Source organism: Atractosteus spatula, unplaced genomic scaffold (genome assembly GCF_055471065.1).
Source record: "Atractosteus spatula isolate fAtrSpa1 unplaced genomic scaffold, fAtrSpa1.hap1 Scaffold_55, whole genome shotgun sequence".
Taxonomy (NCBI): Eukaryota; Metazoa; Chordata; class Actinopteri; order Semionotiformes; family Lepisosteidae; genus Atractosteus; species Atractosteus spatula.
In genome coordinates, this window is record NW_028296885.1 from 43,693 (window position 1) to 104,640 (window position 60,948).

At 41.5% G+C, this 60,948-nt stretch overlaps 11 non-coding genes and 1 pseudogene across 11 annotated transcripts; 5 read left to right on the top strand and 7 right to left on the bottom strand.

The window, feature by feature from the left end:
• Positions 1-3,202: 3,202 nt before the first annotated feature.
• trnat-agu (transfer RNA threonine (anticodon AGU)) lies at positions 3,203-3,276 on the top strand. The gene has a single exon. It is a non-coding gene; the product is annotated as a tRNA-Thr (tRNA).
• Positions 3,277-22,554: 19,278 nt separating this feature from the next.
• LOC148806273 (5S ribosomal RNA) lies at positions 22,555-22,673 on the bottom strand. Its single transcript, XR_016089636.1, has one exon. It is a non-coding gene; the product is annotated as a 5S ribosomal RNA (ribosomal RNA).
• A 537-nt stretch (positions 22,674-23,210) lies between these two features.
• On the bottom strand, positions 23,211-23,329 carry LOC148806274 (5S ribosomal RNA). The gene has a single exon (XR_016089634.1). It is a non-coding gene; the product is annotated as a 5S ribosomal RNA (ribosomal RNA).
• A 537-nt stretch (positions 23,330-23,866) lies between these two features.
• LOC148806275 (5S ribosomal RNA) lies at positions 23,867-23,985 on the bottom strand. Its single transcript, XR_016089635.1, has one exon. It is a non-coding gene; the product is annotated as a 5S ribosomal RNA (ribosomal RNA).
• A 537-nt stretch (positions 23,986-24,522) lies between these two features.
• On the bottom strand, positions 24,523-24,641 carry LOC148806276 (5S ribosomal RNA; annotated as a pseudogene).
• Positions 24,642-25,178: 537 nt separating this feature from the next.
• LOC148806277 (5S ribosomal RNA) lies at positions 25,179-25,297 on the bottom strand. Its single transcript, XR_016089637.1, has one exon. It is a non-coding gene; the product is annotated as a 5S ribosomal RNA (ribosomal RNA).
• A 16,811-nt stretch (positions 25,298-42,108) lies between these two features.
• trnal-aag (transfer RNA leucine (anticodon AAG)) lies at positions 42,109-42,190 on the top strand. The gene has a single exon. It is a non-coding gene; the product is annotated as a tRNA-Leu (tRNA).
• A 1,014-nt stretch (positions 42,191-43,204) lies between these two features.
• Positions 43,205-43,278, bottom strand: trnat-agu (transfer RNA threonine (anticodon AGU)). Its single transcript has one exon. It is a non-coding gene; the product is annotated as a tRNA-Thr (tRNA).
• A 1,679-nt stretch (positions 43,279-44,957) lies between these two features.
• Positions 44,958-45,039, top strand: trnal-aag (transfer RNA leucine (anticodon AAG)). The gene has a single exon. It is a non-coding gene; the product is annotated as a tRNA-Leu (tRNA).
• Positions 45,040-47,803: 2,764 nt separating this feature from the next.
• Positions 47,804-47,885, top strand: trnal-aag (transfer RNA leucine (anticodon AAG)). The gene has a single exon. It is a non-coding gene; the product is annotated as a tRNA-Leu (tRNA).
• Positions 47,886-48,899: 1,014 nt separating this feature from the next.
• Positions 48,900-48,973, bottom strand: trnat-agu (transfer RNA threonine (anticodon AGU)). The gene has a single exon. It is a non-coding gene; the product is annotated as a tRNA-Thr (tRNA).
• An 11,362-nt stretch (positions 48,974-60,335) lies between these two features.
• Positions 60,336-60,409, top strand: trnan-guu (transfer RNA asparagine (anticodon GUU)). Its single transcript has one exon. It is a non-coding gene; the product is annotated as a tRNA-Asn (tRNA).
• The last annotated feature ends 539 nt before the right edge of the window (positions 60,410-60,948 follow it).

Genomic DNA, 60,948 nt, shown 5'->3' on the forward strand with positions numbered 1-60,948 from the left:
CAATCTCCAGGAAACCATTAGTACGATGGTGAATCGGAGATTCTCAACCCTTGCTGCGTACGACTGGAAAAGAATTCGTGATCGGATCAACGAAATGCTTCGTAGCAGGAGGCGGTCTTTTCCTCTTGTCTAACAGTCTGTCCACAAACAAAACATTCCTGTTAGACAAGAGGAATTGAAAAAAAACAATTTTGTCAATGAAAACCGGTGTGTGTGTCTCTCCCTGCTGGATGTCCCTCTCACAAACTGCTGAATGAATAAAATAATTTTATTGAAAATGCGCTTGCGATTGTCTGGTCTTTAAATTCTTGAGATACGCGATTCCATATTATATTCCCTTTTAATCAAATTCTAAAAGTATGCTTGTTGACTCCGGTATCGCATTAGTTAAAGACTTCGATGCTTAAAATGTTTAGGGAGAAATGGAATACTGGTGTGTATGTTTTCTTTAAAGTACCGAGACCAGCCATATACTGTATGTTTAAGTTCCAAAATTAATATTGTTTATGGACTTCACACGCGTTGCAGTATGCTCCTATTCTTTTTATGCTCAGGCACTAAGTAAAAGGAGATGCTTCATATTGCTTGACTAATTTTAAAAACTAAGTTATAAATGCAGACGCTCCCTCGGTGCGCTGCTCTGGTGCGCCGGCTCTTACACAGTGCCTGTCTGCCGTAAGCGTTACAATATACATACCCAACACTGCTTGTACCCATCTGTCATGCAAATAAAACACCTTGAATTGAATTGAGGGGAGAGGGGGGGAATACTAAAGCCAATACTGCCGACGTGGTAATGCGTTGGTTTAACAGTCCGGGTGTGGCAGGCTTCCAATGTCAACTCGACTCGATTGGAAGACACTGAACGTATTTTAGCCCTAAATGAATTAATAGCAAACATGGTTTACATAAAATACATTTTTCCAAGAAAGTTTATAATAATACGATCTATAGTTGAAATCTGAGCCTACTTTAAAAATAAAGGAAAAGCATTTTCAGAGAGCAATCACGCTGTGTTTATGTAGAAAAAGTGATTAGGTTTATGAGCAATCTAATTACCTATTCGCTTAAAACGCTATATAAAATAAAGTTTATTTAGAGATGAATGATCAGTGTCGCAGTTTAAATAATAGGAGTCAGGAAACTAACACACAGCGCCACCGGATTTAATAACGCAATAAAAACGCTATAAAATAATGTGACTAGGCACAGAAAAAGTTTACAGCACAGTACAATAATAAATGCTGACCATGACTTTAGAAGCATAAATTACCTTACACTCAATTTAAACACAAGCTGTCTTTCTGTATGAACCTCTAAGCTGGTTCATACAGAAAATGTAGAAATGCATTAGCCTGATTATGATTAAAAAACACATAATTAAACACGCGTTTGCGATTTAAATCAGAACACGATTTAAATCAATATAAATGTTTATATTGTAACGCATACTGTCCAGCCTCCATTTCTCCATAAAAATTTACTCTGTTGCACACACACACACAATAGAAGCAGGAACCGCTGTCAGAAGGGAAGATATGTTCAAAATATCGCAAATATCGATCATGTTGCGATATTTTCAAATATAAAAGTCAATTGATTGTCCATAATATCGCTATTCTATTTTTTCGAAGAAATGTTTGTTAACAGAAAAGCCCAGCACCAGCTGAATTCAAACACACAACCTGCCAGTTGGTAGTCACGCACCTAGACCAGTCGGCTACAAGACAGCTCACATGAACAGGCAGGCAAAACAGCCCTACACAGCCCTGTCGCAGCACACGAATACCGTTATTAAATTCTTTAGATACGCGATTCCATATTATATTAGCAGAAAAGCTTAAAACTACCACTTTTTCACACGCTATTTCACATGCTAGTTAAATACTTCGATGCTTAAAATCGTTAGGGAGAAATGGAATACCGGTGTGTATTTTTCCTTTAAAGTGCCGATTCCTGGAATCTGACTGGCTGACACCCCTCTGAAGTGGTTCCATAAAATCTGGTATACGGAAAAGAAAGCGTTGATAAATACAAGTGTCTTTTAAAACACTCTTTGCTGTGCTCTTGAGGATCCTTGTGATATTTTAAGCTCTAGTTGAATGATAGGTGTCGCATTTTAAATCATTTTCGTAGTTAGAAATTATGAAACGCCCTGTTAAAAGCAAGGAAGTTTTTATGCCCGTTGAAGTAAAACAAAATGCCTGACAAAGTATGGCTTGGACAGATTCCAAGTGCTTGTACAAATGTGCTAAAGAAATTATACTTTGAGTATACAGCTTGTCCAAAGTCATCCATTATTAATACTATTAGTAATATCTTCAGTAAAGGCTTTGATGCATAAATATTTCTGATAAAGGTAGGTTGTGTACTTTTGTCCAACTGAGCAATCTTGCTTTCATAAAATATACCAACATTTTAATGACTGATGATTAACGTGCTGTAATACACAGTTCAAAATTAAAGGCTCAAATGCTGTACATGAGAGGTTAAGCTCCCCCTGGCGGTTTTACAAGGCAACGCCGGATAGTTAACCACGTGACACCACGTAAACTGCGTCATACCGCGTGAAACTGCGACACGCCCACCGGGGTATGCCGCGAAATACCTCACGCATTTTGAATGGCTGCATCTGTAGACGAAGGAAGCTCTCTTATCTTGGGCTGCTGACTCCTGGATTTAAAGCGCTCTGGGTGCCAGCTAAGTCTCTAACAAGCACACTATAAAGACAGGAATTACACTTTGCTCACGTCACGCATGGAATGGCGAGGCTACTTGTTCCAATATTATCTAGTCTCACCTCATATGGTGCCGATTCCTGGTTTTCATTTAAGAAAGAGCACTGCAAACACCGTAAACTGTGCAAAACGTGTGATGAAAGAAGTCTTTTCCCCCCTTTGTCTAAAGCAGAACACAGCGGAGTCATGCCGAGGGTTGTGAGATCAAGATTTCAGCGGAGCACTGTCGTCTACGTCTTTAGCTACATGATTTGCACATCCTCTTGTACACGGAAAGCAGATTGAGATCCTCTGACATGAAAAGTGCCAGATAAAAGCTATTTATCATCCTTTCTCTTAGTGCTGGAGCTATCGCACGTAAATGAGGCAACTTGCAAGGCGAGCAGGCTCGGTGCACCCCGAACGCAGATGTCTCAGAGCAGTTGAGACGTGTCCAAGTGGCTTTCAAAGGATGGCACTTTGCTGGCGCCGTGGCTTAGTTGGCTAAAGCGCCTGTCTAGTAAACAGGAGATCCTGGGTCCGATTCCCAGCGGTGCCTTTCTTCCTGTCTTACTGTACAGAATTTATCCTTATGGGCAAATCCCATGCCTTTTAATTCAGGTGAATGCAAGTGTTCGTTTCCTTTCTGGAACAACTTGTTTTGAAAGAAATCTATACAGCTTGCGAAAGATGAAACACAAATCTTGCTTATCAGTGAAGAAGAGGTACTCCCAGCAGGCCAGCTAATACCAGCAGTGTTTTTTTTTCACCCTAACCCAGAGAATGGAGAAAAGCGAGGAGCCTGTGGCTCTGCAGTGTAATCAGTTCGCGAGTTCGGCGTTTAGCTGAAAGAGTGGTAAATGCAGCTCACCCCAGCCCATCCTTATTCTTTTAAAGAGGATAAAAAATTAACTTCGCCGCCATTACTACCAGCTCTAAAAGACTGCCATGGGCACGGAAAAAAACACACTACAGATGACTGTTCTGGAACCGAAGCAGAGATTCCTTTAGGAACCAACTGATAAAGCTCAGCCAGTGAATACTGTTAACAGAATGTGAAAGCACGATCAACTTTGTAACTGCAACCACAGGAAAAACAGCAAGAAGCAGGCTCCATTCCCCATTTAAATCTGTCGTGCGAGGCATGCTTCTTGAACGCATGAAGTAAATCCCACGATCGCTTTTGAACTTGGACAAAGTACTTCCAAAGGAGCGCTATGCGCAAAGATTTAACAAGCTCAACCCCCGCCAACGATTTGGTGTGAAGAAGCAGAACATTCAAGTTTCACAGACAGAAGCGGCACGCCAGCACAGCCAACATTAAAACGGAGGGCACACTACGATTTGCATTGACACAAAAGTGATCTGGGCAGATGTCGTTCCCTGCATAACGCAAAAAGTGGCAAAGCGCTTTTGGGTTGAGAGGACGCAAGAAGGTTTTTGTTTTGTGCCTTGATGTCAAGCTGAGAAAGTATCTTTAAACACTTTGCTTAGTTTCTCGAGAGACTGCCAAAAAGCGGTTCCCTCCCTTTCGTCTGAAGTCAGCTGAAAGGGGGTCCCGACAGAAGCACCTGGCAGCGGTGGGATTCAAACCCACGCCCCCGAAGAGACTAGAGCTTTAATCCATCGACTTAGACCGCTCGGCCACGCTACCCGCTGTGCATTGTCTCTTTGTCTCATTACTTGCTCGGAGGAGGTCGGGTGGGTTTTGCTCTTGTCGCCCGACTTAGTGGCGTTATGACCGTGGAACCGACTGCACCTGCTTTTTCTGAGATGCTTCCCCTCTCATGGCGAGATCTCGACTTCTTTAACACCTCTGGATAAAGATCTGCTGTGGAGCAGGTTTCAGACCTTTGCGTACAGCACCCTTGATGTCATTTTATTTTTACAGCAGCCGCATCCGGAAAGTTGTGTCTTTTACGTTTTATTTGAACAACAAAACTACATACAATACAAACAAGAGCACATATAACGTATCAAGAAAATCGTCAGGGGCACATGCTATAATACAATTACACTTTATGAAAAACGATTACACAAGGTAAATAAAGATAAGGTCCGCACAGCTTGTTCTTACATTTCGAAAGAGTCCGTAAATACCCCTTTACGTCTATTTTGAACTGTTCAAACGTAGGACTCTTCCCAGACCATTTCACTTTATACCACATTCTTAAACAAGGATGCATCTCCTGTTTTAGAACTATTTTGGGTGGTATAGCTTATACAACACAGCTACAGTATTCTAATCGTGGACTGCAGATCTGTGCTATAGTTCAGTCGAATTCGAAGGATCCAGCAATCGTACTGGATTTGACTGCGATTCTGAAATGTCTCTTGCAAAGGTATTCGGGTTTGCTTGAACCTTTAAAAAAAGTGATCTGAAACTACCCAGCTTACAATCTCTGAGGTAGTTGTCACTAAACACGGACGTGATGTGCCACACATGTGCCGTGTGCCTTTACTTTTGTAAAAAACTGGTATAGGGAAAATTAAAGTCGAAACCCAAAACAGTAACATACTTAAGAGTAAATGCCTCCTAATAGCTAGCAAGCGCTCCTAGTTAGTAAAGTTGTTTGTGTCCCTGCCTGTCACGCGGGAAACTGGGGTTTGATTACCGACGGGGAGACAGCTAGTTTTTTATGATCAGATTCCAATCTTTAATGCTGTGTGTGAGAGTTTACGTAACCTTCCTTTTCTCACATTTTCTGACGACTATTCCGAAGGAGCGCCCTTTCAACTCCTAATACTTTTAAAAAATTCTACCTGCATGTTTGATTATTTTTGTTTCATTTAGAAAAAGTTCAATATTGATCATAACTAAAGAAAATAATGATCAGAAACAAAAACAAAATGTTGAAGATGCGACTCAATCTTGAATCAGAGCTGGGTGACACGGGCTTCTGTTCTGATATGGTTGTACGAGAAACAGGAGGAATCTTTTCTCTCCTATGGAGCATGAGCTGAATCAGGAATGAGACATTTCGTGTGTTTGTGCATATGTCAACGCATGACCTACATCGTAAAACTAAAACTAAATTAAAAACTAACATTAAGTTTTCAGAGACATTCATTTATATACAAAAAAGAGATAGACAAAGCAATAATTCTACATTAACTTGTCCTGCACTGATCAGACTAATTGAAATGGTCTGATTCAGAGCCTGTGCAGCTCGTGCTAATACAACATTTTCCTTTGATTTCCTTTGAGGGCGGAGTTGTCTTTAAAATCTGGATTAAATAAAAAGGAGTGACGTCAGTGTAAAACAGCTTTCCTTCTTGGGGAACAACGGTTGTGTTCCATATTTCTAATTATTTTGGTTTCAAGATAGCAATTTAGTATGAAACATAAAAGCCAGCTGGATAAAGCTGTTACACATCATTTACAATGGTCTTTCAACTAATAGCCCGTGCAGGGATCAAACCCCAGCTGTTGGTACGAGTTGCGTAAGGCTCTGCAACATGCAGATGAGAAACTAACCTCCGCTTCTTCATTATATACACAGTGAGCTATATATGCGGGCTTACTGCCCCCTACGGGCTCTGTATTTGATTGCGGTACAAGACTGGCCGTGGAGAAATGAAGTGAAGAGGGTGTGTTCATTAAAAGGCTCATAGCATCCCTGGATGGTCTCAAACCACCACCCTTTTGGTTAACAACCGAGCCACAAAGACTCATGTACAGCTTAACACTTCTCGGTCTCGGTGTAAGTGATACACTCCGTAAAATTTCTGGAGAATCATTTGTTTTTAAAGGAAAATCGCCAACAGCGGCCGAGATCTATTGGAGTTTTTTCATTCTATACTGCAATTTCTGAAGGGTACCCTGTGAAAATACGAATTTTGACGAGAAGGGATGGACATATAAGGTCAGTAGGCTTGGGGAATTGGACCTTATGGTGAAGGCTGCGGGCTCGGCATCAGCAGAACCTGATCAATATCGGTTGACTCCGATATACTTTGACAACTTAACTTCTGGATTTAGAGACATTTACCTTAGTGTCGGTATACTAAGATGTTTTGGTAACGAGGAAGGAGGGACAAAGCAAATTGGCAGAATGTGTGCTATTTTGTTGACTACAAGTCCTCACATGCCAGAGGGTCAATATTAAAAAAAAACGTAACAGTATAATCTCTTGTACTTCACAATTTAATAGTGTCTGTTACATTGTGTCTCACACCTCAGTGTCAGAATTGTGAGACGAGTTTGTAATCAGGAGGGAGGGCCATAGCAATTCAGCAGAAATTGCATTCACCTTTTCCCAATGCATTCTCACATGCCATTTTCTCACATGCCATGCTCAGAGGGTCATATTTTTAAAATGGTATCATAAAATGTCCTGAAGTTCAGGATTTTGACAGTCTGTTATATTGTGTCTCACACCTTGATGTCAGAAATATGAGACGATTTTAAAATCAGGAGGGAGGGCCCTAGCAATATAGCAAACATTGCATTTACCATTTGACAATGTATTCTCTCATGCCATGTTCAGAGGGTCGTATTTAAAAAACGGTACAGTACAATGTCCTGAAGTTCAGGATTTTGATAGTCTTTTCCATTGTCTCTCACACATCTGTGTCAGAATTTTTAGACATTTTTATAACCAGGAGGTAGGTTCGATCACCCTCTGCTCATCCTCAATAACCATATAGTCTCATATGCCATGTTCTAAATGTCCCATTTAAAACTGCTATATTAAAATTTCTTGTAAAATGCAAGAGTTTGAGACTTTTTATGATCAGAAGGCAAGGTCGTGGAAAATATGCAGAAAGTGCCAGTGAATTTACGTTTTGCCTTTGTCTTATTTACTCGTGGTATAACATGCCAGTTTGTTTTATTGTGAGTTGTGTTTCTGAAATGTGTTTCATACAAAAATGCAATTTGGACAGTCTCTACTTACATATTCCCCTTTACTAAGGAAATGTACAGTAATACATCCGGATAAGTATTTTTAAAAATGACTGTAGAGAGCCATCTTCAGGCGAAAGACGACATAACATCACAACAGCAGCATTTAAGATTGAACGAAAAACGCAAAGCAGCAGCTGGCGAATAAGAAGCCAACTTCAGCCTCGTTAATGCAATAGCATTAGGTGAGGCGGAAAAATATTTCTTGCTCTGAATCTTATTATTTTTATAGGAGGTGTTCTAGGACTTCTTGCCTCAGAAAAAAAAAACTGCCAGTACATCACTTATTTCTACTCCATCAATAGCAGCAGTGTTATCAGTACTGAGCCCTAAATGTAGGTCCTATCATCATATAAAAAGTCGAAAGTATCGACTGCATTCAAGTGATAAAATGTATCTTCTATGAGAGTTATATCTTTATCCAAAATACACCGGAAACAAATTTGCACGTTTTTTGGGGGGGATCCTGAAGACTGAGACTCAAAACTTTTTTTTCCTTCTTTCCAGGAGGAAGGATTATTCAGATGCAAACATTGTCCCAAAATCAATGTACTCTCCATTGATATTCAAATTCTCAAATTCTTCATCTGAACGTCGATATTGAAATATGATATCGTACAAATTGTGGTTTTCTTTTTAAAGCAAATTTTATGCTTTAAATTAAATAAATTGTATTTATTATGAATGTGCCGGAATTTTTTCAGTACTTTAGAGGGTTCTGCCATTTTAGATGTTATGCTGTTCCTGTCTGATTTATCAAATGTGTCATTTAAATCTCCAGTCATTTCTATATCAGTCTGAAGGCCTTGCAGTAAAGATTGCAATTCATCCAAAAATGCCAATTTTCCCACTGGTGATACATACAAGGAAATGAATGTATATTTTCCCCCCAAATCAACAAATTTAAGATCAAATACCTCCCTCATCTGCAGGTGGAGATAATAATGTCAGAATAAATACAGGTTTAAAAGTCAGGAGCATTGATAGTCCTATTTTAAAATGACACTAAAATGCTCACAATATATTAAAAAGCTCTGTAAAATGCAAAAATAATAAAAAAAATATTAAAACAAGGTAAAAAGAAATAATACACAGTTATAAAGCTCAGGAATTATCAATGTGAAGTTACAATGGGTTGATTGTGTTTCATGTGATTTAAAAAATAAAATGTTTGCAAAAAATCCACTTACAATATGCTAAAAATGGCAAGAATACTTAACCTTTTACTACCAGTGACATATTTAGCCAATGTCCACCTGGAATTTCCTCCCCCTTAAACATTTGTTATATCTCTGCAGCAGAACATAGCAGGAGCCTGGTTCAGGTCTTAAACTGAAGCTAGCCCCCTTGGCTTTGAGTGTGAATAGTCAAATTTCTTATATTTCTTAATGTGTCCACTCAGCAGACAAACATATGAAAATAAAACAAAAAAAACAGCTGGCGAACATTTTTTTTTGGTCTTCAGAGGTCAGAGTTTTCAACTATATGCATGTCAAGGGCCTGGGAATGATTTGAAAACCTTGTTCTAGGTGGCTACTAGCTTGGATAAAAATTTGGGACAAATGGATCAATTAGAAAAAATTCTACATCATGTTTTGTGAAGACTGGACCTGGAATGAAATTTCACGCCTATAATAAAAAATCATAAAAATATTGAAAATAATAAGAATAAAAACCATTGCAATTGCTATAAAAACCTTAAGACACTGCAAGAGAGCCTTTACCTGCTGTTATGCAATGAAAAAAAAACCTCAGAGTTGCCTTCTGGTGTGAAAAAAAGGAGCACTGATAAGAAACTGATAAAAAACTGATTGATTATCCCTTCTGAGTCAATGATTGACAGCTAAAAATGCAGCCTGAAGCTTCTAGAGGAAGTCTCACCCCCTAAGGGCTCTGAATGGCTGAAAATACAAAGAATGACAGCGGTTTTTACCAATCAAATCGCCTTATTTCTGGCGCTCGCTCTTCAAACATTTATTACGTAATCAGTAACGTTTACTAGTCTCTAGCTCTTGAGATAAACTAGTCTGGGTTATTTTGGATATATATCATGCTCCAGAATAAGGTAAAAACATGGGATATATATATATGCTGGTTTTTGCTTTTGCGGTTTTGTTGGAAAAAATGTATGATATTGACATGCTGGGCTGGCCAGGTGATCGGGTGTTTTTATTGGGATTCTGCTAGTTCATTAATTTATTGGTTTATTGCATAATAGTGTCATGTCTGTGGAAACAAACTTTATGATTTTGTTGTGGTGATATTTGAGAATACGTGCATGTGAGAAAATTTGTGGAGCGGTTTCAAACAAACGTTGTTTATCTCGCGTTTATCTTAAAAATAATAAGTGTCATCTGGGGAGACAGGAGTGGTCCTCGGTGACCGCGATCCGGACTAAGTTAACAGGTGTGTAATTTAAAAAAAAACAAGTTAAAAATAAATGCTAAATGGGTTTAACATTTAGGAATGTAATTGGTCAGATGCTTATGATAAGTGATGCTGGTGTTTCGTGTGATTTAGCGAATTCAAAAAAATATTCATTTTAAAAACGGCAAGAGCTCGTATGAAAAAAAAGTTCGTAAGTATCTTTGTTACAACAGCCGCGCCAGAACTATTCAGATACTGTACATCAGAAAAGTACCTGAACTTGACTGGTTTATATTCAGTTATGTGCATTGGGAACGAAAGGGAGACTTAGATGGATTTTATTAGGGGTTTAGTAATCGGAAAAGTTATTTTTACACGTTTATGCCTACGAGCAGAAATAACTTCCTGCTTTCAGCGCTTTTTTGTTTCTGCTTGTAACCTCGAACAGAGAAACCCAGTACTGACTCACAGAAACACCCCGGAGTTTCTGTGTTTCTGGGATTTAAGAGGGATGTACAGTATGCAGCGGTGTTATGAGTCTGGAAGGAGGAGACGCGCATTCCGCACGGGGAGCGTAGAGCAATGAGCCGCACCTGCTGCGCGCTGAGTCCTGTCCTATATAACCGCTGAGCACGGACACACAGAGTCTCCAGCCAGTGCTGGAGATTTATGATTTCAATGTTTTTTTTTTCCTTTTGAGCAGAAGCTGGGTTCCTTCCTCTAGTTAAAGTTATTGGAGTTGTGGTTACTGTGCTAGACCGTCGGGAATAAAGATAAGAGTGCTTTCTTGATACTTCACAAGAGTATACATAATTCACGAGCTGTATTAAAAAAAATGAACTGGAAGAAAAGCAATAGGGCTGGAGTTTATAGACTGTGATGCAAATACGAGAGTAGGAGAGGAGGGGACTAGTTCAGGAGCACAACCGGCCCTCTCCTGCCCATTCTCCCACCAGGGTCTGTTGTAACCCAGTGTGAAATTCAGCTCCTTGCAGTTCAGCTTTTGATCACTCAGCTGCTTTGCCCTGGGAATATGGGGCAAATAAAGGAGATAGCAACCAGACTAGAGGGAGAGTTTTTATTCCCAAGGGATGACTTGTTTTACAACAGCAGACAACTTAAAGAAAAAGAAAACCTGTGTTCTGCTGCTCCAGGTTGGTTCCACTGGGAACAAGTGTGGCCAGGAGCTCATGAACAGTAATTAGGGGTTGTTTCCACAAGGGGGGCTGGAGTAAGTTAGATGTCAAGGGCAATAAAACTCATTAGACCTAATTGACCAGTTAAAGTGAGTTGTTCTGCTTTCTGCACAGAAACCAGTGCTCTCTTCTCAATGTGTGGGTGAGTCTGTCAGTGATATAACAGCTAGGCAGGACTGCCACTGTGGTCTATTTCATCAGCTGTGACCCCATCTTCCAAAGACAACAGTCCAATCTAGCATAGAGTGTCCCGGACTGATAGTGACTGACAAATAGTGACCCCTTAATGGAGGAAACTTTAGCTTTTGTAGGTAATTATACCACTTGACAATGTTACAGGTGTTGGGGGGGGGACCCCTAGTGATCCCACAGTCTCACATAGACAATGGCCAGTCTACACAAACCTCCAGTCAATACAGCCCTGACCCCTGTTATGTCACCCAGGTCTACACTGTGAGACCATGATTATTTAGGAAAATTGTAAGGAATGCATTCCAAAGCAGTCAATGGAAGTATGGAATTAAAATAGTCAAGTCTTGATAAATAGAGTATATTATCTATTTATTATACCTTTACATTGTGACAAAAACAAATTTCAAGTCCATTATGAGCACACACAGCATATTAAAGATGGGTCTCTGCACTGTAAAGGAATCTTAGTAACTTTAGCTAATAAACCTGAAATGTCATTTCTTTTACTGCTTGTTCTTTAAGGTACTAACTCATTGACATTATGTAGATTAAAATAAGACTATTCACAAAGAAAAAGCATTTATCACAAATGTATCATGCCAAATAAACTCTAGTAATCAAGAGCAATTAAGAAAAGGAAACAAAACCATCTTTTGAGTATGCCAGATAGAAATGTAAACACACACTCAAACGTGGGGCCAATCTTACCAGAAATCAATTAACACACCAATGATCTTGGACTGATGTCTGAAAACCAGAGCAAACAGTACAATATTAAGGTACTAAAGCTATTAGTAGAACAGATCTAGCTTCTCAACATAATACTTATGTCTGAACTTCATTGAATAGTGACACTTCAATCTTTCATATTCAATATTTTTCACAAAATCAACAGCTGAGAACAGACCGCCATATAACTTTATCCAGTGGTTTTCAGAGCAGAGACATCCGTGTGGGCAAGAGTTCTTTCCCTGAGGTCCACTGCACGTCAGCTAGCCACGTTCTGGCTGGATCGTGTGTACTCCTGGGAACGTCGCCTGTAATGAATATTGGGGACTTTGTACAAATTAATAACGTGAGCATATTAATATGATTTGTGTTGAAGCCAAACAGAGACAATCACTGTTAAAACTTGAATTCAACCTCCAGTGTCTGCTTTTGAAATGCTGATCATCACCCGTCTTCTGGCTTCTAGATGCACGTGTTAATGGATATTTCTTGTCTTCTTTTTTTTCCCCCCATATGCTCTTCTCTGTATCATTAAGTACTTCTGGGTCATTTCATGTACCTCGTGGCATCTTGGCTGGTGGTGAATGGCAGGCAGCTGCTCTAAAAATAACATGCCTATTAATATGATGTTGAAGACAAAACCAAAACAATACATCTTTGTTTTGCACTTTACAATTTATCACAAGCTTGTCATATTTACAGTCATCAACTGATTTAGGCTGCTGTTCCTGTGAAAAATGTCCTTTGTTTAAGAAAGATTCAATTTAAAATCTTTAGGTTTTAAATATAAACCACTGGCAATATGGTAATCACTTTTACAACTTTTAAGAAGTTGCAAGATAGCTCTACAACTATGTTGTCCTTAACTCATTCAGAAACTACCACTAATATTGTAAGAAATTGTTCTCTAGACTCTAGATCTTGTGGGCTCTGTTCTCGATGAATTGGAAAGGTGTCGTTCATGAAGTCCAGTACTCTGTCGATCTCTCTCTTACCAAGAGACTACCCATCTAACGCTGCAGGAAACTCCAGTGCCTGGTTTGGGAATGCCGTGCTATTCAGATTCTATCAATAAGTTTCAAGAATGGTTCACCTTTTTGTTTACACTGTTGCATTTCTTTGCAGTAACAATTGAGTGGGATAGTTATCTGCCTTCTATACTCTTCTGAAAATCATGTATCTTTTTAGCAGTCCCATATCCCTTCCTTATATCCTTGCTGATGAGAATGAGAAATGCTATTTTCAAGACATTAACACGAATATAATTTTTACATTAGTTCCAAGGTACAAGAAAATGAATATCTTCAAAATATGCACTTTAATATACTTACTTAGTTTCTTTTTTGGAAATGGTCAGTGAACCAACCACTCCAGAGCTTGTCCTTCAACCTTGAAATTATTTCCTGGAAATGCTGTAATCACAGAGGAGCTCTTCTCCCCTCAACAATGTCCCTTTTTGTCACAGACAGAATTATGACAGGCTGTTCGTTGATTATAAATGACTTTCTTACAGCCCTTACATTGTCTTTTCTCTTTGATGGATTTATCCATCTTCCAATTTGCCTCCTTATCCGGGAGGCAGGCTCAGTGTTTTTCACGAGCATCAATGCACAGTTTTTGTGCAGGTTCATCTGAAAAGAAAAGACATCTCATGTCTCCCTCTGTCATCTGTGAGCTTCAGCAGTTGTCTTTGTGATGACCTTGCCGTTGTAATCACACACCACCTCTCCCTTCTGGAAACACCTGGAAGTCACAAACTTCTTCCCCTTCACAGGATCGTCAGTGATGCTCAGGCCTTCCCAGATTTGATACTTTATCAACTTTTTAATTTGCATGCCATTTGGTGGCAGTCCTGTGTTGGGCTTCCACTTCTCAAGCACTTCAGACACTGTTGATACATTGGCTGACCAGTCCATCTTCTCCGTCTCCTTTCACAGCTGCTGACCTGGGCAGTACAGCGCAGTTTAGTGAAGTAAAGATGAAACGGCTGATAAAACACAAATAAAATGCAATTAAGGTACATTCCAGATTTTCTTAAATACTGTACTTGATTGGAGCTATGCAGGTGGAGGTCTTTTGTTCGGTATTAACATGGATTTTAATTGGCTTCTATGAAAATTGGCCATGGTGTGAGTGAGTCCTGTGATGGACTGGTGTCACATTATGGGTGATACAGTACTTTGCATCCACTGCTTGCCAGGATGGTTCCAGTTCTACCACAACCCTGAATTGAGTGGATGGGTATATCAATGTAGCCATCAACTTGCATGTTCCTCTTCTTCACTCAAGCCAGCTGTTGTTTGAGGTTTTGTGCTCTTTAATAGGAATTATGACCATTTTTGTGCCCACTTGTTGAAACAACACTTTCTTTGCACCCATTCCTCAACCTGTAATAGCGAGAAAATAAAAATGAATACACCAAACTGTAAAAATCCCATATATGTAATTTCTTACTTTTGTTGTATGAAAGTATTCTTACTGTCATGTTCTTTACCACCCCTGGGTGCTACAGGTGCTTCAGCTGGAGAAAGACCTGCAGGTAATACAGTACAAGAAGCTGCTCAGGCAAGGTGATGTCTTGCCCAGTCTGTGCAACACATCTCTCTTTGCAACACTTTGCAACACCTTCCAGCAATCCTTCGTACTTGGTTCTGGACTCTGCAACTGTCTATATCTGTGGGAGAAATTAATACTCATCAACTTTTTTTGTATTCAGATTAAAAGTACAACTGAAAGAAGTTTTAAAATGAAAATGACCTATTTTTAGTAATCTCTTGGCAACATTCTTACTGTTCTTCTTCTGAATATCCTTTAGGATACTTTGGAAGTTGATGATGAGGTTAGCCAGGCTGGGATCCTCTACTTTCACACTGATATCATTTAGGATGTAGCCTGGAAAATGGTTTATGTTCTTAATATAATTACCAATGATTTGGTGAGACAGTCCAGTGGTCTTCATTTGGTTACAATAATTGTTGTTTTGGATAGGCCCTTTACAAAGTTTAAGGAAGATGCAGATGGATCCATAAAAACAGGAATCTGGAAACATTTTCTACCTGACAAATGTAGAGTCACTATGTTTATGGCTGAGATTTCACATGGGTGAATTTTAAGCTAAGGAGTAAAAACATGTGCTATGGAAATATCACTGCTCAATTTTAAATGCCTTTAAAAATAAATACCTCCTGAGAGCAATCTGCCACTCCAAGATCCTTGGTAAGGTCCTGTTTAAACCCAGCCAGGTGAGGAGCATCCAGGGAGTGCGTTCTGTCCAGTCCGGCCTGGGTCACCGTCTTCCTGAGAGCCTGCTGATGGCTTTTAAGAACTGGGGGGACAGTAGGAATACAAAATACACATTTAAACATTTTTACTTCTAAGACAAACTAGAATACAAGTATAAAACAAAAGATACATTTGGAAAAAATAGAAAGTTCTCCAGAACTCACATCTTCCCCTTCCTCTTCCACTTCAGTCTCTGGCATCTCTTCCTCCTGGACAGCAGCCTCTTGCTCAGGGCATCTGGACCACTGGTATATCATTTTAACATACCCTTACATAAAGGTAAAGGTTAGAAATGAAACAGAAGAAGCCTTATAAATTATAAATATCTTACCTTGCTGATGTGTCTTCAGGATTCCACATAAAACAGTCCATGGATTCCGCCAGTCTCACATTCTCACCACACATGAGCCCTATTCTCTTGCAATCCCCGACCTGCCCATTTCTCAGGTGATTCAACAAGTCCTTCCTGGCCTGGAGAAGGAACTTGCTGATCTCCTCTGCTGAGGCTCATTTCATACACACCCTCTTTAGGTGAAGAGGAAACTGGTCAAATGTCTTCAGGCAGGTCTTGCACACCAGAGGAATCCTCATCGGTCTCTTTTGAAAATAAATAACTTTTGTGTAAAGGAACAAGTCAAGACTGTTTCAGTTTCTTAACCGAGCCTTAATTTTCTCTCCAATAGCTTCACCATATTGTTTATTGTATTTTTATCAGAATTATACCTTGCTCTAAGTTAATGACTTTATAAAACAACTTAACTCTTACTTGGTCTTGTTCGCAGTCTTTCCAGTAGAAGTCGTTGTAGAATTTAAAAACTGCTGTGATAATTTGATCTGCCCGAGTGTCCTTCCCTAACCCAGTATTGATAGCTTGTGTACTGTAGGGTCCAAAGGTGGTGTTCTGCAATTTCCTCCCATAATGTTTCTTTGATCAGTTGGAAGCAAGTGTGAAAGCTTCCTCCCAGTGGGGAAGCTCAAGATCCTCTAGTTGTATGACAGATTTTGCTCTTCGAGGATCTGCAGTGTGGTGTGAAGCCAATTTTTGGCATTGCTTACCAGCTTCAAATATGTGAGTTTGGGTGGCTTGGCAGGTTTTATGTTCCTCGGTCTTCTGTCGTAGGCTGGCGGGTGCTCGGTTCTCCCGTCCAATAAAACTGCTGTGTTTTGTAAATGGTGGACTGTTTGGATCATTTTGTAGATGATCCTGGTTCCTTGTTGGAAGGTATCCTGTCTGTTTGACATGTTTGTTGTGTAGGCAGTGTGGAGGGTGACCGTACGGTTGCGTGCGTTGTCAACTCTGGATTGATCCATACTTACCATTTAAATGCCTACAGCTTCTTTGACATCGTTAGGTTTCCACTGTTAGGCAGCTTTACCTCTGTAGAATCTGTGGCTCCATAGGAAGACAATCTTGCCTTTCTGTGTGTCGCTATGTTTCTGCCTGGGTCTTCTTCAGGCATTGTTCTGGGACACTGTGTCCATGCTGGCCTGTTTTTATCCTGTTTTGTAAGGGGCAGTGTGTTGTAGTTGTAGGGGGCTAGTTTGTATCCTATGGTCTGTGCTCCTTCTGTACGTTTCTGTATGAGTAGGTGCAGTTTCAGTTGGTGAATGAGTTTCTGCTTTCCCTGGTGGGGATTATGCATGGACCATTAACATCTCAATAGGCAATCAGGGTCTTTTGTTTTCCTCCCTAGTAGGACTGTGCAAGCTGTGCGAGTTTCCATAGCTGATTGGTTTCAGTTATTCGTCTGTTTGTTGCGTGTTAGTATGGTGAAGAGTTCCAGTCCCTGTAGGATCTGGCTAGTTAGGAGAGGGGAACAAAGCTCCTTCTCCCAGATTTTATCCGAGAGGGGACCATCTGGCACAAGGTGAGCACTCTCTTCCAACGACTAAAACCCTCCCGGTTTTTCTGATGTTCAGGTCTTGTGTAAAGAAGTCTTTTGATCCACTCCCTTTCCTTTTTCTTTGTTTCTATCTCTGTCCAGTTGGGGTTGCTTTCCAGTCCCGTGGTTCCTGATGTACATGTGTTGTGTCAGCTGGGTTCGGATGGAGTTACCCGTTCCCCCCACATAGGTCACCCCGCACTTTTTGCACTGGATGCTGTAGATGGCGTTATTGATGTTTTCTGAGAGTGCCCTTTGCAACTGGAAGATTTCTTTAGTTTCTTTGTTTTGGATCATTGTTTTCTGTTATGAAATGTTTGGCTCTTGGTGTATATGATCTGTTGTGTACAGGTTTTAGCTTGCTTTGGACTAATTAATGCTGAAGGTTTTTGTTTTTTTCTGTGTGCAGATATGATTTTGTGCTCCCTTAGTATGTTTGTGTTTTCTAATATCATGGTTTTTGGTTGGTTTTTATGCTGAGTTGAGAATATGATGTGTTGAGGGGTATTTTTCTGTCATCTGGAGTTTTTCTATTTAGAAATGTTTGTGCCACATTTTTGAGGAACCTTTGTGTGTATCTTCTCTGGCATAAAGCTGGGAAGAGTGTGTATTTGGCTTCCTCAAAGTCTTGTTGTTGTGTACAGATTTTGTGGAAGTGTAGGAGTTGTGATTTTACCAGTCCTTTTAAAGTATGTTTTGGGTGGAAGCTATCCTTGTGCAGTAAGCCGTGTGAATGTGTCTTTGAAAAATACCTTGATGTCCAGTTTGTCTGTGTTGTTGAAGGAAGAAACCTTGTATGTGGTGGTGTCTAGGAAGTCTATCAGGCTACCATGCTTGGTGTATTTGAGTTTAATGGACCTGTGGTGTGTGTTGAGGGTGTTAATGATTTCTTGTAAGGCTTGATATGTGCTGCCTATATGTTTATTTTTTATATCTTTGCCCTGGGATGGACTGATGACCTTTCCAGGGTGTAGCCTCCCATGTGTCTATTTCTTGCCACGTTTTAAAGTGGAGTTACAATCTTACTATTTTTACAGTTTTAAATTGACATTTACAAATGTATATTGAAGCAGCTACCCACCTGAACTAAACTATGTCAGCATGTGTAGTCTGCAAAGGAACAAGTAATAGGTTTATTCCATACTGAAAAGAGAAGAGAGAAAACTCAATGTTTCGGCTGTGAAGCCTTCTTCAGGTGTGAGAAAGACAGGGCAGATTACAAAGATTAAATAGCACAGAAGAACAAAAGCTGGGAGAGGGGAGGAGGCAGGAGCAGCAGAGAGGCCACACAGGAAGTGCAAAATGGAGAGAGGTGAAGAAAGGTGTGAAGTCAAAACCTGCAAGAGAATAGAGAAGATTACATTAAAATAAGTCAGTCATTGAGAGATCCTGGCTATTTGAGGTGAAAAGAAAAACTATGGGCTTGGAGAAATCTTTAACCTTCCCAGCCCTAATATGTTCTCTGAAGCATTCTCCTAGTCTCCTTTCGGTTTCCCAAATGTAGATAGCTGGGCATTTTTTGCAAGAGATACAGTAAATGAGATACAGGATGTTGTCAGGGTTATCTGGAATTGTCCTGTGATGCCCCGAATGTCGTTAGATATGTATTTGCCAGTGATGCAGCGAGTGCTATTGCAGGGGAAGGTGCTGAGTGTGAGGGAGCTGTGAACAAGAAGCTTATGTGGTGGTCAGCGATAAGAGATGATTGGGCGGTCGGAAAAAAGAGTACCAATGGAGGGATCGTCCTGTAAAATGTAGTCATTGTTAATGATGGTCCTGGGGATAGAAATTGGGTTAGGGTGGTAGGGAAGCACCGAGGGAATGCAGTTGTGAGACTGGGAGTTCCTGATTGAGTTGATGATCCGAGGGCTGTTTTTGGCCCGGGAGTAGAATAAAGCGACACCTTTCATCAAACATTTTGACAGGTACCACGCCCCCTTTTTCAGCCAATGGGAGGCCGCCATGGGCAGATGTCCTGCCCCCTTATCGGCCAATGGTGCAATGTTATGGGCGGATGTCCCGCCCCCTCGAGAGCCAATGGTGTGTCATAATGAGTGTTGTTGTCCCGCCTTCCACCCCTAGCAGCCCCAGGCCTCAGGGTCCAAATGCCCACCACCGCATCCCCTTCGATTTATAAATAAGTGTGTGAAAGAGCGTATTAGCAACGAGGGATGGAAGGTGATCATGTCTGCTGCAGGTTTGAATGCAATCTATTATAACCCTAGGGAATCGGCGGTGTGGGAAGTCTGGTGAGTGCCGCGAGTTTCTGGGATGTGAGCGCACGCACGCACGCACACACGCACACTGACTGACTGACTGACTGAGTAAAGTGTCACAGAAAGAACTCGCAGGACAAATAGCATGTGAAATGTGAACCACTTTATTTCATCAGTAGGTTTTAAATTACAGAAACATCCCAGTATACACTTTTAAACTTTTCACACACATTACAGACTACTGCTTGCAATCGCCAATTAAATGTTGGTGCAGAAAATTAGTTGTAGCTATCGCCCCAACATTGTTCAGAAACTCAGCAGCATCTGAAAAAGCATTCATAACGCCCTTTCTCTCGCCATTTCTATAGCCGTGAACACCGAACTGGGCGACCCTAACAGAGCAAATAAATTAGCCTGAGTGATCAGAGGGACGGTGTTACCACAGGTTCTATGTAAAATACGTTGTAGTTTTGGAATACACACCGCTGAATCCGCCAGGCTTCAGTTTCTGATCTGAAAACATCAGAATCGCAGTAATTTCACTCATGTTCTTTACATGCACATCTATCTCTTTAACAAATTCAAGGACATTAGCATTCAGTTAATTGATTTTTATTTCAAGCTTTGCAGAAAGAAGAGTGTAAAGCACTTTTTGTAAGAATTCTTACATATACATTCGAAATTTTTCATTCTTCTCACGATGGCACACCTGTGTCTGTAAAACAGAGTGAAAGCTCTATTCACATTGCGAGTATTTCACAGCCCTGGTTTTACATAGATCTTTTTTCTTTTCTGTAAAAATAAGTATAAATAAGTATAAAATAAGTTTTGCAACGCACCAAAAGTCACGTGTAGTATTTTTCCATCTACCTTTACAAGTAAGGAGCGTACATACTCATATGGCGAGCGGTCGTCAATTATTTTTCTCAGCAAGTGCTTTATACTCCGCTCAGTATCATCTGTAAAAGTATAGGCACCCAGGCCACTGGCGATGTACAGAACAGCCGATAAAATTCGGGCTAAACTGAGACACTTATAAATTTCTAATGCGGCAAACAACACATCTTTGTACTGTAACATGACCAGGGGAAGGGTCATTCATAACAGGTATTTTCGGAATGACCTACTTAAAATACTAGATATGGACCTTAGCAAAATGGCTGCCAAAAAGAATCAGCTGACCGGTACATGGAAAGGGTCTACCCTGAGAAACAATGAGACACAGCTGAGCCGCATCAGGAACCAAAATATAAGTGCCCCGGAGGCAGTGAACAGGGCGGAAGCCGATAAGGTGAATGCGGTTTGGAGGAAAAGAGAGGAAAGAGGTGTATGTTAAAGATCGGGCTAAAGAATAACGGACTACTGAAAGGAGAAAAGGTTTATGGTTTTTGGATTACGGACACTGGATAAGGATACATCGCGGATTGGCTTTATTACGGACTTTTGGAACTCGGATAGGATCAGGATTAAGGGAACGGATTACGGACTGTATTTGGAAGATAGTTGGAGGAAGAAAAGCCACGAAACTCAGGAAAGAAAAGTGTGGTGTGAGTACTACTTTCATTTACATAAACTTTCCCCCGGAGACACCACAGTACCCATCCGCGCACCCGACAACTAGGCATGTGTGACCCCGTTGACCTGGATGATTAATCAAACGGGCCGCGCATTCGTCAACCACAACCCCCTTTAAACAATGGTTGAAGGTGCAACATACCACCGACTTTACAATCTGATCCATAGCATCGGGCTCATTAGAGCCATCGTTAGCTAAACTAGGTTGAACATCATCATTAACCACATTTTGGCGAACACACATGAACAGACACGAAACATTCAAGCTTGATGGTAGTTTGAAGATTGATGCGTCGACCTCTTCGTTATTCTATTAAAGGAAAAAAGAAAAGGAAGGCTTAACAAAATAAATAGGCATGCTTTTTACCTAAAATATTTACAATTGTAATGCCTCTTTTGTGTTAGTTTTTCGTTTGCTTCGAACTTGCTGTGGTTTAATATTTACCATTTGTAGCAACTCTTCATGAGTTCACATGACAGCCACTGTCACACACCACTGAGTGCTGGGTCAGCTTTTGCTAAAAAGAAGACAAAGTGTTGAAAACGAAATACGCTAAACGCAGATTGAAACGACAATTCCACTATCAGAAAAAATATTTTAGCAACCTACTTCTTCAGTTTGCATAGCAGAGGAATCCGATGATTCACTACTCAAAGAAGCCATCTTCGCAGCAGTCAATATCGGGGCCTGACAGCTCAGGTGTCACACTTCAAAACCGGCAAGTCGGCTAATTTAAGCATAAACTCCACATTTGTAACCATGCCTACATAGCTCAAGACATTTTTCAAATGGTTGTGATGTTTTAGAACGCCCCACCATATCCCTCCGCCCCAAAATCACACGTGTTTTATCGAGAGTGAAAAGTAATCACTTTGAATTAAAATATGTAAGCTTATTTCAATGACAAATTCTCAACAACTTTTCAAAAGTTTGAAATGATTTTCCACGTACCGTGAACGTAAAGTCTTTAAACCTTAAAAATATTAACATGCAACCCAAGCCTCAAATGATGTGTTTCTCTAGAAAAGAAATTACATTGAATCAAAAAATGTAAAACTTATTTTATCTTTTGAGAAGAGCGTTGTAGGGCAGGTTTTTATATTTTAGTGGATAGGTCATAAAAGTGTTAAAATAATTGAATAAGACACATTTAGCAGCGATAAATTATAAGCACAAGCAAAAATTGATATTTATAACGCTTATAGATTTTAACAATATAACAGACTTTACTAAAATGTTTACTTATTTAATAAATTAAAAATTAAATATTACATCAGAACATGTCCACACCCAGGCACCTGCCGTTAAAGGTTATGGGATGTAGAGATACAGTATATAAGGTTCATGATGAGAATAAAAAACGCTCACGCTAATACACAAGCACCTGTGTCTCGCCAAAGCTGACAAATAAACAGACGGACAAGCCGCACTGCACGTGTGAACAGGGGAATGAGCGAGCGAGCGGGGATAGGGCGCCTCCTGCGCTTAAAAGCTTACAGCACCTGGTATTCCCAGGCGGTCTCCCATCCAAGTACTAACCAGGCCCGTCCCTGTTTAGCTTCCGAGATCAGACGAGATCAGGCGTGCTCAAGGGGGTGTGGCCGTAAGCGAGTGCAAGGCTCGCTGGCACCCTTCTTATAGAGAGGACAGCTCCGTCACCTCTTTTACGACGCTGCTTTATTTCCCTTGCGTTTTTCTCTTCTTCCCACGTTCTCTCTCTTCACTGCCTTCGTCCCCGCTCTATTTCACTTCAGCCTTTCACTCTTGCTTCCTTCCAATGAGGACGGAGCTGCGGGAGAAAGGGCGCTATAGAGGATCGCTGTGGAGAGCTGCTGCTGTGCTTTGACATCTGAGCTCTGTGGAAAACGATCTCAATACAATTCTGAAAAACGCGACTCCCCGAACGCCAGCCGAACAAGTCTCCACAGCCGAAGCGCTGTGTCTCTTTTCAGCTGGCGATAAACCTTTCCTCGATCCTTTGCGGACTTGTAAAACTGTTCACGATCAGAATAAAAAACGCTCACGCTAATACACAAGCACCCGTGTCTCGCCAAAGCTGACAAATAAACAGACGGACAAGCCGCACTGCACGTGTGAACAGGGGAATGAGCGAGCGAGCGGGGATAGGGCGCCTCCTGCGCTTAAAAGCTTACAGCACCTGGTATTCCCAGGCGGTCTCCCATCCAAGTACTAACCAGGCCCATCCCTGTTTAGCTTCCGAGATCAGACGAGATCAGGCGTGCTCAAGGGGGTGTGGCCGTAAGCGAGTGCAAAGCTCGCTGGCACCCTTCTTATAGAGAGGACAGCTCCGTCACCTCTTTTACGACGCTGCTTTATTTCCCTTGCGTTTTTCTCTTCTTCCCACGTTCTCTCTCTTCACTGCCTTCGTCCCCGCTCTATTTTACTTCAGCCTTTCACTCTTGCTTCCTTCCAATGAGGACGGAGCTGCGGGAGAAAGGGCGCTATAGAGGATCGCTGTGGAGAGCTGCTGCTGTGCTTTGACATCTGAGCTCTGTGGAAAACGATCTCAATACAATTCTGAAAAACGCGACTCCCCGAACGCCAGCCGAACAAGTCTCCACAGCCGAAGCGCTGTGTCTCTTTTCAGCTGGCGATAAACCTTTCCTCGATCCTTTGCGGACTTGTAAAACTGTTCACGATCAGAATAAAAAACGCTCACGCTAATACACAAGCACCCGTGTCTCGCCAAAGCTGACAAATAAACAGACGGACAAGCCGCACTGCACGTGTGAACAGGGGAATGAGCGAGCGAGCGGGGATAGGGCGCCTCCTGCGCTTAAAAGCTTACAGCACCTGGTATTCCCAGGCGGTCTCCCATCCAAGTACTAACCAGGCCCATCCCTGTTTAGCTTCCGAGATCAGACGAGATCAGGCGTGCTCAAGGGGGTGTGGCCGTAAGCGAGTGCAAAGCTCGCTGGCACCCTTCTTATAGAGAGGACAGCTCCGTCACCTCTTTTACGACGCTGCTTTATTTCCCTTGCGTTTTTCTCTTCTTCCCACGTTCTCTCTCTTCACTGCCTTCGTCCCCGCTCTATTTTACTTCAGCCTTTCACTCTTGCTTCCTTCCAATGAGGACGGAGCTGCGGGAGAAAGGGCGCTATAGAGCATCGCTGTGGAGAGCTGCTGCTGTGCTTTGACATCTGAGCTCTATGGAAAACGATCTCAATACAATTCTGAAAAACGCGACTCCCCGAACGCCAGCCGAACAAGTCTCCACAGCCGAAGCGCTGTGTCTCTTTTCAGCTGGCGATAAACCTTTCCTCGATCCTTTGCGGACTTGTAAAACTGTTCACGATCAGAATAAAAAACGCTCACGCTAATACACAAGCACCCGTGTCTCGCCAAAGCTGACAAATAAACAGATGGACAAGCCGCACTGCACGTGTGAACAGGGGAATGAGCGAGCGAGCGGGGATAGGGCGCCTCCTGCGCTTAAAAGCTTACAGCACCTGGTATTCCCAGGCCCTCTCCAATCCAAGTACTAACCAGGCCCATCCCTGTTTAGCTTCCAAGATCAGACGAGATCAGGCGTGCTCAAGGGGGTGTGGCCGTAAGCGAGTGCAAGGCTCGCTGGCACCCTTCTTATAGAGAGGACAGCTCCGTGACCTCTTTTACGACGCTGCTTTATTTCCCTTGCGTTTTTCTCTTCTTCCCACGTTCTCTCTCTTCACTGCCTTCGTCCCTGCTCTATTTCACTTCAGCCTTTCACTCTTGCTTCCTTCCAATGAGGACGGAGCTGCGGGAGAAAGGGCGCTATAGAGGATCGCTGTGGAGAGCTGCTGCTGTGCTTTGACATCTGAGCTCTGTGGAAAACGATCTCAATACAATTCTGAAAAACGGGACTCCCCGAACGCCAGCCGAACAAGTCTCCACAGCCGAAGCGCTGTGTCTCTTTTCAGCTGGCGATAAACCTTTCCTCGATCCTTTGCGGACTTGTAAAACTGTTCACGATCAGAATAAAAAACGCTCACGCTAATACACAAGCACCCGTGTCTCGCCAAAGCTGACAAATAAACAGACGGACAAGCCGCACTGCACGTGTGAACAGGGGAATGAGCGAGCGAGCAGGGATAGGGCGCCTCCTGCGCTTAAAAGCTTACAGCACCTGGTATTCCCAGGCGGTCTCCCATCCAAGTACTAACCAGGCCCGTCCCTGTTTAGCTTCCGAGATCAGACGAGATCAGGCGTGCTCAAGGGGGTGTGGCCGTAAGCGAGTGCAAGGCTCGCTGGAACCCTTCTTATAGAGAGGACAGTTCCGTCACCTCTTTTACGACGCTGCTTTATTTCCCTTGCGTTTTTCTCTTCTTCCCACGTTCTCTCTCTTCACTGCCTTCGTCCCCGCTCTATTTCACTTCAGCCTTTCACTTGTAGCGGCAATGGTTGTTAATAAGACAGAATTAAGTGTTGCTGTGCTTTTTCTAATGAGGCCCCATCTCTCTGTTCATCTCTGTGGTGCAGCCACAGAGAAACTATTCATGCAGGCTGATTTAAAGATGTTTTCTTTTGATAAGGGACAGCTCCCAAATGGGGATGTACTTAGCTAAGCCTAGCTATCATGATCAATGGTCATCCATTGGCGCCTATCTGTCTAGGGTGTGCCAGATGGACATCTGGACTGCATTCCTAAGTGTCAGGAGTAAGTGACTCACATCTCACCTTGATCAACCAATCAGGGACTGGTAGGGCCGAGTAACCCACGTGGGACTCTGATGCCCATGGAACTTTCAGCCAATGAACGAGCTGAAGTTCCTCCAGGTAAAAACAGGCAACACAGAGGGCCTGAGAGACTATTTCCTGGACTTTTCTAAAGGGAATTCAAAGGAGAATTCCAGGGCAGGACGGCCCAGGAGCAAAAGGCTCCCAAGGGCAGGACATTCTCGCAGTGCGCCTCCTGACCATCCTGAGACTCAGCCCGGACAACCACGGAACGGCCAGTGTGTCCGAGTGCCAGAACTTTCCTTTGTTCTAAGAGTCTAGAGCGGAGGTTGCCAGAGAGTAAGCAGAGGATCCACCTGAGGTAAGCACCAGCAGCAAGCCTTGTGAACAGATCGGAACTGTGGACAGCTGAATCACTATTCAGAACTAGCGCTTCATCAGGAATGAACCGGTCCTCTTCCTGACTTGCTGGGACCCACAGTCATCTTTTCTCCTGTGCACAAACTTTGCTAGTTAAAGCCAACACTAACTAGCCGGTCAGTGAGCATCTGCAGCACAGCACAGCCTGGCACGGAGCCAGAGAGCCCGCAGGAGATCTGAATCCCCAGAGATTGGATGAGTATTCAACTTCAATGCATTACTGCTCGAGAATTCAATTGTTATCCCAACCAGTTGATATCAATTTAATTCCTAAGAGTTATGTACTTGTTTTGAGTATCTAATGTAGAAGTTATAACCAAGTTCATTTACGAAACGGTCTCAATGAATGATATACTGAACGTATGTCCTCTTGATATATGTAACTCTTCGTAACTGACTGAATATATACCTTTTGTATTCTGATAACCCTCTCGATAAGATCTGTTAGGTTTACATGCATATTCTATGTATTAATAAATGTATGCTCGTGTATTAGTACCTGTGTGTGTGCGTTGTTTGAGTTATATCGCATGGTTGGATTCTAAAGCCATCAAAAGAATCAACTTTGTAATTTATGGCTACAATTAATAATTGTCCCCGTAAATGCCCAAAACCTACAGAACTGGTGCCTCGTGAGAGCACACTACACTGTGAAGGGGTAGAAGTTTGTGACTTCCAGGTGTTTCCAGAAGGGAGAGGTGGTGTGTGATTACAATGGCAAGGTCATCACAAAGACAACTGCTGAAGCTCACAGATGACAGAGAGAGACATGAGATGTCTTTTCTTTTCAGATGAACCTGCACAAAAACTGTGCATTGATGCTCGTGAAAAACACTGAGCCTGCCTCCCGGATAAGGAGGCAAATCGGAAGATGGATAAATCAATCAAAGAGAAAAGACAATGTAAGGGCTGTAAGAAAGTCATTTATAATCAACGAACAGTCTGTCATAATTCTGTCTGTGACAAAAAGGGACATTGTTGAGGGGAGAAGAGCTCCTCTGTGATTACAGCATTTCCAGGAAATAATTTCAAGGTGAAGGACAAGCTCTGGAGTGGTTGGTTCACTGACCATTTCCAAAAAAGAAACTAAGTAAGTATATTAAAGTGCATATTTTGAAGATATTCATTTTCTTGTATCTTGGAATTAATGTAAAAATTATATTCGTGTTAATGTCTTGAAAATAGCATTTCTCATTCTCATCAGCAAGGATATAAGAAAAGATGGAAAGATGGCGACGGTTTACAGAAACCTCTCTCGTTGTGTGTCTGTTTTAATGTTTATTTATACGTTAATACTCTTGTTTTGTGTTGGACGCTCAATGTCTGTCATTACTTATGATAGACAAACGCTTTTAAACCTGAGGACAGACTCCTTAATGTCATCAAACAACTTTTTTCACGTACCGGACCCCACCTGCTGGATCGGACAAAGATGCGGCAAACAACAACAACAGGTGGGCAGACGCCGGGGGAGACGAGGCGGCGTACTAGCGCGACCACGAAGGCGTCCGCACAGACCACCGCTGCCGTCTATTTTGTTAGCTAATGTTCAGTCACTGGACAAAAAGATAGATGAGCTACATTGTCGGATCAATGCGGAAAGGGACCTGAGGGACTGCTGTGTTTATGCCTTCACGGAAACCTGGCTGAATGCATGCGTCACGGACACCGCCATCCAGCCAAAGGGGTTCACCATTTACCGCATGGACAGAAACCACCAAGCAACCGGCAAACACAAAGGAGGAGGCGTCTGCTTCCTGGTCAACAGCAAGTGGTGCACCGACGTGAAGGTAATCTCTAAATCCTGCTCGCCGAATCTAGAACACCTGACCATAAAATGTCGACCCTTTTATTTGCCGAGGGAGTTTTCCGCCACTATCATCACAACCGTTTACATTCAACCTCAAGCCTGCGTGGAAGCAGCACATAGCGAACTCCACGATATTATCAACAAGCACGAAAACTCCCACCCAGAAGCCGTCTCAATTGTAGTTGGCGACTTCAACCACTGCACTCTGAGGAAAGTACTGCAAAAATACATTCAGCATGTCACAGTACCGACAAGAGGAGACAATATTTTGGATCACTGCTACACAACAATAAAAGGAGCATACAAAGCGCTTCCCAAACCGAGTTTCGGTAAGTCGGACCACATCGCTCTCCTGTTGCTTCCTGAGTACAAACAGAAGCTGAAGACCTCCCCCATTGCGAACAGGTCAGTGCGTTGTTGGTCTGAGGAGGCGGAAAGCAAGTTAATAGACTGCTTTGATAGTACAGACTGGGACGCATTCAGAGCTCCCGACACAGATTTAAATGAGTATACGGACGCGGTCACCAGCTATATTAAATACTGCACCGACATTTGTGTACCAGAAATGAAAATTAGGTCATTTCCCAATCAGAAACCGTGGTTCAACAACGACATTCGCAATAAAATAAAAGATAGATCCATCGCGTTCAAATCGGGGGACAAAGAGCTGTACAAGAAATCACGGTATGCATTAGAGGAAGCCATAAAACGCGCCAAACAGAGCTACAGAGTGCGGCTTGAAACGCAGTGCGCTGACACCCGGAGGCTGTGGCAGGGATTACAGTCAATCGCAGGCTACAAGGGCTGCAGCCAGGAGATTGACACGAACAAGGCATCCCTGCCTGACAAGCTGAACCATTTCTATGCCCGCTTTGATGCTCTGAACATGGGCAATGCTGAGAAGACCCCAAGTGTGCAGGGCGAGTTTGTTCTGAAACTCTCAGAGCAGGACGTGCAGAAGACTCTGAGCAGGGTGAAAATCCGTAAGGCTGCAGGGCCTGATGGGATACCACCTCGAGTCCTAAGGACATGTGCAGCCCAGCTGACCACAGTGCTTACGGACATCTTTAACTCCTCCCTGTCACAGTCCATGGTCCCCACCTGCTTCAAAAAAACCACTATTGTTCCAACCCCCAAAAAGGCAAAAGTGACATGCCTGAATGATTACCGCCCAGTAGCATTAACATCTGTGGTGATGAAATGCCTGGAGAAGCTGGTGTTGTCACACATCAACTCCTCCATCACAGAGTCCCTGGACCCCTTGCAGTTCGCCTACCAGAACAACAGATCAGTGGATGATGCTGTCTCCCTGGCTCTGCATACAGCCTTGGAACACCTGGACACTAAGAACTCGTATGTGAGAATGCTGTTTGTGGACTACAGTTCAGCATTCAATTCCATCATACCCAGTCAACTGGTGACAAAGCTCAGGGGATTAGGTCTGTGCAACTCTGTCTGCAACTGGCTGCTGGACTTTCTTATCGAGAGACCACAGGTGGTGCGGATAGGCAATAAAACATCAACACCACTCACCCTGAGCACTGGAACCCCACAAGGCTGCTGTCTGAGTCCAAGGTTGTACTCCCTATTTACTCACGACTGCACAGCAAGACACAGCAACAACCGCATCATTTAGTTTGCCGATGACACCACTATAATAGGACTGATCAGTGATGATGACGAGTCCACTTACATGGATGAAGTTGTACAGCTGCTTAGGTGGTGTCATAGCAATAACCTGGACTTGAACATAAAGAAAACGAAAGAGCTAATAGTGGACTTTCGGAGACACAGGCCATACACTCACAGCCCACTCAGTATTGATGGAATGGAAGTGGAAACAGTCACCAGCTTTAGGTTTTTAGGAATTCACATCTCTAAAGATCTAACCTGGACTGTGAACACTGACTCTATCATGAAGAAGGCTCAGCAGCGCCTTTATTTCTTGAGGTGCCTCAAGCGATGGGGGATGCCAATACATGTGTTGGTGAACTTCTACCGCTGCACCATCGAGAGCGTCCTCACCAACGGGATCACCGTGTGGTATGGCAACACCTCTTCGCGAGAAAGAAAGGCACTGCAGAGAATGGTCAATATGGCCCAGAAGATCATCGGCTGCGGTCTCACCGAGATTAAACAGCTCTATGAGGACCGCTGCCGTGGTAGAATTCTGGCCATCACAGAGGACAGTCACCACCCCGGGCAGGAGCTCTTCACCCCACTGCCCTCAGGCAAGAGATATAAGAGCATACGGACACTTACCACTAGATTCTTCAATAGCTTCTATCCACAAGCAGTGAGACTGGCGAACACATTTAGCCATCCCCCTCGGACCTCACCTACACCATCACCATCTACCTCTTTATGATTTCTTATCTATTGCACATCTCCAGTCATTGTTTACACGTCTGTATTGTTTACATTCAAACTGTCTACATGTTTACTTGCACATTGTCTATTGTTTGTACATTGTCTTGATGCACTGTTTGCACTTTGTCTTGTTTTTTACACTTGTTTTACAATCGAGAGACTTTCTGTGAGTAAGAATTCCATTGTACCAGTACCGGTTACATATGGCAATAAAGTTCAAGTTCATAAGGAAGGGATATGGATCTTGCAACTTCTTAAAAGTTGTAAAAGTGATTACCATATTGCCAGTGGTTTATATTTAAAACCTAAAGATTTTAAATTGAATCTTTCTTAAACAAAGGACATTTTTCACAGGAACAGCAGCCTAAATCAGTCGATGACTGTAAATATGACAAGCTTGTGATAAATTGTAAAGTGCAAAACAAAGTTGTATTGTTTTGGTTTTGTCTTCAACATCATATTAATAGGCATGTTATTTTTAGAGCAGCTGCCTGCCATTCACCACCAGCCAAGATGCCACGAGGTACATGAAATGACCCAGAAGTACTTAATGATACAGAAATATGGGGGGAAAAAAAAGAAGACAAGAAATATCCATTAACACGTGCATCTAGAAGCCAGAAGACGGGTGATGATCAGCATTTCAAAAGCAGACACTGGAGGTTGAATTCAAGTTTTAACAGTGATTGTCTATGTTTGGCTTCAACACAAATCATATTAATATGCTCACATTATTCATTTGTACAAAGTCCCCAATATTCATTACAGGCGACGTTCCCAGGAGTACACACGACCCAGCCAGAACGTGGCTAGCTGACGTGCAGTGGACCTCAGGGAAAGAACTCTTGCCCACACGGATGTCTCTGCTCTGAAAACCACTGGATAAAGGTATATGGCGGTCTGTTCTCAGCTGTTGATTTTGTGAAAAATATTGAATATGAAAGATTGAAGTGTCACTATTCAATGAAGTTCAGACATAAGTATTATGTTGAGAAGCTAGATCTGTTCTACTAATAGCTTTAGTACCTTAATATTGTACTGTTTGCTCTGGTTTTCAGACATCAGTCCAAGATCATTGGTGGGTTAATTGATTTCTGGTAAGATTGGCCCCACGTGTGAGTGTGTGTTTACATTTCTATCTGGCATCCTCAAAAGATGGTTTTGTTTCCTTTTCTTAATTGCTCTTGATTACTAGAGTTTATTTGGCATGATACATTTGTGATAAATGCTTTTTCTTTGTGAACATGTCTTATTTTAATCTACATAATGTCAATGAGTTAGTACCTTAAAGAACAAGCAGTAAAAGAAATGACATTTCAGGTTTATTAGCTAAAGTTTTTATAAGTGAACTGAGATTCCTTTACAGTGCAGAGACCCATCTTTAATATGCTGTGTGTGCTCATAATGGACTTGAAATTTGTTTTTGTTACAATGTAAAGATATAATAAATAGATAATATACTCTATTTATCAAGACTTGACTATTTTAATTCCATACTTCCATTGACTGCTTTGGAATGCATTCCTTACAATTTTCCTAAATAATCATTGTCTCACAGTGTAGACCTGGGTGACATAACAGGGGTCAGGGCTGTGTTGACTGGAGGTTTGTGTAGACTGGCCATTGTCTATGTGAGACTGTGGGATCACTAGGGGTCCCCCCCCCCCAACACCTGTAACATTGTCAAGTGGTATAATTACCCACAAAAGCTAAAGTTTCCTCCATTAAGGGGTCACTATTTGTTACATTCTGGCGGAACAAGAGACAAGATAAACCTCTCACTGTCACTGACGGAGCAGTCCGGGACACTCTATGCTAGATTGGACTATTGTCTTTGGAAGATGGGGTCACAGGTGATGAAATAGACCACAGTGGCAGTCCTGCCTAGCTGTTATATCACTGACAGACTCACCCACACATTGAGAAGAGAGCACTGGTTTCTGTGCAGAAAGCAGAACAACTCACTTTAACTGGTCAATTAGGTCTAATGAGTTTTATTGCCCTTGACATCTAACTTACTCCAGCCCCCCTTGTGGAAACAACCCCTAATTACTGTTCATGAGCTCCTGGCCACACTTGTTCCCAGTGGAACCAACCTGGAGCAGCAGAACAGAGGTTTTTGTTTCTTTAAGTTGTCTGCTGTTGTAAAACAAGTCATCCCTTAGGAATAAAAACTCTCCCTCTAGTCTGGTTGCTATCTCCTTTATTTGCCCCATATTCCCAGGGCAAAGCAGCTGAGTGATCAAAAGCTGAACTGCAAGGAGCTGAATTTCACACTGGGTTACAACAGACCCTGGTGGGAGAATGGGCAGGAGAGGGCCGGTTGTGCTCCTGAACTAGTCCCCTCCTCTCCTACTCTCGTATTTGCATCACAGTCTATAAACTCCAGCCCTATTGCTTTTCTTCCAGTTCATTTTTTTTAATACAGCTCGTAAATTATGTATACTCTTGTGAAGTATCAAGAAAGCACTCTTATCTTTATTTCACGTACAGTATACAGGAGACTGCTTGATAAAAAATAAATAAAAGCGCTATTCCCGACGGTCTTGCACAGTAACCACAACTCCAATAACTTTAACTAGAGGAAGAAATCCATCTTCTGCTCAAAAGGAAAAAAAAACATTGAAATCATAAATCTCCAACACTGGCTGAAGACTCTGTGTATCCGTGCTCAGCGGTTATATAGGACAGGACTCAGCGCGCAGCAGGTGCGGCTCATTGCTCTACGCTCCCCGTGCGGAATGCGCGTCTCCTCCTTCCAGACTAGTAACACCGCTGCATACATCCCTCTTAAATCCCAGAAACACAGAAACTCCGGGGTGTTTCTGTGAGTCAGTACTGGGTTTCTCTGTTCGAGGTTACAAGCAGAAACAAAAAAAGCGCTGAAAGCAGGAAGTTATTTCTGCTCGTAGGCATAAACGTGTAAAAATAAATTTTCTGATTCCTAAAACCCTAATAAAATCCATCTAAGTCTCCCTTTCGTTCCCAATGCACATAACTGAATATAAACCAGTCAAGTTCAGGTACTTTTCTGATGTACAGTATCTGAATAGTTCTGGCGCGGCTGTTGTAACAAAGATACTTACGAACTTTTTTTTTTCCATACGAGCTCTTGCCGTTTTTAAAATTAATATTTTTTTGAATTCGCTAAATCACACGAAACACCAGCATCACTTATCGTAAGCATCTGACCAATTACATTCCTGAATGTTAAACCCATTTAGTATTTATTTTTAACTTGTTTTATTTTTTTAAAATTACACACCTGTTAACTTAGCCCGGATCGCGGTCACCGAGGACCACTCCTGTCTCCCCAGATGACACTTTTTATTTTTAAGATAAACGCGAGATAAACAACGTTTGTTTGAAACCGCTCCACAAATTTTCTCACATGCACGTATTCTCAAATATCACCACAACAAAACCATAAAGTTTGTTTCCTCAGACATGACACTATTATGCAATAAACCAATAAATTAATGAACTAGCAGAATCCCAATAAAAACACACGGCAACCCGTCAAGCACAGCATGTCAATATCATACATTTTTACCAACAAAACCGCAAAAGCAAAAAACAGCAAATATATATATATATATCCCATGTTTTTACCTTATTCTGGAGCATGATATATATCCAAAATAACCCAGACTAGTTTATCTCAAGAGCTAGAGACTAGTAAACGTTACTGATGACGTAGTAAATGTTTGAAGAACGAGCGCCAGAAATAAGGCGATTTGATTGGTAAAAACCGCTGTCATTCTTTGTATTTTCAGCCATTCAGAGCCCTTAGGGGGTGAGACTTCCTCTAGAAGCTTCAGGCTGCATTTTTAGCTGTCAATCATTGACTCAGAAGGGATAATCAATCAGTTTTTTTTATCAGTTTCTTATCAGTGCTCCTTTTTTTCACACCAGAAGGCAACTCTGAGGTTTTTTTTCATTGCATAACAGCAGATAAAGGCTCTCTAGCAGTGTCTTAAGGTTTTTATAGCAATTGCAATGGTTTTTATTCTTATTATTTTCTATATTTTATGATTTTTTATTATAGGCGTGACATTTCATTCCAGGTCCAGTCTTCACAAAACATGATGTAGAATTTTTTCTAATTGATCAATTTGTCCCAATTTTTTATCCAAGCTAGTAGCCACCTAGAACAAGGTTTTCAAATCATTCCCAGGCCCTTGACATGCATATAGTTGAAAAATCTGACCTCTGAAGACCAAAAAAAAATGTTCGCCAGCTGTTTTTTTTGTTTTTTTTTCATATGTTTGTCTGCTGAGTGAACACATTAAGCAATATAAGAAATTTGACTATTCACACTCAAAGCCAAGGGGGTTAGCTTCAATTTAAGACCTGAACCAGGCTCCTGCTATGTTCTGCTGCAGAGATATAACAAATGTTTAAGGGGGAGGAAATTCCAGGCGGACATTGGCTAAATATGTCACTGGTAGTAAAAGGTTAAGTATTCTTGCCATTTTTAGCATATTGTAAGTGGATTTTTTGCAAACATTTTATTTTTTAAATCACATGAAACACAATCAACCCATTGTAACTTCACATTGATAATCCCTGAGCTTTATAACTGTGTATTATTTCTTTTTACCTTGTTTTAATATTTTTTTTATTATTTTTGCATTTTACAGAGCTTTTTAATATATTGTGAGCATTTTAGTGTCATTTTAAAATAGGACTATCAATGCTCCTGACTTTTAAACCTGTATTTCTTCTGACATTATTCTCTCCACCTGCAGATGAGGGAGGTATTTGATTTTAAATTTGTTGATTTGGGGGGGAAATATACATTCATTTCCTTGTATGTATCACCAGTGGGAAACTTGGCATTTTTGGATGAATTGCAATCTTTACTGCAAGGCCTTCAGACTGATATAGAAATGACTGGAGATTTAAATGACACATTTGATAAATCAGACAGGAACAGCATAACATCTAAAATGGCAGAACCCTCTAAAGTACTGAAAAATTTCCGGCACATTCATAATAAATACAATTTATTTAATTTAAAGCATAAAATTTGCTTTAAAAAGAAAACCACAATTTGTACGATATCATATTTCAATATCGACGTTCAGATGAAGAATTTGAGGATTTGAATATCAATGGAGAGTACATTGATTTTGGGACAATGTTTGCATCTGAATAATCCTCCCTCCTGGAAAGAAGGAAAAAAAAGTTTTGAGTGTCAGTCTTTGGGATCCCCCCCAAAAAACGTGCAAATTTGTTTCCGATGTATTTTGGATAAAGATATAACTCTCATAGAAGATACATTTTATCAGTTGAATGCAGTCGATACTTTCGACTTTTTATGTGATGATAGGACCTACATTTAGGGCTCAGTACTGATAACACTGCTGCTATTGATGGAGTAGAAATAAGTGATGTACTGGCAGTTTTTTTTTTCTGAGGCAAGAGGTCCTAGAACACCTCCTATAAAAATGTTAAGATTCAGATCAAGACATATTTTTCCACCTCACCTAATGCTATTGCACTAACGAGGCTGAAGTTGGCTTCTTATTCGCGAGCTGCTGCTTTGCGTTTTTCGTTCCATCTTAAATGCTGCTGCTATGATGTTATGTCGTCTTTCGCCTGAAGATGGCTCTCTACAGTCGTTTTTAAAAATACTTATCCGGATGTATTACTGTACATTTCCTCAGTAAAGGGGAATATGTAAGTAGAGACTGTCCAAATTGCATTTTTGTATGAAACACATTTCAGAAACACAACTCACAATAAAACAAACTGGCATGTTATACCACGAGTAAATAAGACAAAGGCAAAACGTAAATTCACTGGCACTTTCTGCATATTTTCCACGACCTTGCCTTCTGATCATAAAAAGTCTCAAACTCTTGCATTTTACAAGAAATTTTAATATAGCAGTTTTAAATGGGACATTTAGAACATGGCATATGAGACTATATGGTTAACTGAGGATGAGCAGAGGGTGATCGAACCTACCTCCTGGTTATAAAAATGTCTAAAAATTCTGACACAGATGTGTGAGAGACAATGGAAAAGACTATCAAAATCCTGAACTTCAGGACATTGTACTGTACCATTTTTTAAATACGACCCTCTGAACATGGCATGAGAGAAGACATTGTCAAATGGTAAATGCAATGTTTGCTATATTGCTAGGGCCCTCCCTTCTGATTTTAAAATCGTCTCATATTTCTGACATCAAGGTGTGAGACACAATATAACAGACTGTCAAAATCCTGAACTTCAGGACATTTTATGATACCATTTTAAAAATATGACCCTCTGAGCATGGCATGTGAGAAAATGGCATGTAAGAATGCATTGGGAAAAGGTGAATGCAATTTCTGCTGAATTGCTATGGCCCTCCCTCCTGATTACAAACTCGTCTCACAATTCTGACACTGAGGTGTGAGACACAATGTAACAGACACTATTAAATTGTGAAGTACAAGAGATTATACTGTTACGTTTTTTTTAATATTGACCCTCTGGCATGTGAGGACTTGTAGTCAACAAAATAGCACACATTCTGCCAATTTGCTTTGTCCCTCCTTCCTCGTTACCAAAACATCTTAGTATACCGACACTAAGGTAAATGTCTCTAAATCCAGAAGTTAAGTTGTCAAAGTATATCGGAGTCAACCGATATTGATCAGGTTCTGCTGATGCCGAGCCCGCAGCCTTCACCATAAGGTCCAATTCCCCAAGCCTGCTGACCTTATATGTCCATCCCTTCTCGTCAAAATTCGTATTTTCACAGGGTACCCTTCAGAAATTGCAGTATAGAATGAAAAAACTCCAATTGATCTGTTGGCGATTTTCCTTTAAAAACAAATGATTCTCCAGAAATTTTACGGAGTGTATCACTTACACTGAGACCGAGAAGTGTTAAGCTGTACATGAGTCTTTGTGGCTCGGTTGTTAACCAAAAGGGTGGTGGTTTGAGACCATCCAGGGATGCTATGAGCCTTTTAATGAACACACCCTCTTCACTTCATTTCTCCACGGCCGGTCTTGTACCGCAATCAAATACAGAGCCCGTAGGGGGCAGTAAGCCCGCATATATAGCTCACTGTGTATATAATGAAGAAGCAGAGGTTAGTTTCTCATCTGCATGTTGCAGAGCCTTACGCAACTCGTACCAACAGCTGGGGTTTGATCCCTGCACGGGCTATTAGTTGAAAGACCATTGTAAATGACGTGTAACGGCTTTATCCAGCTGGCTTTTATGTTTCATCCTAAATTGCTATCTTGAAACCAAAATAATTAGAAATATGGAACACAACCGTTGTTCCCCAAGAAGGAAAGCTGTTTTACACTGACGTCACTCCTTTTTATTTAATCCAGATTTTAAAGACAACTCCGCCCTCAAAGGAAATCAAAGGAAAATGTTGTATTAGCACGAGCTGCACAGGCTCTGAATCAGACCATTTCAATTAGTCTGATCAGTGCAGGACAAGTTAATGTAGAATTATTGCTTTGTCTATCTCTTGTTTGTATATAAATGAATGTCTCTGAAAACTTAATGTTAGTTTTTAATTTAGTTTTAGTTTTACGATGTAGGTCATGCGTTGACATATGCACAAACACACGAAATGTCTCATTCCTGATTCAGCTCATGCTCCATAGGAGAGAAAAGATTCCTCCTGTTTCTCGTACAACCATATCAGAACAGAAGCCCGTGTCACCCAGCTCTGATTCAAGATTGAGTCGCATCTTCAACATTTTGTTTTTGTTTCTGATCATTATTTTCTTTAGTTATGATCAATATTGAACTTTTTCTAAATAAAACAAAAATAATCAAACATGCAGGTAGATTTTTTTTAAAAGTATTAGGAGTTGACAGGGCGCTCCTTCGGAATAGTCGTCAGAAAATGTGAGAAAAGGAAAGTTACGTAAACTCTCACACACAGCATTAAAGATTGGAATCTGATCATAAAAAACTAGCTGTCTCCCCGTCGGTAATCAAACCCCAGTTTCCCGCGTGACAGGCAGGGACACAAACAACTTTACTAACTAGGAGCGTTTGCTAGCTATTAGGAGGCATTTACTCTTAATTATGTAACTGTTTTGGGTTTCGACTTTAATTTACCCAATACCAGTTTTTTACAAAAGTAAAGGCACACGGCACATCACGTCCGAGTTTAGTGACAACTACCTCAGAGATTGTAAGCTGGGTAGTTTCAGATCAGATCACTTTTTTTTATCAAAGGTTCAAGCAAACCCGAATACTTTTGCAAGAGACATTTCAGAATCCCTGTCAAATCCAGTACGATTGCTGGATCCTTCGAATTCGACTGAACTATAGCACAGATCTGCAGTCCACCATTAAAATACTGTGGGTGCGTTGTATAAGCCACACGGCCAAAATAGTTCTAAAACAGGAGATGCATCCTCGTTTAGGAATGTGGTATAAAGTGAAATGGTCTGGGAAGAGTCCTACGTTTGAACAGTTCAAAATAGATGTAAAGGGGTATTTACGGACTCTTTCGAAATGTAAGAACAAGCTGTGCGGACCTTATCTTTATTTACCTTGTGTAATCGTTTTTCATAAAGTGTAATTGTATTATAGCATGTGCCCCTGATGATTTTCTTGATACGTTATATGTGCTCTTGTTTGTATTGTATGTAGTTTTGTTGTTCAAATAAAACGTAAAAGACACAACTTTCCGGATGCGGCTGCTGTAAAGATAAAATGACATCAAGGGTGCTGTACGCAGAGGTCTGAAACCTGCTCCACAGACGATCTTTATCCAGAGGTGTTAAAGAAGTCGAGATCTCGCCATGAGAGGGGAAGCATCTCAGAAAAAGCAGGTGCAGTCGGTTCCACGGTCATAACGCCACTAAGTCGGGCGACAAGAGCAAAACCCACCCGACCTCCTCCGAGCAAGTAACGAGACAAAGAGACAGCGCACAGCGGGTAGCGTGGCCGAGCGGTCTAAGGCGCTGGATTAAGGCTCCAGTCTCTTGGGGGGCGTGGGTTCGAATCCCACCACTGCCAGGTGCTTCTGTCGCCCCCTCCTTTCAGCTGACTTCAGACCAAAGGGAGGGAACTGCTTTTTGGCAGTCTCTCGAGAAACTAAGCAAAGTGTTTAAAGATACTTTCTCAGCTTGACATCAAGGCACAAAACAAAAACCTTCTTGTGTCCTCTCAACCCAAAAGCGCTTTGCCACTTTTTGCGTTATGCAGGGAACGACGTCTGCCCAGATCACTTTTGTGTCAATGCAAATCGTAGTGTGCCCTCCGTTTTAATGTTGGCTGTGCTGGCGTGCCGCTTCTGTCTGTGAAACTTGAATGTTCTGCTTCTTCACACCGAATCGTTGGCGGGGGTTGAGCATGTTAAATCTTTGCGCATAGCGCTCCTTTGGAAGTACTTTGTCCAAGTTCAAAAGCGATCGTGGGATTTACTTCATGCGTTCAAGAAGCATGCCTCGCACGACAGATTTAAATGGGGAATGGAGCCTGCTTCTTGCTGTTTTTCCTGTGGTTGCAGTTACAAAGTTGATCGTGCTTTCACATTCTGTTAACAGTATTCACTGGCTGAGCTTTATCAGTTGGTTCGTAAAGGAATCTCTGCTTCAGTTCCAGAAAAGTCATCTGTAGTGTGTTTTTTTCCGTGCCCATGGCAGTCTTTTAAAGCTGGTAGTAATGGCGGCGAAGTTAATTTTTTATCCTCTTTAAAAGAATAAGGACGGGCTGGGGCGAGCTCCATTTGCCACTCTTTCAGCTAACCGCCAAACTCGCGAACTGATTACACTGCAGAGCCACAGGCGCCTCGCTTTTCTCCATTCTCTGGGTTAGGGTGAAAAAAAAACACTGCTGGTATTAGCTGGCCTGTTGGGAGTACCTCTTCTTCACTGATAAGCAAGATTTGTGTTTCATCTTTCGCAAGCTGTATAGATTTCTTTCAAAACAAGTTGTTCCAGAAAGGAAACGATAACTTGCATTCACCTGAATTAAAAGGCATGGGATTTGCCCGTAAGGATAAATTCTGTACAGTAAGACAGGAAGAAAGGCACCGCTGGGAATCGGACCCAGGATCTCCTGTTTACTAGGCAGGCGCTTTAGCCAACTAAGCCACGGCGCCGGCAAAGGGCCGTCCTTTGACAGCCACTTGGACACGTCTCAACTGCTCTGAGACATCTGCGTTCGGTGTGCACCGAGCCTGCTCGCCTTGCAAGTTGCCTCATTTACATGCGATAGCTCCACCAGTAAGAGAAAGGATGAGAAATGGCTTTTATCTGGCACTTTTCATGTCAGAGGATCTCAATCTGCTTTCCGTGTACAAGAGGATGTCCAACTCATGTAGCTAAAGACGTAGACGACAGTGCTCCACTGAAATCTTGATCTCACAACCCTCGGCATGACTCCGCTGTGTTCTGCTTTAGACAAAGGGGGGAAAAGACTTCTTTCATCACACGTTTTGCACTGTTTACGGTGTTTGCAGTGCTCTTTCTTAAATGAAAACCAGGAATCGGCACCATATGAGGTGAGACTAGATAATATTGGAACAAGTAGCCTCGCCATTCCATGCGTGACGTGAGCAAAGTGTAATTCCTGTCTTTATAGTGTGCTTGTTAGAGACTTAGCTGGCACCCAGAGCGCTTTAAATCCGGGAGTCAGCAGTCCAAGACAAGAGAGCTTCCTTCGTCTATGTTTTTTGCGTGAAGGGGGGAAACCATGCGTGTGCTGCAAACGATCTTAGTATCGAAGTGCCGTCCCACATAACGGATCCGAACAATCTGCTTTACAGAGGAGCACTGCCGGAGCTTATTGTGGCAAACTGAAGACCAGGCCGACCTCTTCTGTGACTCTTGAACACTGAATCTCAAGGTTGTGAATTCAAGCTCCACGCTGGCGGGAAATTCCATAGGTAATGATCACATTTTCTTGCATGCTAATCAAAAGAAATATTAGGAAACTTTTCCCGATACCAGTTTTTTACAAAAGTAAAGGCACACGGCATATGTGTGCCACATCACGTCCGAGTTTAGTGACAACTACCTCAGAGATTGTAAGCTGGGTAGTTTCAGATCAGATCACTTTTTTTTTATCAAAGGTTCAAGCAAACCCGAATACTTTTGCAAGAGACATTTCAGAATCCCTGTCAAATCCAGTACGATTGCTGGATCCTTCGAATTCGACTGAACTATAGCACAGATCTGCAGTCCACCATTAGAATACTGTGGGTGCGTTGTATAAGCCACATGGCCAAAATAGTTCTAAAACAGGAGATGCATCCTCGTTTAGGAATGTGGTATAAAGTGAAATGGTCTGGGAAGAGTCCTACGTTTGAACAGTTCAAAATAGACGTAAAGGGGTATTTACGGACTCTTTCGAAATGTAAGAACAAGCTGTGCGGACCTTATCTTTATTTACCTTGTGTAATCGTTTTTCATAAAGTGTAATTGTATTATAGCATGTGCCCCTGATGATTTTCTTGATACGTTATATGTGCTCTTGTTTGTATTGTATGTAGTTTTGTTGTTCAAATAAAACGTAAAAGACACAACTTTCCGGATGCGGCTGCTGTAAAGATAAAATGACATCAAGGGTGCTGTACGCAGAGGTCTGAAACCTGCTCCACAGAAGATCTTTATCCAGAGGTGTTAAAGAAGTCGAGATCTCGCCATGAGAGGGGAAGCATCTCAGAAAAAGCAGGTGCAGTCGGTTCCACGGTCATAACGCCACTAAGTCGGGCGACAAGAGCGAAACCCACCCGACCTCCTCCGACCAAGTAACAAGACAAAGAGACAGCGCACAGCGGGTAGCGTGGCCGAGCGGTCTAAGGCGCTGGATTAAGGCTCCAGTCTCTCCGGGGGCGTGGGTTCGAATCCCACCGCTGCCAGGTGCTTCTGTCGCCACCTCCTTTCAGCTGACTTCAGACCAAAGGGAGGGAACTGCTTTTTGGCAGTCTCTCGAGAAACTAAGCAAAGTGTTTAAAGATACTTTCTCAGCTTGACATCAAGGCACAAAACAAAAACCTTCTTGTGTCCTCTCAACCCAAAAGTGCTTTGCCACTTTTTGCGTTATGCAGGGAACGACGTCTGCCCAGATCACTTTTGTGTCAATGCAAATCGTAGTGTGCCCTCCGTTTTAATGTTGGCTGTGCTGGCGTGCCGCTTCTGTCTGTGAAACTTGAATGTTCTGCTTCTTCACACCGAATCGTTGGCGGGGGTTGAGCTTGTTAAATCTTTGCGCATAGCGCTCCTTTGGAAGTACTTTGTCCAAGTTCAAAAGCGATCCTGGGATTTACTTCATGCGTTCAAGAAGCATGCCTCGCACGACAGATTTAAATGGGGAATGGAGCCTGCTTCTTGCTGTTTTTCCTGTGGTTGCAGTTACAAAGTTGATCGTGCTTTCACATTCTGTTAACAGTATTCACTGGCTGAGCTTTATCAGTTGGTTCGTAAAGGAATCTCTGCTTCGGTTCCAGAAAAGTCATCTGTAGTGTGTTTTTTTCCATGCCCATGGCAGTCTTTTAAAGCTGGTAGTAATGGCGGCGAAGTTAATTTTTTATCCTCTTTAAAAGAATAAGGACGGGCTGGGGCGAGCTCCAGTTGCCACTCTTTCAGCTAACCGCCGAACTCGCGAACTGATTACACTGCAGAGCCACAGGCGCCTCGCTTTTCTCCATTCTCTGGGTTAGGGTGAAAAAAAAAACACTGCTGGTATTAGCTGGCCTGCTGGGAGTACCTCTTCTTCACTGATAAGCAAGATTTGTGTTTCATCTTTCGCAAGCTGTATAGATTTCTTTCAAAACAAGTTGTTCCAGAAAGGAAACGAACACTTGCATTCACCTGAATTAAAAGGCATGGGATTTGCCCATAAGGATAAATTCTGTACAGTAAGACAGGAAGAAAGGCACCGCTGGGAATCGGACCCAGGATCTCCTGTTTACTAGACAGGCGCTTTAGCCAACTAAGCCACGGCGCCGGCAAAGGGCCATCCTTTGACAGCCACTTGGACATGTCTCAACTGCTCTGAGACATCTGCGTTCGGTGTGCACCGAGCCTGCTCGCCTTGCAAGTTGCCTCATTTACATGCGATAGCTCCACCACTAAGAGAAAGGATGAGAAATGGCTTTTATCTGGCACTTTTCATGTCAGAGGATCTCAATCTGCTTTCCGTGTACAAGAGGATGTCCAACTCATGTAGCTAAAGACGTAGACGACAGTGCTCCACTGAAATCTTGATCTCACAACCCTCGGCATGACTCCGCTGTGTTCTGCTTTAGACAAAGGGGGGAAAAGACTTCTTTCATCACACGTTTTGCACTGTTTACGGTGTTTGCAGTGCTCTTTCTTAAATGAAAACCAGGAATCGGCACCATATGAGGTGAGACTAGATAATATTGGAACAAGTAGCCTCGCCATTCCATGCGTGACGTGAGCAAAGTGTAATTCCTGTCTTTATAGTGTGCTTGTTAGAGACTTAGCTGGCACCCAGAGCGCTTTAAATCCGGGAGTCAGCAGTCCAAGACAAGAGAGCTTCCTTTGTCTATGTTTTTTGCGTGAAGGGGGGAAACCATGCGTGTGCTGCAAACGATCTTAGTATCGAAGTGCCGTCCCACATAACGGATCCGAACAATCTGCTTTACAGAGGAGCACTGCCGGAGCTTATTGTGGCAAACTGAAGACCAGGCCGACCTCTTCTGTGACTCTTGAACACTGAATCTCAAGGTTGTGAATTCAAGCTCCACGCTGGCGGGAAATTCCATAGGTAATGATCACATTTTCTTGCATGCTAATCAAAAGAAATATTAAGAAACTTTTCCCGATACCAGTTTTTTACAAAAGTAAAGGCACACGGCATATGTGTGCCACATCACGTCCGAGTTTAGTGACAACTACCTCAGAGATTGTAAGCTGGGTAGTTTCAGATCAGATCACTTTTTTTTTATCAAAGGTTCAAGCAAACCCGAATACTTTTGCAAGAGACATTTCAGAATCCCTGTCAAATCCAGTACGATTGCTGGATCCTTCGAATTCGACTGAACTATAGCACAGATCTGCAGTCCACCATTAGAATACTGTGGGTGCGTTGTATAAGCCACACGGCCAAAATAGTTCTAAAACAGGAGATGCATCCTCGTTTAGGAATGTGGTATAAAGTGAAATAGTCTGGGAAGAGTCCTATGTTTGAACAGTTCAAAATAGACGTAAAGGGGTATTTACGGACTCTTTCGAAATGTAAGAACAAGCTGTGCGGACCTTATCTTTATTTACCTTGTGTAATCGTTTTTCATAAAGTGTAATTGTATTATAGCATGTGCCCCTGATGATTTTCTTGATACGTTATATGTGCTCTTGTTTGTATTGTATGTAGTTTTGTTGTTCAAATAAAACGTAAAAGACACAACTTTCCGGATGCGGCTGCTGTAAAGATAAAATGACATCAAGGGTGCTGTACGCAGAGGTCTGAAACCTGCTCCACAGAAGATCTTTATCCAGAGGTGTTAAAGAAGTCGAGATCTCGCCATGAGAGGGGAAGCATCTCAGAAAAAGCAGGTGCAGTCGGTTCCACGGTCATAACGCCACTAAGTCGGGCGACAAGAGCAAAACCCACCCGACCTCCTCCGACCAAGTAACAAGACAAAGAGACAGCGCACAGCGGGTAGCGTGGCCGAGCGGTCTAAGGCGCTGGATTAAGGCTCCAGTCTCTCCGGGGGCGTGGGTTCGAATCCCACCGCTGCCAGGTGCTTCTGTCGCCACCTCCTTTCAGCTGACTTCAGACCAAAGGGAGGGAACTGCTTTTTGGCAGTCTCTCGAGAAACTAAGCAGTGTTTAAAGATACTTTCTCAGCTTGACATCAAGGCACAAAACAAAAACCTTCTTGCGTCCTCTCAACCCAAAAGCGCTTTGCCACTTTTTGCGTTATGCAGGGAACGACGTCTGCCCAGATCACTTTTGTGTCAATGCAAATCGTAGTGTGCCCTCCGTTTTAATGTTGGCTGTGCTGGCGTGCCGCTTCTGTCTGTGAAACTTGAATGTTCTGCTTCTTCACACCGAATCGTTGGCGGGGGTTGAGCTTGTTAAATCTTTGCGCATAGCGCTCCTTTGGAAGTACTTTGTCCAAGTTCAAAAGCGATCGTGGGATTTACTTCATGCGTTCAAGAAGCATGCCTCGCACGACAGATTTAAATGGGGAATGGAGCCTGCTTCTTGCTGTTTTTCCTGTGGTTGCAGTTACAAAGTTGATCGTGCTTTCACATTCTGTTAACAGTATTCACTGGCTGAGCTTTATCAGTTGGTTCGTAAAGGAATCTCTGCTTCGGTTTCAGAAAAGTCATCTGTAGTGTGTTTTTTTCCGTGCCCATGGCAGTCTTTTAAAGCTGGTAGTAATGGCGGCGAAGTTAATTTTTTATCCTCTTTAAAAGAATAAGGACGGGCTGGGGCGAGCTCCATTTGCCACTCTTTCAGCTAACCGCCAAACTCGCGAACTGATTACACTGCAGAGCCACAGGCGCCTCGCTTTTCTCCATTCTCTGGGTTAGGGTGAAAAAAAAAACACTGCTGGTATTAGCTGGCCTGCTGGGAGTACCTCTTCTTCACTGATAAGCAAGATTTGTGTTTCATCTTTCGCAAGCTGTTTAGATTTCTTTCAAAACAAGTTGTTCCAGAAAGGAAACGAACACTTGCATTCACCTGAATTAAAAGGGATGGGATTTGCCCATAAGGATAAATTCTGTACAGTAAGACAGGAAGAAAGGCATCGCTGGGAATCGGACCCAGGATCTCCTGTTTACTAGACAGGCGCTTTAGCCAACTAAGCCACGGCGCCGGCAAAGGGCCGTCCTTTGACAGCCACTTGGACACGTCTCAACTGCTCTGAGACATCTGCGTTCGGTGTGCACCGAGCCTGCTCGCCTTGCAAGTTGCCTCATTTACATGCGATAGCTCCACCACTAAGAGAAAGGATGAGAAATGGCTTTTATCTGGCACTTTTCATGTCAGAGGATCTCAATCTGCTTTCCGTGTACAAGAGGATGTCCAACTCATGTAGCTAAAGACGTAGACGACAGTGCTCCACTGAAATCTTGATCTCACAACCCTCGGCATGACTCCGCTGTGTTCTGCTTTAGACAAAGGGGGGAAAAGACTTCTTTCATCACACGTTTTGCACTGTTTACGGTGTTTGCAGTGCTCTTTCTTAAATGAAAACCAGGAATCGGCACCATATGAGGTGAGACTAGATAATATTGGAACAAGTAGCCTCGCCATTCCATGCGTGACGTGAGCAAAGTGTAATTCCTGTCTTTATAGTGTGCTTGTTAGAGACTTAGCTGGCACCCAGAGCGCTTTAAATCCGGGAGTCAGCAGTCCAAGACAAGAGAGCTTCCTTCGTCTATGTTTTTGCGTGAAGGGGGGAAACCATGCGTGTGCTGCAAACGATCTTAGTATCGAAGTGCCGTCCCACATAACGGATCCGAACAATCTGCTTTACAGAGGAGCACTGCCGGAGCTTATTGTGGCAAACTGAAGACCAGGCCGACCTCTTCTGTGACTCTTGAACACTGAATCTCAAGGTTGTGAATTCAAGCTCCACGCTGGCGGGAAGTTCCATAGGTAATGATCACATTTTCTTGCATGCTAATCAAAAGAAATATTAAGAAACTTTTCCCGATACCAGTTTTTTACAAAAGTAAAGGCACACGGCATATGTGTGCCACATCACGTCCGAGTTTAGTGACAACTACCTCAGAGATTGTAAGCTGGGTAGTTTCAGATCAGATCACTTTTTTTTTATCAAAGGTTCAAGCAAACCCGAATACTTTTGCAAGAGACATTTCAGAATCCCTGTCAAATCCAGTACGATTGCTGGATCCTTCGAATTCGACTGAACTATAGCACAGATCTGCAGTCCACCATTAGAATACTCTGGGTGCGTTGTATAAGCCACACGGCCAAAATAGTTCTAAAACAGGAGATGCATCCTCGTTTAGGAATGTGGTATAAAGTGAAATGGTCTGGGAAGAGTCCTACGTTTGAACAGTTCAAAATAGACATAAAGGGGCATTTACGGACTCTTTCGAAATGTAAGAACAAGCTGTGCGGACCTTATCTTTATTTACCTTGTGTAATCGTTTTTCATAAAGTGTAATTGTATTATAGCATGTGCCCCTGATGATTTTCTTGATACGTTATATGTGCTCTTGTTTGTATTGTATGTAGTTTTGTTGTTCAAATAAAACGTAAAAGACACAACTTTCCGGATGCGGCTGCTGTAAAGATAAAATGACATCAAGGGTGCTGTACGCAGAGGTCTGAAACCTGCTCCACAGAAGATCTTTATCCAGAGGTGTTAAAGAAGTCGAGATCTCACCATGAGAGGGGAAGCATCTCAGAAAAAGCAGGTGCAGTCGGTTCCACGGTCATAACGCCACTAAGTCGGGCGACAAGAGCAAAACCCACCTGACCTCCTCCGAGCAAGTAACAAGAAAAAGAGACAGCGCACAGCGGGTAGCGTGGCCGAGCGGTCTAAGGCACTGGATTAAGGCTCCAGTCTCTTCGGGGGCGTGGGTTCGAATCCCACCGCTGCCAGGTGCTTCTGTCGCCACCTCCTTTCAGCTGACTTCAGACCAAAGGGAGGGAACTGCTTTTGGGCAGTCTCTCGAGAAACTAAGCAAAGTGTTTAAAGATACTTTCTCAGCTTGACATCAAGGCACAAAACAAAAACCTTCTTGCGTCCTCTCAACCCAAAAGCGCTTTGCCACTTTTTGCGTTATGCAGGGAACGACGTCTGCCCAGATCACTTTTGTGTCAATGCAAATCGTTGTGTGCCCTCCGTTTTAATGTTGGCTGTGCTGGCGTGCCGCTTCTGTCTGTGAAACTTGAATGTTCTGCTTCTTCACACCGAATCGTTGGCGGGGGTTGAGCTTGTTAAATCTTTGCGCATAGCGCTCCTTTGGAAGTACTTTGTCCAAGTTCAAAAGCGATCGTGGGATTTACTTCATGCGTTCAAGAAGCATGCCTCGCACGACAGATTTAAATGGGGAATGGAGCCTGCTTCTTGCTGTTTTTCCTGTGGTTGCAGTTACAAAGTTGATCGTGCTTTCACATTCTGTTAACAGTATTCACTGGCTGAGCTTTATCAGTTGGTTCGTAAAGGAATCTCTGCTTCGGTTCCAGAAAAGTCATCTGTAGTGTGTTTTTTTCCGTGCCCATGGCAGTCTTTTAAAGCTGGTAGTAATGGCGGCGAAGTTAATTTTTTATCCTCTTTAAAAGAATAAGGACGGGCTGGGGCGAGCTCCATTTGCCACTCTTTCAGCTAACCGCCAAACTCGCGAACTGATTACACTGCAGAGCCACAGGCGCCTCGCTTTTCTCCATTCTCTGGGTTAGGGTGAAAAAAAAAACACTGCTGGTATTAGCTGGCCTGCTGGGAGTACCTCTTCTTCACTGATAAGCAAGATTTGTGTTTCATCTTTCGCAAGCTGTATAGATTTCTTTCAAAACAAGTTGTTCCAGAAAGGAAACGAACACTTGCATTCACCTGAATTAAAAGGGATGGGATTTGCCCATAAGGATAAATTCTGTACAGTAAGACAGGAAGAAAGGCACCGCTGGGAATCGGACCCAGGATCTCCTGTTTACTAGACAGGCGCTTTAGCCAACTAAGCCACGGCGCCGGCAAAGGGCCGTCCTTTGACAGCCACTTGGACACGTCTCAACTGCTCTGAGACATCTGCGTTCGGTGTGCACCGAGCCTGCTCGCCTTGCAAGTTGCCTCATTTACAGATGCAGCCATTCAAAATGCGCGGGCGATACCGCATTATTTTCCGGTACAGATGCAGCCATTCAAAGTGCGCGTCACAGACACGTACCGCAGGTGACGTCGCTCAGTATGATGCAAGATGACGCGTGGCACCGCAGTACGTGATTGGTTGACCGACAGGGGCACTCGTGGTCCGTTGGTCTGTCGTAGAAAGACTTACAGTAAACGTCTTTGCTGTGCCCGTTGTAGATGTTGAATTTTACCACTGAAGGGAAATCTTAGTAGCTGAGCATAAAAAGAATAGGAGCATACTGTAACGCGTGTGAAGGCCATAAACGATATTAATTTTGGAACATAAACATACAGTATATAGCTGGTCTTGGTACTTTAAAGAAAAAAATACACACCAGTATCCATTTCTCCCTAAACATTTTAAGCTTTGAAGTCTTTAACTAACGTGATACCGGAGTCAACAAGCATACTTTTAGAATTTGATTAAAAGGGAATATAATATGGAATCGCGTATCTAAACAATTTAATAACGGTATTCGTGTGCTGCGACAGGGCTGTGTAGGGCTGTTTCGCCTGTCTGTTCATGCGAGCTGTCTTGTAGCCGACTGGTCTAGGTGCTTGACTACCATCTGGCAGGTTGTGTGTTTAAATCCAGCTGGTGCCTGACGTTTCTCTTAACAAACATTTCTTCGAAAAAATAGAATAGCGATATTATGGACAATCAATTGACTTTTATATTTCAAAATATCGCAACATGATCAATATTTGCGATATTTTGAACATATCTTCCCTTCTGACAGCGGTTCCTCCTTCTATTGTGTGTGTGTGTGCAACAGAGTAAATTTTTATAGAGAAATGGAGGCTGGACAGTATGCGTTACAATACAAACATTTATATTGATTTAAATCGTGTTCTGATTTAAATCGCAAACGCGTGTTTAATTATGTGTTTTTTAATCATAATCAGGCTAATGCATTTCTACATTTTCTGTATGAACCAGCTTAGAGGTTCATACAGAAAGACAGCTTGTGTTTAAATTGAGTGTAAGGTAATTTATGCTTCTAAAGTCATGGTCAGCATTTATTATTGTACTGTGCTGTAAACTTTTTCTGTGCCTAGTCACATTATTTTATAGCGTTTTTATTGCGTTATTAAATCTGGTGGCGCTGTGTGTTACAGTAGTTTCCTGACTCCCATGTCACATGGTCTGTGATTGAATCCCATAGAACTATGACTTTATTTTTTAACAAACATTTCTTTGAAAAAATGAAACGTTTCCCTTGGTCAGAGATTAAATAAAACCTCACTCGCACCAAACAAATTTATATTTCTAAATATCACAAAATACGTTCATTGTCTTCCAATCGAGTCGAGTTGACATTGGAAGCCTGCCACACCCGGACTGTTAAACCAACGCATTAGCACGTCAAAGCCCATCGAGGGTATTGAGCCAGTATTGGCTTTAGTATTCCCCCCCTCTCCCCTCAATTCAATTCAATTCAAGGTGTTTTATTTGCATGACAGATGGGTACAAGCAGTGTTGGGTATGTATATTGTAACGCTTACGGCAGACAGCCACTGTGTAAGAGCCGGCGCACCAGAGCAGCGCACCGAGGGAGCGTCTGCATTTCTAACTTAGTTTTTAAAATTAGTCAAGCAATATGAAGCATCTCCTTTTACTTAGTGCCTGAGCATAAAAAGAATAGGAGCATACTACAACGCGTGTGAAGTCCATAAACGATATTAATTTTGGAACTTAAACATACAGTATATGGCTGGTCTCGGTGCTTTAAAGAAAACATACACACCAGTATTCCATTTCTCCCTAAACATTTTAAGCATCAAAGTCTTTAACTAACGCGATACTGGAGTCAACAAGCATACTTTTAGAATTTGATTAAAAGGGAATATAATATGGAATCGCGTATCTCAAGAAATTAATAACGATATAATTATATTCATGTTGCAAAAGAACTGCAACAGACATAAAAACTCCCTTGCTTTTAACAGAGCGTTCCATAATTTCTAACTACGAAAATGCCAGGTGAAAGGATTTGTAAACATATTTTGTTAAAGCGAGTCAGATTTTTCCGCAACACATAAAAGACATTTTTCCAAGAAAGTTTAGCCTTTGTCACTAATGAAACCACTAAATAAAGACATAAATATAGAAATCTTAAGATTTGTTTTATTTAATGTTGGTAGCAGGATGAACTGTCAGAGTGTATATTTTGTCACAGAGTTGCTGCAAGATGTTAACAGTGAAAAAGGTATTTAGAAATGAATTATTTCAAGATGAAAATTTTCAGAATAATTGCAAATCTAGCAGGATAGAGAAAGCACAGAAAACTGGCAGTTAGATTGATCAGATTAGTATGAAAAGTCATTTAGCAAAGGGAATGAGAAGAGTGACAAACTAGTATACTTTAGATCTTTTTAAATCTGATCATGTTTCCCTATAACAGTAATAAAAAACTTTATTTGATTTATCACCATTAAAGGTGGCATCTCAAAGCAATACAGTAGATGTAAAAACAGATAAAAGGACCACAGATTACAAAGTAAATGCATATAAGAAAGACAAGCAGTTAGAGGTGCTACCAAAATTAGAAAATGAAGCAGATACAGACACTAAGTCTTCTGAAAAGAAAGGTTCTGAGGTTAGATTTAAACTGGCCCTGGTGTGTGTGTGTTTGTGTCTGTCTGTCCTGTGATGGACTGGCGCTATGTCCAGGGTGTATTCTGCCTTGTGTCCGTCGCTTACTGGGATAGGCTCCAAATCCTCTGTACTGGATAAAGAGATTAGAAATGGATGGAAGTAAAGGCACTGTGTGGATGGAACTATACACAGTGTTAGAAACCCACTATGAAATGGCAGCATCTCACTGAGAATAAAACATTTTATAGTGCTGGCTTAAGGAAACAGCCTTTCCACCCCTCTTGCACATCAGTATCCATACCTAGTTATTTAAACAAATTGCCTCTAATTATAAACATCTTAATATGCTGGCTCTGTGGATCCGCATCAGCTATGTTTGCTAATTCCTTCAATTCATGTGCATCCAACACACAGTTCAACGCTAGCAACTACACAAAATCTAAAATATGAGCTCTACTTGCCACTTACAATACCAACAGTACCAGCTAACTTTAGTAGTGACATTTTCATGGATCTTTTTAACAATAAAATTTACAACATCAGACTTCAGACACAATTAAACAGGCCTCAAAAAAGTCTGGTACAAACATATTCAGCATGGAATAAACCGTTACTTTAATGGTATAAACCTTAAATGGATTCATATTCTCAATAAGATTTGGTGCTCAGTAACATGACTTAGAAAATGACAGAAGACATACGTATCATGCTTATCCTTCTATTTTTCATAATCGTAAACTCCTTAAGGCAGTTACATTTTCTCTGTTCTGACCTGGAGTTACAGAGAAATTTAAATTCTAATAAGAGATTTGTAATGAGGAAAGTCATACCAATCACTCATACAGTACCAGGATTTGCAATTACAATACAAATACTTTCTTTCTGTATGTTTATTTTGCAGTTTGAGTCTATGGCATTCCTTTGGGGGTCTATACTCCAAGGCATGACTTTTTTATGTATAAACATCAGTATTTACTGCTATTAATTACTGTACGATTTATAGTTGAAATCTGAGCCTAGATATAAAGTTAAAATCTCGACAAAGCAATGTAGGAAATACAGAGAGAATAAATCCTTTCTGACATCTAAAATCAGTTTCGATCAAGGTCTCTAAAACGAACAAGAAAAAGAGGATTTTCGGAGGGCAATTACGCTGTGTTTATATAGAATAAGTGATTTATGAGCAATCTAATTTCTTGTTCGTTTAAAACAGTGAAATGTCAGCTGCAAAAGATCGCACCAGAAACAGCACTCTCTCTGCCTGTCATAGACGTTCAGGAAAGGCTGAATGAAGTCATGTCAAGTACAATAATTCTGAGATCAATAATAACAGTTGTAGGACAGTATATAAGGAGGATAAGGATTTTGAAGTTGACTCGAAATCTGATAGGTAACCAGTGCAAGGACTTGAAAACAGGTGTAATGCATCCCTGATAGGATTCTTGCTGTCATATTCTGAACATATTGAAGATTGCTCAGTGTGGATTTAATTTCCCCAGTGAACAGGATGTGCATTTATTAATTCTAGAAAAAAAGCCTTTCTTGATTTCTCTAGTTCTTAGTTTCTCTAGTTCCCTTTAAAATAAACTATTATTCCACAATGCAGAGTATTACATGGCCAGTATTTACACATGATATTTGTGATTTAAAGAAATTAACACAAGCAGCTTTTGGAGATTTAAGTGTTGGCTGAGTTATTGCAGGATAAAAGACTAGAGATGTTGGCAAGAAGAAGATAATTTGGGGAAAGCTGAGGAATACACTTATAACAAGAACACTTCCTAATGGGGTTAGGCATAATTTTGATGAAGATGATGAAGTTAACAGACTATATGTTTACATAGATACTGAAATAAGGATTGTATTTTAGATTATGTGTAGTTGCTGGCATTGAACTGTGTGTTGGATGCACATGAATTGAAGGAATGGGCAAACATAGCTGATGCGGATCCACAGAGCCAGCATATTAAGATGTTTATAATTAGAGGCAATTTGTTTAAATAACTAGGTATGGATACTGATGTGCAAGAGAGGTGGAAAGGCTGTTTCCTTAAGCCAGCACTATAAAATGTTTTATTCTCAGTGAGATGCTGCCATTTCATAGTGGGTTTCTAACACTGTGTATAGTTCCATCCACACAGTGCCTTTACTTCCATCCATTTCTAATCTCTTTATCCAGTACAGAGGATTTGGAGCCTATCCCAGTAAGCGACGGACACAAGGCAGAATACACCCTGGACATAGCGCCAGTCCATCACAGGACAGACAGACACAAACACACACACACCAGGGCCAGTTTTCCCATAAACCAATTAACTTACCAGTATGTTTTGGAGTGCGAGAGGGAGTCATATCACACATATGGAGAAAAAACATGTAACCCAGAGAGAACATGTAAACCCCCCCACACACGATGGCAGGAATTGAACCTAGGACCCCAGTGCTGCAAAATAGCAATGCTAACCACTTTGCCACCATTATAAATGGATGGATATCTTAGTTATCTTTCTAGTTCACAGGTTTGCATGCATAACTTAATTTTGAAAGCCACTGAGACATCAGGTACTACTGTTGTATTTATGAAAAAGAAACAAAACAAAAAACATACTAACAACTGTGCCATCCTACTCCTTAGTTAATACATTTTATTATTCATAAACAGTTAACATTGTTAGCAAAATATTTTGAATTATATTTAACCCTATTTTTTCTTTAGTTTTGTATTTAACTTATTATATGATAGTCAGACTTAATGTATATTTGAACAATGAAAATATATTTTTACAAGATTTTACATTAAGCACTTAAAATTAATATGGTTAATAATAGTAAACTGTAACATGCTGTAACAAGATCGGTTAAACTGCGAAGAAAATGCTTTCAGAGAAAATGTTTCAGGTGTGAAGAACATAGATCTCCAATGCAATTTCAACCAAACCTGTTCCCACACACCCTGCCCCCACTACCATTAGAATATACACAAAGCACTCAAATCTTTCGAGCTAATGATCAGGTGACCCGAGAGAGAGCGAGAGAAACACCAAGGGGTGCGGAACCAGGGAACTATTTACATGGAAAACGGGCGATCTCCCCAAACTGTCCGCCCGTTTCACTGTTACCTGGATACCTCTTTATTTAGAACTCACTAACACTGATTTTTAGTTTAGAAGGATTCAAGTAGGGTTTTAGATAAAAGGCAGTGACCTTAATCAAGCCCAAATCATAATTGAACCCATTCAGAGCCTACATTACATTTTAGCGTTTCATTCTGAGCAGAAGACCCTCACACCTGAAGAAGGGGGAGGTGTTTTTCGCTGGAAATCTCGCCTGCTTCTACTTTACAACCGGAGTGCTGGCTGTGACGAATTAAACCGGTTTTACAAGTTTCAATCACAGACCATGTGACATGGGAGTTGGGAAACTAACACACAGCGCCACCGGATTTGATAACTCTATAAAAACGCTATAAAATAATGTGACTTGGCACAGAACAAGTTTACAGCACAGTACAATAATAAATGCTGACCATGACTTTAGAAGCATAAATTGCCTTACACTCAATTTAAACACAAGCTGTCTTTAGCCCTCTAAGCTGGTTCATACAGAAATGTAGAGATCCAGGCTCAGAACACACAGCTTCATTAGCGAATACATATGCAGGACAACTAGAGAAGACGTTTTACAGAGGATGGATTTTTAGAAACATCCCATCAGTGACATCACTGAAGTCAACTCCTAGGTACTGTAACTGTCGTGTGGATAGTTTCACAAGAATCAGACAAAGGTTTAAGCATCGCTTGTTCTAGATAAAACTGCAAAAAAAAAACAACAACCCATAATGTACTTCTTTGCGGCTCTGTTTGCCCAAATCATATATTCACAACGTGAAATCTAGAAAATAATATTACGTAACCAAAATCCGCAATATGGAAACAGAACCTGTGTAATTGTTGATAGATGATGTACTCGTAACATTTTTTCAAGATGAACTACAACATTTAAAAAATGACTTGTATGTACTTGATATCTCTAATCAATCCACGGGTCCCAGCACAAAACGAAACTAAAATGCATACCGTTTCGCGCTTCTTATTAGTTGCTCAAAAGTAATTTGACCGTATGAAATGCATAATATAAACCTAGAAACATATACGTGAGCAGTACTTAAGCACTGTAGTATCGGTGTTAAGACATACCTCTCAAATACTGTAAATCAAGTTAAAAATATCTCAAGACCGATTCTGGTCATAATGAAACCATGTTTCGTGTATGTTTTCTTTAAAGTACCGAGACCAGCCATATACTGTATGTTTATGTTCCAAAATTAATATATTTTATGGCCTTCACACGCGTTGCAGTATACTCCTATTCTTTTTATGCTCAGCTACTAAGATTTCCCTTCAGTGGTAAAATTAGATATGAATATTCAATACTTAAACGGGCACAGTTAAGACATTAAATATACATATACATACTGTATACAGTACAGTTTGCATACGGTAATATGTTTATGTTCCTAAATCAATCTCTTTTATGAGCATGTGAAAGGCATGGTGAATCACTGTACTTTGCATGATTGGAAACAAACGCGTGATTGCGAAATGCTGTGGTGTTACTTTTACAAAGACGGTCAATGAAAAAAAGAATGTTGACCAGGGCAATACTTTGAGTTTACACTTACAGCTTGTCCAAGGTCATTCATTATTAATACTATTAGTAATATCTTCGTTAAAGACTTTGATGGCCACAGCTCAAACATGAGAGGTTGAGCTTTATTAGCTCCACCTTGCGGAAATTCCGGATACTATTATTTTGCTTGTCGTATTATAGGAGAATTTACGGTAACTTGCGGTATTTACCGGTAGCTTGCGGTAGACTGCGTACAGCATACCGCAAAATAATGCGGTATCGCCCGCCCATTTTGAATGGCTGCATCTGTAACCTTTGTACATTATCTAAAATGTGACTGGTTAAATTTCAGCATAGTTGCAACCCCCTTTATAAAGGGTGTGCACACGTAAACAACCAAGGCATTAAAAGTTTTTTTTTATTTATTGTTCCAAAAAACAATATTAAAATTGATTAAAAGATCTTATTAAATGTGAAAAAATCTGATTGTGAAAAGGTCAAATTCTTAGTGAAAAACTGAGTAATGTGAGGAAAGATGAAATGTGGGAGCCCCTTGACTCCTCATGTTGTTCTGTATTTCTCTCTCATTCTACTGGGAGTGGTGCCGTCGCTTCTGGATAAAGTCTGTCAGTGGTCATTCCAGACGGGTCAGGTATGACTGTGCTTCAGCACAAGAAGAAACATGTGACTTGCGAGGATCCCAACAGTGTCTGCTTTTTTTCCAGAGCCTGGATAGCGCAGTGGGTAGAGCATCAGACGTTTAGTCTGAGGGTCCAGGGTTCAAGTCCCTGTTCAGGCGGTTGTGCTTTTCTTAAATCTATTGTGAATGTCATTCTAAATCGTCTTTTATCTTTCACTCTTCTAGCTGTACTGTGGTTATTTTAAATGTTCATCACTTGTATTTTCTTTAGTTTTTCCTTTCACAAACCGAAAATGTTCAAGGTGATCTTGTCACCTGACTCCATGTAGATAAATTAAAAGAAATCACAGTAGAGTAAACGACACGCAGTGAGGAGCTCACGCAGTGAATACTTTTGAATACGACAAAAGGAAAGGCACACTACACATCTGCGGAACATCACAAAGTAATTTTTTTAATTAAAGGTTCAAAGAAACCTAAATATATTTGCTAGAAGTATTTCAGAATAACAGTCAAATCGAGCACGATTGCTGCATAGATCTGCCGTGTGAAATTAGAATACTGTTTGTGCATAGTATAAAATACGCTGTTCAAAGCTTTTCTAAAACTACAGAGAAACGTTTCAGAATGAGTCTTCCTGTAAAAATAAAATCTCTGCATGGGCGCTATAAGCAGAGTCTGAAGCCTGCTTAACAGAAGAACTATATTCAGAAGGCCAAAGAAGTTAATATTTCACCAAGTGAGAGAAAGCATCTCAGAAAAAGGAGGTGCAGTCTCTTCCATGCAGCTCAACACCACAAAGTCAGACTACAAGTGCTGAAAAGCCACTATCAAGGGTAACCCGGCCGAGCGCTCTAAGGAGCTGGATTAAAGCTTCATCTCTTCGGGGGCTTGAGTTGGAATCCCACTGCTCCCCAGTATCTCCTTGTTAAGAATCATGGTTTTGTTGTTGTAGATTCTGCGTGATTAAATCAGTTTCAGTAGAATTAATTTGAACAGTCATATTTGCTTTATTCCTTCTACCATGGCAATTTGTGCTCAAAGATTTAACTTTTTTGTATTTTAAAAAACGTGCTAGCCTTGATGGGAAAGTAAGCAGAACCGCAAGCGTGGTGGACAAGTGGTAAGACGTCAGTATCAATTAGGTCAATAATCTGTTAAACATTTTATGCCATTTTTTCCATAGATGTTCACGTTAGAACAATGAGAAAGGTGTGCCTGGATGCACTTGAACCATCACCTTACTATCATTTTAGTCCCAACCTGGCCGCACTAAGCAATTGTACCACAGAGACTCCAACGAGTTGGTTTTCTCCATTTGCAGTTTTGGGTAAAAAATAATCTGCACTTTTAAGCAAGTATTGTATTTCAAATTTTGCAAATTTCTTGAAAAACGTTGTTTCAGAGAAGTAGACAGGAATAGCCCAGCCAGTAGAATATCGAACTTTTTATCTCTAGGTCCCTAGTCAGGCGACTGATTTTCTTGCAACTACTGTGAACCTGCGAAATAGATGGTCTTTTGTCCCTCAGTTTTTCAAGTTGTTCTATGAATGTTTAAAATGTTCAATATTTTTCATGCTCTTCAGCACTTTACGTCACAAAGTTTATGGTGTTCTTGGTGCTGTTCTGCATGTAGATAATGTAGACGAGAGCACAGGTAACAATACAGGACAAGCAGTGAGGAGCTCCCGTAGCTTTTAATTCAGTGCAGAGTCCAGAGGGAGGCCTAGGTCGCTAAACGATCAACAGGTATCTAATAATGACGTTCACAAAGGTGACAATATGTTTTTTTCTACATATCCTTACATTTACCCGTACAGCACAACGCATTTTCTATACCCTCAAATCCCCAATGTAACTACTTTCTCCTGAGAAACACAAGTATAGAGTGAAATCACAATAACTTATACAACAAATCTATTCAAACGCCCAGATATGACAGAACACACCCCTTTAAATATGTATTTCCTTCATTTCAGTTTTCTTCCCTCCCCAGGATACCTGAAAATTCACTATCGCATATTAAAGGCTGTACATGTAATACATCTACTAATAAAGATGGACATTAAAGTTAATTATTAAAAAATTACACTTTTCATTAAGACATGTATTGATAAAATTATTGTGAATAGTTGTGGTGTCTGGAAAGCAATTTTTGTTAAATATAACAATTTTCAGGCAAGTGGTGCATAACCTTGTTATTTAGTGACTAAATTATTTCCACTGCATTCACAACAGTTCTAATGTGTTTGCTTGTTCCACATGGCCTGCTACTGAGTTGTTTTCGGAACTGAAACCTATAAGAACATTAAGATGCACCATGGCCCAGAATCGTTCATTGGAACTAGGATTAATATCAATTGAAAGTACTCCAAAATAAAAGATTTAACCTGAATATTAAAAGGGTAGGAAAGTATTAAAACGACACCATAACGTCTTAACTTCCAATCTTCTTCCTGGTTCAGGTCATGTACAGTAAAATGACATAATCAGTGGAGTCATGCCGAGGTTGAAAGTTTAAGCCTCACCTGGAGCCTGGTTTTCTGTCTTGAAAAAAAAAAATTTTGTTCCACAACGGCATGAAATGATCACGTCTTTCACTCTACTTCTCTCTTGTAGTAAAGCAGATCTTGCTAGGCGAGCATTTGCTCCGGTAAATTAGGTCACTTTTCATGTTAACTTACGTCTTCTAAACACAACATTTCCTGGTGCATGTTTTCTCCATGAAAAAAAAGTCATTTTCCCTTACATGATTTCTCGCTTTGTTTCATCAAAGAGTGCAGAAAGAAGAAAGAAAGGAAAAGCGTCGTAAATGAACTCTGCAGCCCTTGGGAGATGTCAAGCGCATTGGACATGAAAAGTGCCCAATAAAGCCATTTCTCTTCGTTTCTCTTACAGTCGGGGCTCCTGTTGCGTGTAAAGGAGGCAACTTGCTCAGCCAGCAGACTCAGTGCTTACTAAACGCAGATGGCTCAGAGCGCTGTGTCCAAGCGGCTGTAAAAGAGGAGAATTCTGCTGGCGCCGTAGCTTAGTTGCTTTAAGTATGTCTCGTTAACTGGAGATCCTGGCTCCACATCCCAGCTGTGCCTTTCTTCCTGTCTTTTCGTGCAGAACGTACCATTTTGGACAACCGCATAGGGCTTGATTTAGTTTAATGCATGAATGCATTTCCTTTCTGCAACAACTTGTTTTTCAAGAAATTCATACAGCTTGTGAAAAATGAAATTTAATTCTTGGCTATCAGAGCAGAAGGAATATTGCCGACTGGCAAGAAAATGCAAGCAATGTTTATTTTTTGACCGGAAAGGTGCGAATGGAGAAAACCCTCTCTCGTCAGTCTCTGTGGCGCAATCGGCGAGCGCGTTCGGCTGTTAACTGAAAGGTTGGTGGTTCGAGCCCACCCAGGGACGATCTTCTTATTATTGTCAATGTGAACACTGGCTCCGCTAAAGCCGAAACCTTAACCCTCTTTATATTTGCCGAAAATGCGAGTCTTTTGCCCGTGTCCAACAACAACACTTGAGACCGGGGAAGTCCAATAGTGACCAACACCGCAACTCCCCAGACAACCATATTCACCCATGGAAAAGTATCTTTGAAGGGCTGGCGGGAGATATCATTTATGCTCCTGTTGCGTCCTCTGCTAAAATAGTTTAGAAATACATGCGGATTTGTTTGAGAATTTGACAAGCATTGTTACGTTAGCACTGTGAAGTTGGATGTTGATATTTTGATATATTTACCTTCATTTTAACATAAATGCTGTACAATCTATGCTGTACAATCAAACACAGGCATATTTTGAGTCTCGTGCTGATCGTCCTGTGGATCCAAAAGAAAATTTTAAAGCTGATACATTTTCGATTGTAATTTGCATCTAGCTACAACGTCCCTGGAAAAGAGATTTTATTAGTTGCGTGCAATCGGTATCTTTTACTTTACGTATGGT